Below are 68,794 nucleotides of genomic sequence, written 5' to 3' on the forward strand. Positions count from 1 at the left end.
CTCCCACTGTTGCCTTTACAGCCTGATAACTTAGGGAGGGTCCCTTCTGAGCCTCTTGACCCGTCCATTATGCAGCTGCGGACTATGCTCCCTCTTATCTGACTGTCTGTAGGCAGCATCTCTTCACCTGTCTCCTAAGGTCTTTCTCACATACCATTACAATGCACCAGGTGATGACCCAATAGGGCTGGCAGAACCTTGAGGGGCAGGGAGGGTTGTGGGGAAGAGATTGGACTAGAAATGGGGGACTGAGGTGCCACTGTTATAATCCACCTATATCTGGTGGACTTAGGTTGATCACCTGACGCAGCCATCACGATACTCTGGTTGTGTCAGCCTTAGCAGGTAGACCAGACAGGACACACGACCAGATGAGCTAATTCTACTTTATTGTGAGGCTACATTAACAGAATCTTGCAAGTCTGAAAGTACAATTCTCCCCGTCTCCTTTACAACCAGGGAGGGTCCCTCCTGAGCCTCTTGCCCCATCCACTATGCAGCTGAAGGCTCAGCTCCCTCTTATCTGACCGTTCCCTAGGCAGCATCTCTCCCCCCCGTCTCTCAAGATCTTTCCCACATACCATTACAGCCTGGCCCAGTAGTTCACATGGGTTAGGCACGCTCCCAGATCCTTCCCTGAAGCGGTGGAATCTTATGGGACTAGGAGAGTGTGCCTTCTCCGTGACTGAACCTGCCCTTTGGGATGAGCTCCAACCCCGGCCGACTGGCCTTCCGTAATGCCACGAAGACCTGGTTCTTCTTCCTTGCATTGGGCCAAGATGGGAACGGAGCCTCAGCTATGTGTGTACAGCATGTTGGGGCAGTTTATATGGCTCTTGTATGGTGCTCAAAGTCATAAATTATGAGTTGGGAGGCGTTATACATTCCTGAAACGAATAAAAATAAAAAATATGGCTTGCTGAATACACCCAGTGGGTGCCCAACCCATTCCACCACAAAAACGTGATTTATAAACCATAGCAGCTGAGTGGGGGCAACCCACAAAACAGAGGTATATTATATGGGAATTGGATGAGTTTTGATTCGTGGAGTGCTTGGGGTTCCCGGAGGTGGGTTGTCTTCTTGCAAACGTTTTGTTACTGAACTAGGTAACATCCTCAGTGCTAGAAGGGAGGGGGGTTTGCTCTCTGTTTGCAAGAAAACAACCCAGCTCAGAGAAGCCCAAGGGCTCCACGGTTTGACCCTGAGCTACACATATTCTCTTCTATGAGTTTTGATTCACTGATTGGTTCCATCTGTATAAGATGAAAAGGAATAACCCAGCAGAGTGGTGGGACCTGGCTGACGTGGCCTTAGCAGGGTCTGCAGGATGGAAGGCTTGGGTCAAAATGGGCAAAGCAGTGTCAAGCCATAAGCCTCACCCCTTTTGTATTGAGTGTCACCCCACAGTGCAAATACAAAATATACTGGATGCTGGAAAGCGGAAGATAATTAACATTTGGATGGGAGACCACTAGTCAATTCCAGAGGGGTAACCAGGTCAGGTAAAGACCTAGCAGGGACATGCTAATGCTGTATGTGTGAGCATGTTTTAGCATGTTGTACAATCCAGCCGGTTAGATTAGTTTGTGGTTTAATGTATTCAGTGAACCCACAAAGTGGGTGCATTTAGTAACTGGGTTAAGCATACTCAGTCATAAACAAAGAAAACATTTGAGTCTGTACACTGTATTGCATTACCTGAAAGGGCTCTTTTCCACCAGCTCGCCTCCTGTTCTTGCCTTTAAAACTATGTAATTTTAGACAGGGTCTAAAATAGTCTGTAACTAAAGGCACTAGAGTATAAGACTTGGAAAAGGTAGCCAGCGTGACTGCTTACAGAAATAACCGTGGAACTATTTAAAAACCATGCAAATTCCATGTGTGGGCAGGAAAATGATATTGCAAGGGCTGTTAGCAGGGCAAATGTGGATCCTGGCAATTAATTAACAACCCGGCAAAGCTCTTATTCTAAACTTCGCCCATAAATACAAGGCTAGGGTGCTAATTTGCATCTCTTGTCTTAGGAGATACTCAGCCTCCAAGGAGGGGTGGGGGGGAAGAGAAGACACCTTGATGAAAATCACTGCAGGCAGTTTGCATGAAAAAATAAATAAATACCCCAACACTGGGGGTCAATAAGGGGGACAGGAACTTTTTAGTAGGTTAAAAGGTTCAGTTAATGTCCATCTGAGAAACGCGGTGCCACCAAAGTGGGCTTCTTTGGCCATGCTGGGTGGATGGAGCAGGGCGCAGAATTTCTCAGGGCAAGAGTTTAGAGCAACCCCCTTTTGAGCAAAGAAGGGGGAACAGCTGATGCAAAGAAGCTGCTCTCCAAAATTACATTTATGGAGTTAAAATATTTCTGCCCAAAGAGGTGGGTGCAAACCTTAATTGGGCTAACCCAGTGTTTCTCAGCCTTGGCAACTTTAAGACGCATGGACTTCAACTCCCAGAATTCCCCAGCCAGCATGGCTGGCTGGGGAGTTCTGGGAATTGAAGTCCATGCGTCTTAAAGTTGCCAAGGCTGAGAAACTCTGCTCTAACCAATTAGAGTGGGGAGGGGGGTTAACTTTGCTCCAGAAATTAAAACTGAGTAAATCAGTAACAATTCAGAGAGGCCTCACCTCTCCTTTTTTAGTGGGACACGTGACTTTACCCCTCCAAGTGGATGGGGTGGGGGGAACTAAGCTAGACAGAAGTCTGGAACCTCTGGGTTGGATGGAGAATTGTAGCTTAGGTGTGCAAGTCATGGGGTCCGATTTTTTTTCCACTTCCTTGAATTTTGTAGCGCCATATCCCTAATATACATCCCCCCCCATAATTATATCTGGTCATCAAGAGTTCAGAAATCAGCTTGGAAAGGGCTACAAAGGCCCAACGGTTGCAACGTTTGTCCCACATTTTCCTGTCTTGGTACCCTTCTCCCCAACCTGGACCCCAATGTCTAGCATACCCACAGCCAATACTGTAGTGAGGGTGGACAGGGTGGGTCTTGGGTGACAGAAAGAGTCCCCCATTGGGGGGAGATGGGCGGGGACAAGTTTAATAAATAAAAGAAATAAAAGAAGAAAGCAAGGTTGGGGGGGCTGGTTGCACTGATTCTTGGGAAAGGGCCACAAGGATGGGACAAGATAATAAATAATAATTCATTAAATGTTTATGCTACTTCACTCCCAGCGACAAAGATGATGTGGGGGGGGGAGCTGTCTATTCAAAGGGTGGCTGCTTTATTTTATTGTGGATTTTCCTTGGTGGGGCTAGAAGTTTCTTTTTTTCTTCGAGGGCAGTTTCTTAGCTCAAAAATGACCGGAGTTTGCTGGAGCCGTTGAAGGGAACGGGGGAGACGACTACCGGCTGCGATGCCCGGGGCTGGGAACCCTAATCCTGAAAATATAACCGATATTCCTAATGGCTACATTGTGGCGCATGGCCCGAAACCTCCGATTCCGCTCCCGACGACTTTCTGCCTTAAAGCAAACGTTCCGTGCCGCGAGCGCGTCGAGGGTCGCTCCGAGCGCGGAACTGGAAGCGCTCGGTCGGTTTTGAACTTCCGCGCCAAGAGCCCATCTCCCGCGGCCTGGGTCGAGCATCGCCGGCGGGATGGAACGCTCGGAGCTCCAGCGTTCGGCCGGATGGAACACCGGACGCCTCCAATGTTCCAACCGGATAGAACTCTGGCCGCTCGCCCGCCGCCCGCGTTCTGGGCGGGCCACGCCCCCCCTCTACGCCAGGACCCGGCTGCTGCCGGCAGCGGATCTTGCGCAGGGGGGCTCGGTCGGAGGGAGGGGCGGGGTGGGGTGGGGTGGGGGAGAGTCGGGGAGCTTCTCCTTTTAAGCGGCCGCCGGGCCTACAAGGGAGCCACTCGGCTGCCTGGTCCGCGCCCGTCGCTGCGCTCTCCCGCCCGACGGTCGAAACAGCGGCGGCGACCGCAGCGGCTCCGCCCCTCGCCTTCTCCGCCTTCCCCGCTGCCCGGCCTGCTGTTGACAAACACGGCTGGGGAGGGCGTTTCTCCGGGGAGCGGCTCCGGAGCCTCTGCCTCTGCCCCTCGAGGAGCGCCCTTCGGTGCCCACTCTCGGCGACGGCGGCCAGGCGGAGCAGAGGAGCCGGCGGCCGGGCGCGGCGGGGCTGGTATGTGGCAGACGCTGGCCCTCGGCTTCGTTTTCTTCCCGGCGCTGTTCGCCTTCTGCATCCGCAGCCTGCGCTGGCTTGCGCCGGCATGGAGCCTAAAGGACCGGGTCATTCTCAGCGGCAGGTACCGGCTGGCACCAGGCGAGGGAGGGAGGGAGGGAGGGTGGGGGGCGGCGCGCGGGAGGCCGGGAGGCCGGGCAGCATCCCGAGAGCGAGCGAGGGCGGGCGGGCGTCCCCCGGATCTTCTTATGAAACCGGATGGAGCGGCGCAAAAGTGGCGAGCGGGGCGGCGGGAGCCCGCGCGCCCTTCCCCGCGATCCAAGAGGCCGAGGGATCGGGCAGGCTGGCGGGAGAAGCGCCGGCTGGCCGGCAGCAACTCCTGCGAACTTGAGCGCTTTCGTTCCGGTCGGAGCGCTGGACTTGTTGCTTCCAGCCCTTTCTCGGTTGCCGCGGGGTCTTGGGGGAGGGCGCGGGGCTGGGGAGGAGCGGCGCCGCCTTGGCTCCTTCCCCCGCGGGGGATCCGGGGCGTCAGTCCCCCCAGCCCCGCGCGTGGGGGGCGCCGGGGGGGCCGCTGCGGCTGATGCCAAGACCCGACGTACCGGTCTGCCGCCAGGCCAGCGGCCGCGAGATTCCGTGCTTGTGCAGACGCAGAAACGGGGTTGAGTCAATCAAGGGTGAAACCTTCGGTAATTCCCCAGGAATTGCAGACTCCCTGAGATCCTGAGTGCGTTTCACCATCGGAAGAGTAGTTTCATCAGTGCCCTGGTGTATTTTCCTTTCTGGTCAAGAAACTAAGCCAGGATAAGAAGGGTGATCTGGATTCTAATCCAGATTAAAGGAGGAAGCATTACAGTAATCCAAACGGGAAACTCTGCCCGAAGTTTCAGCGGGTAAACTTCCTCTGTAGCAAATAGCAAGGCTCCCCTCTTGAAGAGGCTGGGAAGAAGCTAGTGGCTGCACCCTACTGAGGGCATAATTACATTTTAGGGAGAAAACATTAAATATTACTGGAGTTAAAGAAGAGAAACCAGAAAATAGTGAGACCTTGATGCAGAGTTCCAAAAGGGGAGCAGGGCAGTGGAGATGAGCAAAGAAATTAAGAGGATGCTGCTGACAAGCAAAAGGAAGAAAATGCTGCCAAGGAGGAGAAAAACTTTTTGGAGCAGACCAAGGTGGTCCTTAGAGGGTGCCCCCCTCAGTACATTGCCCTCTTCTCTGCATTTAGTTTTTCAGATATTTCTGCCTCCCGACCACATGGCAAAGCCGTCCCATTTGAACAGCAGAAAGGAATGTCCTCTCTTTATTTACTTTGGTGCGACGACACAGTTTGATTGATGGTTGAAAAACTGCCATTGTTATTACAGTAACAAGTGTGAAAAAGATCTTAGCAAGTGGCAGCACCTGAATGGACTTGTTTGAGCTCCAAAGTGAGGCAACAGCAGGTTTGATGAATCCTTGCATGGGAGACCACTAGGACATCTCAGGCCTGAAGTCCAGGCTGGGACATCAGAACACATCGCGGAGAGAAATAAGGGCAAGTCGCTTCTACGTGATTGTCAAGGAAATTGTGTAAAGCTGCCTGTGAAGTCACCAATACTGGAATTTATTTTAAAGGAGAGAACTAGCCGCTTGGAACAGATTTACAGTCTAGAAAATAGGTATGAAGGGAGGTAATAGGAATGGAGGTTGGCAAGATGGGAGGAAATATGTGAACACTCTTTCTGCACTTCATCTGAAAAGGCTCTGGGAATGATGAAAAAGATCAGCTGAAAAACATACACTTGCAAGATCACCTCTTTTTTGCCGCATTTCAGTCCAAAAGAGATAGCATGAAAGGAAAACAGGGACGGGGAGGGAAGAGGAAAACATAGATTATGATGTTTCCAGTCCAAACCTTGCAAGGAGGTTTGGTTTGATTATCCATCAACCTGCATTATTTCCTTTCCCTGTATAGGTGGCAGAATAAATGCTTGCCAATCACAAGTATGCAGTGTTGTGGTTAAGGTGTTGGGCTAGGAATGGAAGACTCGGGTTCAAATCCACCTCAGATGTTGAAGATTACTGACTTTGGGCCAGTTGCTGTCTTTCAGCCCAACCTCACAGAAGTGATGTAAGAAATATTGGAGGAAGAGTGTGCTATGCGCACTGCTTTGAGCTCCTGGAAGAAAAGCGGGGTGTAAATCTAACCCTTGGGTTTTTTGAACCTGGAACAGCTGGATTATGAATGGTGAATTTCAGGGCCAAGAAATTTGAACCCAGGGCACCAATTGAGCTGGGGTGTGCACTGGAATAATCCAAGGAAATAGGGTGTGTCCTCATGCCCCCACAGTGAGGGAGGGGTCCCTTGGCAATTAAAGTGTCCACAAGAGTATTAAACACCCATTACCCGCGCTGGTTACCTCCGATGACTTTCCCAAGGGAGAATGTGGCAACATTAGCCTGTGGTTAAATAAAGAGATCTAAAACCCATCGTTGACTAACTCCTTTATTAGAACAGACCAACGGCTGAGCAGAGCATGCAAGCTGGAAAAGGCAAGGGAATCTTATTGAATCTTGAAATCTAGCAACTTGAGGGTGTCCCTCCTCATTGAGATCTAGCTGCTTGACACTTGGGACTGTTTGGGACTTCCCTCGCCACAGAGAAACTGGCCTGTTTTTAGCAGGAACTCCGCTTGGATTGGGTAACCCCCTAGAGTTTCTCCCAAGGTTTTCTCATTGATAGGAGGATGTTGTGCTTCTGGGAATGCAACAGAGTGGCGGTTGTAGTTTCCCAGTCAGTCTTGAGATCTGGCACCTTAATTCCTCTGAGAAAGGCTTAACCCTTGAAGCCCCTGCAGCACGCAATTCTTGCCTCTGACTGTTTTATTCCTATAGAAAAGATTTCCAGTGTTTTACGCACCACTGATTTGCATCCAAGGAAAGATCCAGCCTGTGGATTCAGCACACCGTGCTCCGTTGGGGGCACCCACTGGAAGACCCACTGCTCTCTGAGGAACTATACAGGTCATCCTTGTTCAGCAACCACATTTGGGACTGGCAACTTGGTTGTTAAGCGAAGCAGTTGCTAAGTGAAACCACACCTGGGCTTATAATCTTACAGGTGGTCCTCGCTTAACAACCACTCATTTAACAACCATTTCAACTTGTGATGTTGCTGAACAAGGGGGACTTATGACTGGTGCTCGGAGTTCTGGCCATTGCAGCGCCCCCGCAGTCATGTGATCGCAATCTGGGTGCTTGGCAACTGGCTTGCACTTACGACAGTTGCAGCATCCTGCAGCCACATAATCACCATTTCTGACCTTCCCTGCCGGCTTCCCACAAGCAAAGTCAATGGGGAAGCTGGCAATGGTTGCAAAGTTACTTTTTAATCACTGTCGTAACTGCGAATGGCCTCTAAATGAGGCAATCACTAAGCGAGGACGACCTGTAGGCCAGGTAGAAAAATATCGGTGTAGCTGGCTCAATTAGCCATGCTCACTATCCTTAAATATGCCCCACCAACTGCAGCGTTAAATGGTACTGCGTGTCTCAGATGCATGATCAATGATTCCATGTGCTGGAGGAGTTTATGAGTGATGCTGTTTAAACAAACAACGCTACAAATCGCTTGTTAAAAGAAGTAGTATCCTGCCTTATGGCCAGAAGGTTTTGAGACCAGTTTACAAAAATCAGTGGTGTATAAGAGAATCCTGGCTGTCTGGCTTTGCAGATAGAAAAATATGACACACGAGGAAAAATAGATGGGGAGGGAGAAGGAAAAGAACAGGCTTAACCCCGGTTTTTAGAGTGAAGCTCTGAGAGAAACAAGTGGGATTCCCGATGGAATTGTTGCAGTCAGGTTAAAGCAGAGGGAAATTCAGTAACAGTCAGACCTCAGAAGAGTTTAGAGAATTGCTCCACTTCCTTCTCCCCTGCTGACTTTCGGGTGGCTTCTGCTAAACAATCAGTCAGGGAGAAAACTAAATACTGATACTTATGGGGTATGGAGACAATGGCCTTCAATGCTCATTGCTCCCCTGCGGCTGACATTTGGAAGTAGACTGCCCTCAAGCCTGGGGGCTCTATCGCCGACGCATTTTCTCTGCAAGAGGACCCGAACGAGCCACCTTGTGTGTGGCTGGCTTCTTGAAACAGAACTGTGGCTGCTTTTTTAAAACCTTGCCCGCCTCTGCTTCCATTTAGGGAGGCTGGGAAGGCTCTGTCTTCCCCTTGTTTGATCCGCCCCACGTCGCCGCTCCCGGGGGCGGGGGGGAGCACGAACAAATGAAGGAAGGGACATCTTAAATGCTGGATGCCCTGTGCAAATTTTGACCCAGCGTGGATTATGAGTAGCAAGAAAGACAAGCTAAGGCTGTGTTGATCTAAGGATATTTACCCTGTTGATCTGGACAGGTTGACCTTGTCCTTTTGCATTTATAACAATTTCTGGCACGGCTGGAAGTGTTTCTGCTTTTTCCTCCTGTACCTGCCCTCCCCTTTCCAATTTCAAACAGGTAGGAACTACACCTGGCCAGTGTTTTTCAACCTTGGCCCCTTGAAGATGTGTGGACTTTAACTCCTAGAATTCCCCAGCCAGCCTGGGGAATTCTGGGAGTTGAAGTCCACATATCTTCAAGGGGCCAAGGTTGCAAAACACTGCCTGAGGCCGCCCTGGTTCCTGGCTTCATCATCTCCAGTGCAGGAGGGGAAAAAATAAAGCTTTTGGCCTACCTGTCAGAGTTGTTGTTCAAGGAGACAGTCGAAGAGCACTTCAGCCGTGATTTGCAAATTTTAAGTTGGTTTTTCTCACCCCCTTTTTATGTTTGGGGCACGTGAAGTGGAAGGAAGGGGGCCTCCCTGGGAGTGGGGGATTCTGGCATTTGAAACTCCACGGTGTAAGTGGGTGAGCAAATACGGGCGGCCTCCCAAGGACAGGCGAGCTGGCTTAGCAAACTGCAGATTCCATGTCAAATGGAGGGGACGTTCCAACTCCGAAAAGGTCGAGTTGAATGGGGTTTGCCTGAGATCATCTAGCCCATCCCTGCTCAGTGTGGGGACCTTCCTTGTTTCTAGCTGGGTTTGTTTTCTCTATCTTCTTTGTTCCTCTGTGTTGTGTTTCTTGCATTGTTACGTGGTTTTGAATGTTTTTAGCAATTTGTAAAGAGTCGCTGGGAGTTGAGCAGTATATCAATTTAATAAAATCATCATCATCTAAAGCAGGGTTCCTCAACCTCAGCAACTTTAAGGAACCCTGCTCTAAAAAAAGAGAAAAAAGCCTGGATAGTGGACATTGCAATACCTGCAGACAGCAGAAGAGAAGAGAAAGAACTGGAGAAAATCACCAGATACAAAGACCTGCAAATAGAAGCAGAACGACTGTGGCAAAAGAAAGCAACGATAGTACCAACAGTAATAGGCGCCTTGGGGGCAATCCCCTAACATCTGGAGCACCCCTGGAAGACCTTCGGCATTGACAAAATCACCACCAGCCCATTGCCAAAGGCAGCTTTGCTTGGAACAGCTGTGACGACACCTCGAACACCATCAGACCACCACATCTGCCTATCCCAGGTCCTTGGGAAGGGCTCGATGGGGGATAAAAATGCCAAATCCAGTCTGAACATCTGGCTGACTGTGCAACCAGCCGTCATAATAATCTAAGGTGTCCAGACAGATGAGTGTCTAACTCATTCTTGAACATGACCAGTGAAGGGAAGCCCCTCTCCTGCTGGGGTCACTGGTTCCCCTGTCAGATGGCCCCAAAATGTCCTTGATCTTATGATTTTTCCCCTTAATATTCAGTCAGAATCTGCCTTAAATATTTCCCCATCTTGGGACATAGAATGAGCTGTTCTGGAGCAGAGCAAACCATCTGTCTCTCCTCCTGTTTCCCTGCAGCGGCCAACCCTATGTAAAATGCAAAAGGAAGTTATTTCCCTCTGGTTATTTTAATTTTGTTTTGTATTTTGTGATGAGAGGTTTTATTATTTATTCATTCATTCATTCTTTGGGTGGGTTGTTTTGTGGTTACCCATCCGGGGTTACGTATGTAGGATGGGCAGCCCTGTACATTCTCTCAATCCATAAATAAGATGCAAAAGGTTGGTAATTGATAGGGAGAGGTAGAGTGATCGTGCCTATGGAGGCTCGCTGTGGGGGTTTTGACCTCTGGCAGACCTCGTCAGCTCTACGACGAGCTGAAGTCATGCATTCTTTCCATAGCTCAGTTATGCAGGTATGAAAAGAAGGCAGACACCTGTTTAATCACTTTTCTGATTAACCCAAGCACCAGCTCAGAGCAAGAAGACTTCTCCAGTGTCTACAATCTGTGCAAGTGACAAATCATAGAATTGTATCACTGAAGGAGTCTAGAGTCACCTAGCCCAACTCTCAGTGCAGGGTCCCCTGCAGCTTCTCTAGCAGATGACCATCCAGGCCCTTTTGAAGACTTCCAGCGAAGAAGAGCTGATCAGTTCATGTAGCAGCCTGTTCCCCTGACTGAGAACTCATACAATCAAGAGGTTCCTCCTCACGTCTAGCTTGAAATTCCTGCCTTGTTTTTCATGTACTAATTCCGGTCCTTCCCTTTGGGGCCTCAGTGAGTGTCCCCTCCCTCTTCTGTGGGACAACCCTACAGATATTTGAAGCCTGCTATCATAATCTCCCCTTGGTCATCTTTTCTGTAAGCATACCCAGATCGTTTAGCCCGCAGAACATTCTTGATCCTCATGCGTCTATTACAGGCTTTTTTGTCCCCTCCAAATATATTTCACATTTTTGCAGATCTAGTTTGCCCGCTTCTTCTCCCCCCTGGGCCATGCCCCTTATTCTGATTTTTTTTTCCTCTCCTCCAGGCTGGTGTCCTCCATCCAAGCCATCATGGCGACCCTCTCGGGAATTGTAGTGATCTTCAGCTGCAGAGATGTGGTGCATGACAGGTAATTAAACACGTGGCGTTTCCAAAGAGGAAACCAAGCCTCTGAAATCCTGGATGAACTTTGGAAAGGGTTTTCACCTGCGAAGATAGGAAATGCCAGAATCGGACGGGAGGTAAAGCTCATTGCAGGGTGACACCAGGTGTGTCAAGGCCAAGGGTGGGGAATTAGCAGCACTGGAGCCAGAGTTGTTGGTCGGGAGACCCCATGCAGAGTGCTTTGCCTTGCGAGCAAAGGCAGACATCCCCCTCTTTATATCAAGCCAACAACGCACACATTTCGTATTGTGCTTCGGTCAGAAAGAGCAATGTTCTGTGCGCAGTCCCTGAGAGATTTCTGGCTGTGCTGTTTGAGGGCAGCAGTCTGATACGATCAAGGAACACGATGACCACAGGCTACGAATGTTACGGGGTGGAGAGGGAAATTAAGCTGGGTCTACACTCAAAAGCAAACGATTCTCTCTTTCAGAGGCCATTCAAATAACTTGCCTGGGCAATGAATTAGGAACTGACTCCCCATTTGATCATTTAACTACCTAGCCCAGGCCCAGGAATTGAACCCCGGCCAGCTGGTCTATCTATGTGGACACTAAGAGTCGACAGCAACATGTCACGTAACTAAGGCACCAATGACCAAACTCAAATCATCATATTTTGGACATGTTATGGGAAGACCCAGCTCTCTTGGGAAGTCCATAATGTAGGGAAGGGTAGGAGGAAAGAGGAGAAGAGGACAATCAACAGCAAGGTGGAGGGACTCAGTTATGGGGCAATGGGGGCACCATTGAAAGATCTGAAGGACCAGGTTGGGGACAGATTGTCACAGAGAAAATCTATCTGTCTCCAACTGATGTACATCATCTATCTGTCTGCCTGCCTGCCTGCCTGTCTGTCTTGGACACATGATGTGAAGACCCAGCTCTCTTGAGACTGAGGGACTCAGTTACAGCGGCGATGGGGGCCCTGTTGGAAGACCTGAAGGGCCAATCTGGGGAGAGATCACCCTGGAGAAGGTCTATCTAGGTCTCTAAGAGTGAGTCCCAGCAATGGAAATGGCTTGAGGCACAAATAACCAGACTCAAATTATCATATTTTGGACACGTTATGGGGAGACTCAGCTCTCTTGTTGGGAAGGGTAGAAGGAAAGAGAAGAAGAGGACGACCAACAGCAAGGTGGGGGCATCAGTTGCAGTGGCGATGGGGGCACCGTTGAAAGACCTGAAGGACCAGGTTGGGCGCAGATCCTCCTGTGAAGGTCAATATATGCAGTCACGAAGTGTCAACACCGACTTGATGGCATATAATCAATCAACATGAAGACCCAGCTGTTTGGAGAAGGCTCCTTTGCATAATGCGTCTGACGCAGGATTATTCAAAACATCCAAATGCTGCAAGTGATAATAAATCCAGCTGCCTGCCTTTGAACCCTTAGGCTGGTCTTCCTGGGCCTCCTGGATGTGTTGGGACTACAATTCCCAGATTGCCTCAGCCTTCTGGGAATCATAGTCCCAGTCCCTCTAGACAGGACCAGGTTGGGGACGAATTTCCTAGCATGAAAGTTTGGCTCTCGGTCCTAGTTGAAACGAATGTGAGTTTTGCTCTTTGCTGATTATCATAGTTGTTCTTTCAATCAGCTAGTCACTCTTGCAAGTTCCCATTGTAAACTCCTTGGGGCAGAAACTTGCCTTTGATCACCTCAGTTCGGTGCTAAGTTGTGGACAGCAGTGAGCCATAGACTCCTAGGACAGGAAGGGGCATCAGAGGTCCTCTAGCCCAGCCCCCTGACCAGGGCAGGAATCCTCAAACCACCCCAGACTAATGGCCGTCCAACTTTTAAAGTACTGTTTAAATTACGAGTGGGCAACTCTTTGATAGCTGGGGGGGGGCTGCACTTAATATTTGATGGGGGTCATGCTGAGTTGAGGCGTGATTTTTAAGGTTTAGGCTGAAATGGGTGTGGAGAAATCATGTACGGCAGTGTTTTTCAAACTTGGCAACTTTAAGATGTGTGGACTTCAACTCCCAGAATCCTCCAGCCAGGATGGTGGCTGGAGAATTCTGGGAGTGGAAGTCCATGCATCTTAAAGTTGCCAAGTTTGAAAAACACTGACATATGGTAATTCTTGTTGGAGGCAGTGCAGTTCTCTGATTTCAGTAGAAGTATTTTAAATGCCACAAAACGCAGGTCTATGCCAAAGTCTTTCCCAGGGTGACAAGAGCTGGATAGAATTTTCTTTTTTAAAAGGGCTTCCTTGGCTGTGGAACTTTTTCCTGGTTTTGCAAGCATTCCACCCACTGCTGACCCCAAGAAAAACGCTTCTCACCCACCCCCTGGACAGGGACCAGATTCCATGAAGAAATCAAGGGGTCTTGCACATCTGCATTTCTCGACCATTGGGAGGCCATTGTTGCAGGAAAGGATGATGTATTGGAAGATTTTCTTTTTAGATTTTTTTATCCTGCCTTTCTTACTTTTATAAATAACTCAAGGCGGTGAACATACCTCATACTCCTTCCTCCTCCTATTTTCCCCATAACAACAGCCCTGGGAGGTGGGTTGGGCTGAGAGAGAGAGATTGGCCCAAAGTCACCCAGCTGGCTTTCATGCTAAGGCAGGACTAGAACTCACAGCCTCCTGCTTTCCAGCCTGGAGCCTTAACCACTAGACCCAACTGCCTCTCATCTCTCTTGTTGATGGGTACTCAAAGGAACTGGATTTGATGGGACATTTTTGGAGGGGAAGAAGTAAAAAATCGAACATTCGTAGGGCATATACATTTATGTCCTGATACAACCGTGCAGCGTGGTATCCTGAGCATGCCAGGGAGATAATTGGTGGCAGCTTAATTTTTGCCAAATGTAAAAAGAAATACTTAGGTCTCCCTGCAGCCGATGAATGTGATGAGAGCCATTAGCCTGCCCCCTGAAATTCATGGCCAAGAACAATCTTTCTAGGAGCATTGCCCAGAACAATTATGTAGAAACTCCATGTTCAGAAAGAGCGTATCTGTGTGTGCTTGGTTAAACATTATGGTTCCATTTAGGTACACCCACTTTTCTGTTTCTATTAATAGGAAAGATAGCTTAGGACTATGCTGAAGGTGAAACTTGTGAAGTTTCTGTATTATGTATCGGGCTCGGTCTAATTCAGGAAAGGAATATCAAGATTTGCTTTGCTCTGAGACGTGATTTAAGGATTGGGTAGCTGTTATGCCAAACATGTTGATATTTGTCATTAGGGGAGGCGTAGGAGCTTTTAATATTTTGGAAACTTGACATTTTACGAATGTGGAATTTGGCACCTTCATCCTAAACTACATGCTTCCGGACCTTATTTCAGGCTTGTCCTATTTGGCTTGTGACAAATGGCCAGGGTCAATGAATCAAAATCCCTCAATCAATCACGCTTGCTTGCTTTCTGTATATATAGTCATTTGAGGAAGGCAAACCTTTCAGGCTGGAAATTTAGCGCTTTCTGATCGGCCCGTCTCGGAAACCAAAGCTTGAATTCCAGGCGTGAAATGCTCCCTGTACTGCCAATATTTTACATGTGTTTAAGCAGCTTTGATACCCACCCAAGAGCTTCGGTTAATGGGTGGGGTAGAAGTTGGATAAATGCATTGAAGGAGCGAGACTTGAGGTTCCCAAATCTGGTCGTCCTTAATGTTCTTCTCTCCCCCAACAGGCACTGGATCGCCCGCGAATATGTCTGGATTGTTGTGTCCTACATGACGTACGACATCTACGTCATGTATCTTTGCCACTGGCACAAGAGCGAAGAGAAAGGACAGACAGACGGAAAGTACTCTTCAAGCAGCATCAGAAGCTTTCTGCAGAAGGAACGGCTGATGGTCACCCACCACATCTTCATCCTCCTTGTCTTAACGCCGGTGGCTGTGGTGAGGCCACCTCTTGAGGGCAGGGGGTTGGTCAAGCTGTAGGCCTGATCTTGGCTTAGGCTTAGGGTTAGGCTTAGGCTTAGGGTTAGGAAATGACACATTTATACCAAATGACACATTTTTTTATTTGTTAAAATTCCCTTCTACATAGTCTACCGGCACGCCCCTAAAAGTGGGGTTAGGGTTAGGGTTAAGGTTAGCAAAGCTAATGAAGTCAACTGACACAGCTTGGTTCCCAGATTTTTTATTTTATTTTTTAAAAAATCCAAGTAGAGGGCATCAGAAAAGTATAGGATCTTTTTATATCGTCTGACTTTTTAACTAATTACTGTGGGTATTTATATTTTTAACTGTTTTTGGGTTTTACTTTAATTGTGAGCTGTCCAGAGTCACCCTCCATGGGAGATGGGCAGCATACAAATTTAATCAATCAATCAATCAATCAATCAATCAGAAAAGTATATTTTTTAAATGGGGCTCTAATTATTCCTTGCTGGGAGAAAGCAACTCTGGCTCAAGCAAGCAACAAGATGTGCTTCTGTAGCGTCTGAGCATGTGCAGTGACATCCCTCGGCCAGTCCTGCCCCCCTTGGTGGTAGCACCTGTGAATTTTTTATGCCGACCCTGGATGAGACTACAGAGTTCCTGCTGAAGCAGGGACACGGATGATTAATTGTTTTTTTTTATTGTTTGCCCATTTTTAACCTGCTTTGCTCCCAGAGTAGTGAGCATTCAAAAACAAGAATTACAAGCCAGGCAGACAAGAAAAGGTAAAGAAAATCCTCTTTAAACAGCTCTTTGGAATCATAAAAAATTTAAAAACTACGATAGGGGATCATCTCAAGCCAGATCGAAGATCCCGTGGGTGAGCAGATGCTTCTGAAGCTCCCGCGTAATGCTTAGGAAACGTGGCGCCAGCCCCATCTCTAATGTGCAGGGCAGACGTTCTGCCTCTGGAGTCTGCGTTCCCCCAAACGGACATCAAAGACCGGCCATCGTTGCCTCTGTGGCAGCCTCGTAACCTTTTGCTGCTTCGAGATCAAAGCCAGCCTCCCTTCCGCACCCACTCCCGGGGAACGCGAACAGGAGGATATCGCCTCTTTGTGACCTGTCCGTGGGCTTTTCAAAGCATCCGAGACGTGGTTGTGGTTTGTCCTTGTCTTGCTTTGATCCAGCAGCCAAGCCTGTCCGAGGTCGAGCCCTGGAGAACTCGGAGCCACTAAACTAGGGGTGGACAACACCTTTGGGCTGGGAAAGCACGTTTTATTTTTGATTTTGGACTCTGGAAGTCTGGCTGTTAGAAAAGTGCAAACCTTTTCAAGGTCAGATAGTTTTAACTTCGACACAGCCTGGTCTGACCTTCCCAGATTCAGAACACTTGAACTTCAAAAGGTTTAACATGGTGAAATCACTACAGTGAATGTACTATGTTGGAACAATTCTCCCTCCCCTCCCCTCCCCTCCCCTCCCCTCCCCTCCCCTCCCCTTTTTCCTTCCTCCCTCCCTCCCTCCCTCCCCCTTCCCCTTCCCCTCCCTTCCCCTCTCTCCCCTCCCCTCCCCTTTTGCCTAGCCCTCTAAATCACCACACAAAAGAAAGAATGAATATTGGAGGGTGGGGATGAGAGTTTACACAAATTAGATGTTTCATTCTTTTCAGAGTTTTAATACTCCTATATTCAGGAATTTGAATTGCCTGTCAGAAAAAAAGCCTTCAGCATGCTGGAAAGTGTGCGTGTCCCTCTGTGTGTGCATGTGTGTGTGCACGTACTGGGTGATCCCAGGATGACTCATGGCCCTAGAAGCTATGAGGTGATGCTGCAAACATTTTGGATCTCACAAGTGGCTCTGTGAAGATCCTGCCCCTGGGCAGATTCCCAGACCCAACCCTGTTTGTGCCTGTTTTGGTCTGCAGCATCTGCGAGGGGAACTCGGGGACTTTTTCGTGGGCTGCATCTTCACCGCCGAGCTGAGCACCCCGTTTGTTTCGCTGGGGAAGATCCTGATGCAGGTAAGTCTTTCAGGCCCGGGAGATCAGTTTCTCTCTGGCTTTGTCCCCTGGGGTGGGGTTGAAGGATCCCGGGGTGCACAGTCAGCTCAGACTCAGCTTCGTTCAGGGGTTGCTACAGGGCTGCAACTCAAGAGGAGTTCCAACGGGCACTGCCTTCCAGGGACATCATATCATTTCCCTTCATTTTCATATCAGACCCAGCCAAGCTTCCCCCAGTGACTCTGAGCCAGTCTCTCTCTCTCTCTCTCTCTCTGCCCAACCTATCTTACAGGGTTGTTGTGTGGGGGGAAGAATGGAGAGGGGAGTGCTATGGATGCTGCCCTATGGACCTAGAGGGGGAAAACCTAACTAACGCTGAAATAATATTTCTTTATCGTTAGTTAGATTTAGACAACTCATTAAATACATATCCAGACTTAGAGACTTGCCCCGTGCAAAGAAAGAGCAAAATTTCCCTAGCCCACGACTGACGTTAGAACACAAATCATACAGAGGCGCAACAGACACCCTCCTGCCTGATGCTGGGATTGAAGGTGCTGCTGGAATTCCTCGCAGCATTGTGGCCACTCCCGGCATCGCTCTGCTTATTTGGGGGGCAGCCCTTGCCTCTTGGTGAATCTTCTCAACATTTTATTTTATTTTATTTTAATTTGGGGGGCAACAGCTGAAAATGCAAGATTCCCTTCTGCATAAGGTCAACGGGATCCTCATCCTGGTCACCTTCTTCCTCTGCCGGATTGTCCTCTTCCCGTACATGTACTGGGCCTACGGGCGACAGATGAACTTGCCCCTTTACGAGGTGCCCTTCCGCATCCCCCTGCATTGCAACGTGGCCAACGCTCTGCTGATCGCGCCCCAGATCTACTGGTTCGTCCTCATCTGCAACAAAGCGATGAGGCTCTACAGCAGCTCGCCTGTGCCCGACCGAACCCGATAGCGGCACCGGATGCCGGCTTTGGAACCAACCTGTCTCACCTTTCCGAATCGGGGGCTTTGGGGAGGCACCGTTTCGGAACCAGCCAGGGTGAAGAAGGACCTCCCGTGAGGTCCCTTCGTTGTGGCGTGACAGCCCCTGGCCTCGAGGTTGTATGCTCCCCAAAGCCTCCTCCCGCCCCACGCACAGCTTGCCGGTCAATGACTGCAGCTGCTGCAGTGTCCCAGATGCGGCCAGATGTTGCAGCTGGAACCTGGGGCGCGTGGCCGGCCAGCCGCAGGGGCCGTGAGAGTTCTGCAAGTCTCTCCTTTAGCCCTGAGGTCTCTAGTTGGCTGTTTAGGGCAACGAGAGGAAAGAACACCACACAGACTGATCCGCGTGTCCTTCTCCGATGTACCTAATCGGGGTCTGCCCTGATCTTTTCTCTTCCCCACCTTGAAATCCTGCCATCTTTACACTCCTCCACCCTCCCGTCTCCAAGGCTGCTTCAAGATGTTCACCGTTGTGCCAGGCCGCTGGTAAAACGTCGATCGCCTTATTTGGACACCTTGAAGGCTGCCTTGATTTTAAGAAAAGTGCCGAGGAATTGCCTCCAGAAAATTTCAGCATCCTTTTTTTTTTCTTTGAAAAAAAAAAACCTTAACTTTCTCATGCTTCTAGTTCATAAGGATCACCTTGCCCAGCAAAACGGCAGAAGCTGGGAAAGAGCGGCGTCGCCTTTGTTCCAAATCACAGAAGGATTTTCGGTTGGAACAGACAATATTGCAGAATTCTGCATTTTTACAATTTTTGCACACCCCAGGTTTTCTTTCGATGCACAATATGGAAAATGTGGCCAACATCAAAGTCATTTTGGAACAGATGCCAACACTTGAAGTTGATAACAAACTCCTTGTTATTCAGGAGGACGCCAACATATTTCAAGAATCCAAACTTGGCTTTGGATGCTGAATTAGGGGCAGGATTTTGGACTGGGGAAGGAGAGCGAGCCTCACACTCCCTCCGAAGTCTGGGCCAGAATCAGCACTCTTGAACCCTTGTTTACTGCTGAACATTTGACCCAGAGTCATCTGCAGGTAGTGGTGGTGGTGGGGAGTCAAATAAGTCAAGATGGCAGCTACGTGAGGGCAAGACCACCCCTTTTTCAATGCTGCGTGTGTGTGATGCACCTAAAAATGGAAGGGGCTTCAGTTACGGAGTTCCCATTGCCATCTTGATTTTTCTGACCCTCCCTCTCTGCAGATGCCCCTACTGAACAGAGAAAGGAAGGAAAATCGGGAGAGTGAGCGATCTGAAATGAAGAAGTATTTCAGGTGGCCAAGGATAGACTGAACCAACTGTATTTGCTGTGCAGATCTGGAAGAGAAAAGAATCATAAGATTCGCTGGTGCCTTGCAGTTGTCACTCTGCTCCCCTGAAGTCCGTAGGATTAGCAAGCCAAGATCACGCAGTAGATGCCAATTCACTTGCACCAGCAACATGTCACGCTTCTGATCTGCAGCCACATCCCGTGCCAGCTGCCCCTCAACTGGGCCTAATTCAGCACACCCAAGAAGAGAAACGCTTGGCTGAGAAGTTTGGTCTGTCTCTGACCATCCCTTCGTATAGAGTGGGCCTCTTTCCACTCATTTCTGGAAAGAAGTTGGGCGTTGCACCCTCGAGGCTGTGTTTTGGGGCACAGGAGAAGGAAGAAATGTTTCCCAAACCTGTCCGTGGCCAAGTCAAATTGACGGACCTTGAAAGGGTGGCCAAAGCTGCTAGCGAGAGTGTGATCGCCTATGAGCTAAGCAGGTGTTTGCTTAACTCTTGAATAAACCACGGTTTACTGGCTGTGTCTGGATGGTCCACCAGACCATGGACAAGCAAACTGGATTTTGTGTAAAGCTGTAATTTCTGCAGTTGTTTTGCTCATGGTAGCAAACAGCTGCTTAGGTTTAAGAAGTGGGTTTGGGACTTCCCACCAAGTTGGCAAACAGATCCAGAAATCAGATGAGGAAGTTCCTACAGTAGCCGAGATATTAGTGAATCATCAGTTGATTTCTGAGAAGGCAGCCTGCTGGGTGGGGAATTCTGGGAGTTGGAGTCCACACGTTAAAAGTTGCTGAGGTTGAGAAACAAGGTTTTAGATTACGAAAAACGTCATGGGCATTTTCTTCCCTGTTTCCACCACTCCCTCAAAATAACTGTTGCTTTCATGCTCCCCCGTGTGCCAAGCCTGGTTAGTTTTTTCTGTGTTTTGTGAACCTGCTCCATTTTGTCAATGTATTTTGCACATCCAGAGAACGAGTTAATGCAGGAACCAGATTAAATGCGTTGTCTGACAGTCCTGGTTTATATTAATAAGTCCTTGCCCCGACAGGAGCATTTTTTCCCCAGTGTTAAAGCCCTCAGTGATGTTACATCACCTTACAATGTTGTTGTAACCCCCAAAAGTGCAATATATAAATATGCGCACACATGCACATTTGCACGATGGAGAGTTGCTGAGATGCATTTAAACACTGCCCTGCAGCCCAACAGGGTTTTCCTCCTGCCTTTGTTAAAACATTTTTAACATGAGATGTGGTGCTGGCTACCAGCTTGGCTGGCTTCCAGACGGGGTAGGAGCAACTCCTGGAAGTCCTGGGCATCGGGGCTCTTAGCCTGGCTGGCAGTGGGACTGCCTCTGAAGGCCTCCTGCTGGGAGACTGGCGGGCTTCCTTGGGCAGCCGGTGGGCCACTGGGAGAACAGAGCTGCTGGATGAGACGGGCCAGGGGTCCGATCCAACAGGGCACAGCTTCTGTTCTTGATCTTAAAATAGCTGATTTTGTGATAACCCTCCTAGCAAACGCTCCTGTGTCTGCTGTATTTCTCTCTTTCTTGCTGTGATAGGCCTGCAAGTGTATTTTGTTGTGGTGATTGTTGAAAAGCAAGCTCTGTATCAGGGTTTCTCAACCTTGTCAACTTTAAGACCGGTGGACTGCAACTCCCAGAATTCCCCAGCCAGCATTTGCTGGCTGGGGAATTCTGGGAGTTGCAGTCCACCAGTCTTAAAGTTGACAAGGTTGAGAAACCCTGCTCTATATGTTCATACTTCCAATGGACCAGAAAGACCCCACCAGGATTTAGAAGTGCTGTTTAACAGTTTTAGAAGAGTGGGAACAATCTAAGCGGGGGGGGGAGGGAAGCACTAAAAGATAGTAACTTAGAAGAGTTGACTTCTAATGCCGTTAACTTCCTGAAGAATAGTCAGAAAAATGCGGGCGGGGAGGCTGATGCATTTTGCATCCTCCGAAAGATCACAAACGGGACCAACGGATTTTGAAAAAGCATCGCTCGGGTTGACGTCTGGAGCGACCAGGGAAAACGGAGCGACTTGCCAAGGCTCCCAACCCGTTTGCGTTTACACTACATTTGCCAGATGTCGGGGCGCGCCCCTAGATGGGAGGTTTTCTTTGCTGTGATGCAGCTCTGAAAAACGGGGGACGACAAAATAACACAAGGACGGAGTGCTGGATTGCCGCTGGCCCCGCACGACTCAAGCCCTTGATTGTCGGCAACTAATAAAAATGATTTCAGTTGAGAAATGGCATTTTCTGCAGAGTTCCTACGTTCTTTGATTCTGTGCTAACGGACCGCTGTCGAGTAGCGCAGCCTGGGTTGAGGGCCAAAGGCTAACCTTTCAGGGTAGGAAAAGGGCAAAATAGAAAGCTCCGTTCCCCAAATATCTCAGGGTGAAATCTCTTCCAGAACTTCTCAACTCAGTCCTAGTTCTGGAAGAGACCTTTCAAGAAATGCATGAACCCTGGATTGCTTAGATTAGAAATCTTTCCATTTACACTTAAGTTAGGAGTACAACCAGAGTTCAAACTTGGCAACTTTAAGATGGATGGATTTCAACTCCCAGAATTCCCCAGCCAGCATGCTAGCTGGGGAATTCTGGGAGTTGAAGTCCACCCATCTTAAAGTTGCCAAATCTGAAAAAGACTGAACCAGAACCCCCAGTGTGCGCTTCATTTGATGCAAGTAAAATGCTGCCAAATGTAATTTGGGGCGTGGTTCCACCCCCAGTTTTTGGGAAGGCACCCCCTGCTTTTCTGAGGCGGAGAACAGCCTGTGGCTTAGAAAAAATGCGTGCATTTCTGCAAGAGAGCAAATTCAAATTTCTTTACAGTTCCACAGTTAAAACGTAAATAATTCTCTTGGTTCATCCCTTTCTAGCCCTTGTCAGAGGGTCTGATTTTAAATATCTACATTCCACTGAGATAATGGTATTTAGTTTATAACATCTCTCCCCATGCTGCATGTTTCATGCATCCTGTTTGTTAAATGCATTTGCATGCCATTGTATTAAAACACGATTCCCGAGGGCTTACTGGAATGGTTTTGCCAGCCACCCCATTTCAGTTGTTGGAGTAGAAATGGTATTTTGGTCCTACAATCTCACTGATCCGGATATTCTTAAAAGGAGTCCGGGAGGTGGGGGGAAGAGCTGATAACTAGTGGAAGATGGGGTCTAGAAGAGTGGTGAAGCCCACTGACCCACTGCTTGCTGGACGTATTCGAACAGGACTGGATGGCTACAGGGACGGGACAGTTTAATGCTCTAACGTCCCTTTCAACTCATGCGTTCTGTGATCCTAAAGTCTGCCTCCGAGCTTGTATGCATTGAATAAATTGATCTCAGCACATGGGGGTAAAGAGGACAGGCTCCACCCTTCCCAGAAGGAAAATTTCTTCTTGGCTGCCAGAAAAGACAATACGAATCTATTCGGAGCAAAAATAGGCCCTTGGCAAGGACGACAAAAAAGGAACAATTTGATTTCATGACCGAGACTGACGCGGGAAGTGACCACTCAACGTTCCCTTCTAATCAAGAAATGCAGATTTTCTAGGTGAGCTGAAATTGCTTCGCCTTTGTGAATCTGGTGCCCTGCAATGTGTTTGCTTCCCGTGACCACCTTCGCAGGGAATGCTGGGAGATGGGCGGCCCCCCCAACACCTGGAGGGCAGCTAGTTGGCCAAAGTGGGGCTAATCCTGCTTCCATTTGGGGGTCGGTGGCCTCTGGAACAAACCTGCCTGTGTCGGTCCCATTTTTAAACTGTTCCAGGAGGGTGATCCTTATGACATCTTGTGGCAACATGTTCCACTGGTTAATTGCTCTGCATGAAGGGGGGTCCTCTGAATCTGTCCTGAATTGCCCCCCCCACTCAATCTCTAGTATGAAAGAAAACTTGTTTCTCTATGTTATACTTCATCCAGCCTGTTTAAACAAAGGAAATTCTTGCATCTCCTGAAAAAGTTGGTTCCACTGTCAAATTCCACAGGCCCCTTTAGGAAATTCTGATGTGTAACCCTAAACTGTTTCCTTGACGTTTCTTGTCCATCCTTCTGGCATAACCAAACCCTTCTAGCCATTTTCTGCATGATGGCCCTCCTAGATACCTGGAGCCTACTCATGTCTTCTGCAAGGCTAGATATTCCCACCACTTCGTTCCCCTTGAGTTTTTCCTTCCAGATCACGAATTCCACCCTGCCCGCTGCTTGGACCAGGCTGGAGATGTAAAATGGGGTACTTCACTCCAAATTGATGGAGATCTCCAATGTCTACTGTGTATACTTGCGGATAAGCCCGTGTGCAGATAAGCTGACCCTTGAAATTTCAACCAAAACGTCATGAAAAGTACACCACCTGTGAATGAGCCGACTCTCAAATCTGTAACCAAAATAGGTTATATTGCTCTGGTTAAGCATTCAGCTGCTATATGAGTGGCTGAGTCATGATGGGCTTTAAAAGATCTTGAGCTCTGATCCACAGATAAGCCAAACCCAATTTTTGGGGGTGTATTGGAACTAACATTCTTGACTTATCCACAAGTATATACAGTATATGGTTTCATGTAGATATTGAAGGGGACAGGGCTGAGCCCAGGGACACACCATATTGGAGTGTCCAAGAGCGTCTCAACCTCTCCTCCTCTACCAACATTGACTGGTTGGAACCACCAACTCAGAAGAGGCAAAACCACTGAAGCACAAGATGTCCATGATTGGTGGCCAGAACGTTAGTAAGAGGTAAGCCGGTGTAATGGGAATAACCTTGATGAACAGGAGGAAGAGCCACAACTAAGACAACGGTCAGATAAACAAAATTTGAGTCCAAGGCAGAAATGTAATTTGAGAAAGTGTCTCAGAAGGGACCCTCCCTAGTTCTCACAAAGACAAAGGGAAGGAAGGGGAAGCACATTCAGACTTGCAGGATTCTGTTACTGTAACCTTGTAATAAAAATAGTATTAGCATTCATAATGTTGGTTTCCTAGTTTGGTCTACCTCAAAGGGTTGATATCAGGTCACTCTCCAAGTCTCCTGATGTCAGTCACAATAGCAACCCATGGGGGTTTCCATCCCATGCCTGGGTCTGAACCCTGATCATGAAGATCCAGATAATCAGCTCCATCCAGGCCTTCTGTAAATGCTACCAACCTTCTCAACAAGGACTTAAAGAGGTCTTCACTACTGCCTGAGCCCATTTCCTTGTCCCCTCGCTGGCAGCTCAAACCAGCCAAGAGGGACAAAGATCGAGACCACCAATGGTGCATGTCCTCTCGCCACAAAACCCAAGAACCTTTTCCAGCTCAGACTTCAGTGGGATTTATGACTGTTTGGTCCAACCTGGTGTAGCATCGGGTTCAATCACAGTGAAAAACAGGCAGTACAGGCCCACAGGACTGGACAGATTGGAAGCTTGGTAGCCCATTTGTAACCTAGACCGTTTCCTACATTCATTCCTTCAATGACATGGGAACCCCCAAGGTGGCATATGTACCCCAAGTGTTTAGGATCTTCTAGACCTGTATTCCTCAACCTTGGCAACTTGAAGATGTATGGCCTTCAACTCCCAGAATTCCCCAGACATGTCATCTAAATACTCCCATTAAAAAGAACCAAGCATAATCTCCTCCCCTTGTCCCTACCCCCTGCAAAAAATCCCCAAAGAAAGAGATAAAGGTTTATTATAGATCTTGCAAATTTCCCACTGAGATTTCTGGCCAAGGCCTCTCCTCTGGTGAAAGCTGTTTTGGTTTCTGTCGAAGACCGACCAAGTGTGCTGGTGTCCAGAACGCGTACCGTGCTACTAAAATCCGAAGCCAGCTCTCAGAGCTTACGGAGCTTCTGGAGAAGCATGGTCCGAAGCTCCTTGTTGGTGACGTTCTCCACGATGGATTCCAAGAAGTGAGTCTCATTTGCCTTGCGCAGGGCACTCCCGAGGGATTCATCAATGTCATAAAGCATCTCATACTGTGAAAGAATTTCTAATGAGAGGAGCAGGAGGGGTTCCCCAGTCCCATCATTGGGCAACATGGCAGCCACGTGAAGAGTGTGGCAGAACATCTGGATGTAAACAAAGGACAACTCCCGGGTCACGTTTTTCTCTTCCACAGAGTGCCATTGGCCACGGGCAATGCTCTTTACTGAGCTCAGCAGATCAGATAAGCTAAGGCAGTACAGCTTTGCCATGTGTTTCCACGCCTCTGCTGGCATCCACGTTGCACCACTGGAACTGCAGAGGAACTGGAAGGTTCGCAGCAGAAGCACAGACAACTGGAGATGATATGCAAAAGGCCGGAAGTTCAACAACGGCAAGTACTGGACATACTCTAGGGAGTAAGGAACATAGAGGATTTCTCGTTCCAAGAGGCTTTTGACCACATGAACAAGTCTTCTCCACTCACTTTGGCTACACCATGGAAAGATCTGGACAAGGGCCACCAAAAACCCCTTGCTGAAGAGGTTGACTTCTTCAGGGTTATCCACGTTAACCATGAGGAGTACAAGCATCTGTTCCCGCAAGGCTGTTGAGATGCAGCAACTTTCCATCCAGGCCAGCAACCCACTGCCTGCCCCATAATTTGGGAGTGAGCGGGATGTCCATTCCTCCTCTGGAAGCTTACAGATCTGAAAAAGAGTAGCTGGGACTTCATTCCTGAAGTGTTCTCCGAAGATGTTCTTCAAGCGGAGGCCAACGGTCCAGTCCAAGGCTTTTATTTTCTTGTGCAACCATGCCACAGATTGGGTCCACAACTGTGGAGACAGGGATTCCTTCTGCACCAGAAGAACATCACAAAGCTGCGTTAAGTTGGTGGTCACCAAATCTTTGGTCTCTAGGGAATATCTATGTTGGTCTTGTGGTTGGTGCCAATATTGTGAGAACCCATCAAGGAGTTTGCAGAGAGAAAGGATGAGTGGAAACGGGTGGCAGATATGAATCCAACTCTGTTCAGATGGTACTTTCAAAGCCTTGTCAAGAATTTGCAAGCACAACTCAATACGGGGAGAGTCGGAGTTCAGGAAAGGAAAGACCAGGCTCTGGATCACCTCTGCAGGGGAGAGGAGGGGGCTGGTTCCACTTGGTTGCATGAGATGAACTAGGAACTCTAAGAATTGCTCCTTTTCCTTGGGGGAGGAGAGACGGTCCCAAACAGTCTCTTTCAAACATTCTAGGAGTAGGTTGACAGATACGTCTGGTTGATCCTGAGACTCTTGGAAGTTCAGGGCTGGGAAAGAACATAGGATCTCAGCCAAGAACTGATGTGTTCCCAAGTTGGCTATAGCTAAACTACTTATCTTCTTGATGGTACCTTCTGGGTTAAGCAGCACCAGCCGAGACACTGAAAGTATGGCCTTCTTAAAACCTTCCCCAGAGGCACTCTGGATGATCTGGTTAAAGGCAACGTTGAGTTCCTCCTGGAATCCTTCTGAGAATGCTGCCATCAGCTTAGAAAGGCCTTGTCTGCCCCAAGTCGCCAAAACACCAGCAATTACTTTGTTCTTGTCTGGCAAGGAGAGTTCCGTGTAACATTCAAGGATGATCTTGGCCACCTTGGTTTGTCGCTCCTGGTTTCTGGCAGAATCATCAGAGGATTGTAAAGATGCTACCGTCTCCAGCAACTTCAAGATTAGCTCTGGATCCTGGAAGAGTTCCTTATTCTTAATAAGGCAAGCAATCCAATCCTGGCTCAATGCCCAGCTCTTCTCCTTAGCAAAAACAGAACACATTTCTTTGTGTCGGTCCATCTTTTTGTCAATGATCACCATGGCTACTGAAGCCACCAGATCACTGCCAGTGCTCTTGCCCCAAGACTCAGGGCTGATCTTCTTCAGGAAGTCTGCCATGGCTTTGCCCAAATCCAACATCACCTGTGCTGTTTCCTGGTCATGGTCCTCTACAATGGCATAGTCGGCCAACTTCTTCTGCAAGGCTGCCAAGCAGATGAGGAGCCGGTAGCTTTCGTAGCAGACCTGCTGAGGGTCATTCAAGAAGACCTGCAGCTCTGAAGACCACTCCTTCAACAAGGAATGGAGAAAGCTTAAATTGCAGAGCATAAATTTATTGGACAACTTGACCATGTCCAACAAACTCATGCTCCTCTCAGCCTCTTTCACTTTCATGTCCAAGTCCTTCTTGTTATATCGGTTTTCACAGTCACTGCTCCAGAGGGTCACCACTGAGGAGATCTTTTCTAAGTAAGCCTGGGGAGACAACGCCTTTACTTTGCAATCCGTTGCCACCAAGGCAGACAGCACATCCACTAAGTTGGCAAGTGCATAACACTTCATCCTGCCCGAGCCAAGGCTGTCCTTGATCAGTTTCAGCCCTTCTGTCAAGATTGGGAGGACGATGGGGACAGCGGAGGCCTCTGGCATGGAAGAGGGGTTGCTCTTGAACCTCTTTGGAGGTTGGCCCATTTCATCTGACTCCAAAAAGTGCTGGTGGGATATGCTTTGGAACAGCAAAGTCAGCCGATCTTCTTCACCTTCCTTGTGTTTCATAATCTCCCACCAAACTTCTAAGAAGAAAGATGCGTCAGCCAGAGATGTTTCCTTAGCAACGTACTCTACAAACAGCTGAAGCTCCTTTTGGCAAACGTGATCCGGCAGCACCAAAAGAAGCTGGGTAAAAAACCGGGGTGCATTCACTGCCTTGAACAGCTCAAAGAGGACAGTATGGTTGATCTCAGGGATCATGTTGCTCACCGAGAAGAAAGCATCGTTCTTCCATCTTTCATCGGACGAGACACCCGCAAGGAGGATTTTGGACCAGAGGACAACTGCTGCCTTCTTCTTCCAGGCGTTGGGCTGGGGTGGATAAGAAGAATAGGATGTACAGATCTCCTGTAGGGCTTCCAGGATTGGTTTCCCCACCACAGGCCAGTCAGACTTGGCTAGTTCTGATAACGGCTTGGGATGACAAAGCCTGGATGCCAGCAGAAATCCACCATGCAAGATGGTCACTTCACCGCAGATGGTCACCGGCCCTGTTTCAAACAATGGAAGACACACGAAAAATGGTGAAGAGCGAGCATCGTTAGCCCAAGATTTTCTCTTCAGATGGCCTTGAGCTCTCAGGAAATGGAAAACTGTGGTCTCCCACCCCGTCCTTCTATCTGGAGAGGCCAGGGACCTTCTGAATGGAAAACATAAAGAGATCGAGGTAAGTGGGAATAGGACCGCATCCAGGCCATTTGCCAAGCCTCACTGTGCTTCATCATAGTTTACTGAATAAACCGTAATTGAGTAAGTTCCTAAACCTCACAAAGCCAGTGAATTGTAAGAATACAGGAGTATGACTTTAATTTTATTTATTTGTTGAATTTATATAGTGATCCATCTAACCTATGTTACTCTGGGTGGCTCACACAATTAAAATTGTGTATTTCAATGAAAATGGTTTCCTAATAAAGCTTCATGCTCAATTCATGCTGAGCAAATATTTCAAATTCAGTGACAGTTGGGGGAAATTCAGGTAGTCCTCGACTTATGACCTTTCATTTAGCGACTATTCAAAGTTACTATGGCACTGAAAAAAGTGGCTTATGACCAGTCCTCACATTTATGACCATCACAACATCCCTGCAGTCACATGATCAAAATTCGGGCACTTGGCAACTGGCATGTATTTACGACGGTTGCAGTGTCCTGGTGTCACATGATTGCCATTTGCGACCTTCCCAACCAGCTTCCGACAAGCAAAGTCAATAGGGAACTGCATGATTCGCTTAACAACCATCATAAAAATGGATGTAAAATCGGGCGCACTCACATGATGCCTCACTTAACAACCGCATCACTTAACGACAAATTTTCTGGTCCCTATTGAGGTTGCAAGTGGAGGACTACCTGTATATAATTTTATGCACCCAATTAATCTGTCACCCTTTCATTTTTAAAAGTGTTTCACAACCAAATCCCAAATTAAAGTCACTAAAAAACAGGTCCCTGTTTTGGAGATCTCCACCCCAAGCCAAACCAGACATTGTGGAGGTCTTCAGGCATCTGGAGGTGGTGGGGGCCGAAGGAAGTCCAAATGGGTTGAAATTTCCCAACAACGTTTTTTTACACCAGAGAAAGGACCAGCAGTTCCAGAACCAACAAGCGGATGGAAACAATTCATCCCTCATGAAAAAGAGGCCCATCCGGCCCCCTACCTAGAAAGAGCAGGAGAAAGTGGCAACCATTTTGCCATCTTCATTGTGCATATATGGGCGTCTCATCTGAAAGCAGGGCACGAGATGGATGCCCTGTATTACAACCACTGCCTTTCTTCTGATAAATCCCATTGATCAGAGCTCCTTGGATTAACTGCGTCAGTCCAGCCTGCAAGGTCCAGTCTGACCAGCTGAACCCAAGAAAGGTGGAGATGCTGCTTGTCCAGGAACCATCCAGCTCTCTGCCCCAATTTCAGCTCTGAACCTGGTGCCACGTCCACTGAAGGAGAAGGTCCGTGGCTTGGGAGTCCTCCTGGCGCCACCTCTATTGCTGATTTCGCAGGTGGGCGCTGTGACCAGGGGAGCCGTGGCCCAGCTCTGGGAGTGGGGAGCCCTGGGGATGGGGACTGACGCCTTCATCAGCAGACTAGACTACTGCAAAGCCCTCTTCGTGGGGCTGCCTTTGAAGACCACTCCAGAACTGGTGCAACATGCCTGTATGGTGGCGGGTGAGAGCTGTTACAACTAGGTGGAGATGTGGTGGATTCTGATAGATGTCCAGGTACCCCTCAAATGTTGTCTTAATCTTTAGCCCCCAGATACCTTCAGGGCCACCTACAACTACCTCACCTGGATGGTAGTCCAGGTGAGGATGTTAAAGGCTCCCCACGTGTAGAAGGCGAGGGAGGGGGTCTGGAAGCATTGTTTCTATGTGGTGGCCCCCACCATGTGCAAAAGCCACCTTCTAGACTAGTGTTTCTCAACCTTGGGAACTTTAAGATGTGTGGACTTCAACTCCCAGAATGCTGGCTGGGGAATTCTGGGAGTTGAAGTCCACACATCTTAAAGTTCCCAAGGTTGAGAAACACTGCTCTAGAATCTGATCAGCACCTCCCTTGCAATTTTTATTTAAGGCAGTAATTATTTTTTTAAAGCACTTCTGGCTGGGATTAAGCTGGGGTTGGCATTAAGGTTAGATTTTGTCTATTATTTTTGTTGGACAGTTTCATTGGGCATTTGGACCAAAATACTCTGGGTTACCATGTGAGGTCAGTTTTGACCCTGGTGCTACAGGGTTTATTATGCATTTTTAAGGTCTGGGCTTTTTTTCTGGATTTTTATTTCTTGAGTTTTTAATGTTGCCAACTGAGCGGAGTTGCTTGGCAAGTCGGCAGCCATATAAATTGAATAAATGAAATAAATAAGTAAATAAGATGTTTTCAGCATAGTTTTATCATAAACCTGTTTTTAACTAGATTCTAAACCAAGAATCTATTTCATTATGGCAGTTTTAAAAGAAGCCCTGTAAATTCTGGGCAACAGAAAATGCTCTGATTTCTTTCCCTGAGAATATTCCTAAAATATTCTCTGAACAAAACAGTTAACGAATACCCATCCTTTTCCTATTACCTTTAGGAAGTATTAAATAAATACTTGGGATTTTTATGTTTTCTTTTTCTTTATGTCTGAGTGTTTTATGGTTTTGTTATTATGTTTGTACAGCGCCCAGAGTCATGTTCTGTGAAACGGGCGGCTATATAAATCTGCGAATAAATAACTCAGAAAGTCAATCCCATTTGGTTCAAAAGGAATTTCTTTCCTGCAAATGTCTTTTCCTCTGCAGGAAAAATCCCTGCTGCTTCCAAATGCATACTAAACATTTAACAAAATATTGTGAAGTTGTTAAGCTATGTATTTTGCCTAGAGTCATTAAAAAAAATGCTTTATCAAAGCAAATATGGAAATAAATGTAGCTCCTTTGGATATGGATGGGCTTCAGCCTCTGAAGACTTCAGCTTTTAATTGCAACTATGCATTTATACATCTATAGGGCATTTACATCTGTTTCTCAACCTTGGGAACTTTAAGAGGAGTGGACTTCAGCTCCCAGAATTCCCCAGCCAGCATAGCTGGCTGGGGAATTCTGGGAGCTGAAGTCCACCCCTCTTAAAGTTCCCAAGGTTGAGAAACACTGGTCTAAGGCCACCAAAAAGTTATCAACCCGGCGGGACAGAGCGGGAGTTTACCATTTGTGAGATTTATCGCAGGAAGCCCGTTTCTTTAACCAAGGTTGTTGGACAAGCCACGAAGGCCATCCTGCTGCATTAATCCACAGCCCGCAGGCTGCAAACCACCAGGACCGGCCTTGCGCAGCATGCTCGAGCAGCCCCAACCGAGCGGATGGCAGCCGGGCGAGCCCCACACGCGGCGCTGGCCGCCTTCGCGCGGCTCCAGTTGACCCAGCCTGCGCGCCCCCCCCCCCACGTGGCCCCGATCAGACGAACCCGGGAAAGTGGTCTGAAGAAAGCGGGTTAAAGAAACCCAGGGGCCAGCGCGTCGCGCCGAAGTCCCTCCAGCCTTTGTTTCAAAAGGGGCCAAAATCAGGCAAGGCGCCAGGAGGTGGGAGGAGTGGGAGGAGGAGGAGGAGGAGGGGCGGTTCTGCTCCACCTCCGGCCCTGGCCTACCTTGCAGGGCTGTTGGGAGGGTGAAAGCGGGGCGCGCGGCCGCGGGCTCCCGCGAAGGGAAGGGAAGGGAAGGGAAGGAAGGCGGCCAGGGCGCACGCCTCGGCTTACCCACCCACCTACCTATATCCATGGCTGCCGCCGGGTCGCCTCCCCACGCGGCTCCTGCCGGCGGAGGGAAGGAGGCATGGCCGAGATCCGGGCTGCGCGGCCGCCGCCTGCCGCCAGCGGGTTCCGGGAGGCGGCCGGGGGCCGGCGCGGCGGCGGCGCCGAGCTCGGCCATTGTGCGCTCAGGGCGCACGGCACAGAGCGCGCGTGGAGAGCCGGGCGCCGCCGCCCAGCCCAGCCCAGCCCAGCCCGGCCCGGCCGCCACCAGCCGCGCGCCCGGCGCTTCTGGTCCCTCCTCCGGCCCGGCTCAGCCAGCGAGACGGGGCTGCGCAAGGCCAAGGACCGTCGGAAGAGCTACCTCTGCCGGCTCCTGCGCAACACTGCACGCCGGGGCCGCGCCGCCCCCCTGCCCGCCTACACGTGCTGGTAACGCCGCAGCCGCGGCGCCCGCCTCGCCCTGTCCGCTGCGGCCGGGGGGCGCTGAGGGGCGGGTGGCGGGGCCGCTCCGGGCGCGCAGAACGCGGCTCCGGGCGGGCTGCAGCTCTGGGGCTTCCCTGCCGCGGAGCCCTCGCGGGTCTCCGAGCTGGGCCGTCTGCGCGCAGGCGTTTCGTTACCCGGCTGGGTAGCATCTCCAGCGCTAGAAGGGAGGGTTTGCTCTCTGCTTATGTACAGTGGCCTGCCCCGCCAGTGGGGGTGGGGGGGTTGTTTTATTTTTTCCCTCTGGTAGTTCCTTGATTAGGGTGTTGTTTACTGCTTGATTGTGTGTCTGGTGATGATCTTGGTGTTAATCCCTGCTTATCTGGGTGATGATTGCTGGTGAGGAGATGTTCGGGTCTTTTGTCTCTTTTGAATAGTGGGTAGATGTTGTTTACCTCCATGTGCCTGTTGATGGCTGCCTTGTCTGAATGCCAAGCTTCCAGGAATTCCCTCGCATTTCTGGATTTAGCTTGGTCTAAGACGCTGACAGTTTCCCAGTTAAAACTATGGTTGGGTCTGTCCACCTGTTGTGAGATGGAGTTTTCATCGTGTTTTCTGACTGCTAGTTGGCGTTCATGGATGCGCTCTGCTAGCCTTCTGCCTGCCTGTCCTACACAGTGGTTGTGACAGTATGCCACTGTACACAAACAGAGAGGAAACCCCCCTCCCTTCTAGCACTGAAGATGTTACCTAGCCGGGTAATGAAACGTCTGCAAGAAAACAGCCAAGCTCAGAGAACCCCAAGGTTCAACCCTTGGCTACACATATTCATTTCCATTGGGTTTCTCTGCCTTGGAGTTCGTCATGGGACTCCTGGCCACGGGCTGGTCTCTCCCTGCAGTTTTCGTGGCTGGGTTTTTTTTTCCAGAAGGGGTTTGCTGTCAGCCTTGAGAGAAGAACTGGCCCAAGGTCCCCCAGCTGGCTTTGTGCCTAAGGCAGGATTAGAATTTGGGTCTCCCGGGTTTTGGCCTGGTGCCTAAACCACTGTGACAAGCTGGCTCTCGATTTTTGGGGTGCCTTCAAGCCAGACTCCTGGCGACTGCCTGGACGAGTCCCTGCAGTTTACTTGGCAAGGTTTTTGGAAGAAGCTTGCCCTTGTCTGCTGCTTCCAAGGCTGAGAGAGAGGGACTGGCCCAAGGTCACCTGGTGGCTTTGTGCCTAAGGCAGGACTAGAATGCACCTCTCCCAGTTTCTAGCCTGATGCTTTAACCCAGTGTTTCTCAACCTTGGCAGTTGGAAGATGTGTGGACTTCAACTCCCAGAATTCCCCAGCCAGCCATGCTGGCTGAGGAATTCTGGGAGTTGAAGTCCACACATCGGAAAGTTTCCAAGGTTGAGTAACACTGCTTAACCACTACCCTAAACTGCCTCGCTGCAGATTCTTAGTATGGGCCAAATGCAGGCAAAAGAGCCACCTTGTTCCTCTAGGTTCCTCCCTTCAGAAATGGGTCCCTCTTTTCTTGCGAGGTGGGCTTGGACAGTTTATTGGAGAAGATTTGTGAGAAGACCATGGACAGCCAAGAAAACATTGAACAAATCCACCCAGAGATCTCATGCAAGGCACCAATGACCTACTTCAGACACATGATGCGAAGATCTAGCTCTCTGGAGAAGGCTCTAATGTGGGGAAGGGTGGAAGGAAAGAGGATGACCAGCACCAAAGCGGGGGGGGGGACTCAATTACAGTGGCGATGGGAGCATTGTTGGGAGACCAGGCTGGACATACATCATCGTGGAGAAAATCTATCTATGTGGTCGCTAGGAGTCGAAAGCAACTTTGGCACATAATCAACTCAATCAATTGAGCAGTTTAAGGAGCACCAGAAGAGCGGCTGGGCTTCTGTGTGGGAGGCCCCAAAGCCGTAGTAAAATAATGCCGACCAGCTACAATGGCATTGTTGTAAGATAATGTGTTTTCACTGAAGACGTTGGTACAGTAATGTATTGTTAGAAGGAAAGGCTGTCAGCATTTTCTCCGACATGGTTTTGTTGTAAGGTTAGACCAGTGTTGTCCAAACTTGGCCACTTTAAGATGAGTGGACTTCAACTCCCAGAAGTTGGCTGGCTGGGGAATTCTGGGAGTTGAAGTCCACTCATCTTAAAGTGGCCAAGTTTGGACAACACTGGGTTAGACGGTAGGTAGGTTCAGGATTTGATAATTCTATATTTTTACTGGGGCTGTAACTAGATCATGGTGGGTGTTGATTGTATTGCTTTGGTGTGGTTTCCGCTGTTTAATTTTTCATTTTGGATCAGGGTGGGACTGTGTCCTGGTGGGGGGAGGCCCGGTGGTAAATAGCGTTTTTGTTTGTCCCTAATAAAGATCTATTAATTCGAGAAGTAAATTTTCAGAACCGAAGCAGCTGATCTGAATTTTCTCAAAAGTGCTATCATAACCTCCAGACCCCAAGCTGAGGAAACAGGGGGCTGCAGCTCTTTTAGGTAGGGGAAGGAATTATTTTTCCACTCTCAGAAAATGACAGCTAAGTTTTAGAAGTGTAGCCTGCAGCAAAATGCTGCAGTACAGAGCGGTCTGGTTCAGAGCTGAAAAAAGGGCTGGGGGTTTGTGCGCTCCTGCTCTGGGCTTTGTTTTACCAGCCCCCGGCATGCCCCATTTCCAGATTCCGTAAAAACAATAACTTTCTACGGCCAGCAGGTTCTATATAACATTGTGCAGTTTTTCAGAGTTTAAGAACTCATTGACAGCCTAATCAAAGCATTGCTTCTGTAGAGCTCCTATCCCATCACCGGTACTATAACTTCCTATAAGTAAATGTATGTCATACATTCCAGATGCAGGAAAAAACTATCTAAACGTGGGACTTTGCTTCAGATTGGATCTCCAAAAGGGGCTAAACCAGGGTTTAACAGGCGTTACGCTTGTTGTAGCCACAGCTGGAGAGCCAGTTTGGTGTAATGGTTCAAGCATCAGGCTAGAAACTGGGAGACCTGAGTTCTAATCCTGCCTTAGGCACTAAACCAGCTGGGGGATCTTTGGCCAGTCCTTCTCTCTCAGCCCTAGGAAGAAGCAGGCGAGGGCAAACCTCTTCTGAAAAACTTTGGCAAGAAAACTGCAGGGACTTGGACTTTTCTAGGCAGTTGCCAGGAGTCAACACTGACTCGAAGGCCAAAAATGGATAATAGAAAAAAGTGAGGGTTTTTTTGTAATCTTAGAGTAAGAGATAATTTTGTAATCCTACTTACATTTCTGAGAAATTCTATTTTTATTCTTTCTCACTGCACTTGTTTTTTCTTTCTTTTTTTCTTTGTTCTGTTTTGTATTAGTTGTTTTTATGTTCTTTTTAAAACTTTTCATAATTAAAAAAAAACTGACTCCAAGGCCCCCCCCCCCAAAAAGTACCACTGCTTAAATTTCAAAGTCTTCAGTACGTAGCCTAAAGTGAGTCTCCTCTTCTCACCCCTCCGGCGGCGTGCGCTGGATGTAACTCCAGGGATAGCCCTTACAAACTGGACACCCGCTTGATTTGCCGCCGGTCGCTCTGCACGGGCCTGATGGAAGGGGCGCTGATGACGACCTGCCACCGGCTGAGTTTGAGAAAACCCCTGCAGTGGTCCAACAAGTGAGGGCAGGAAAGGTGCGGTTTAGCCTTTAAAATCGACTGCAGGCGGCCGTGGGTCAGTGGCTTCTGGGGAGAATGGCATGGCCGGAGGAGTGGAAGCCTGGAGGAACCGTAAGGAGGAAGCCATGAAGAACTAGCATGGCAGAACAGAGAGGCAGGAATGAAATAACGCCCCGTGTTGTGGCAGGAGTCATCTAGCGCTTAACCTGGACGCAAGCTGCTTCTTCCTCATCTGTCTTGTTCCTGCTGCGGTAACGTTAATAAACGGCAGATTAAACAGCTAACCAGTCCCTTGGTGCATCCAAATTCTTGGCTTGGTTGTAAGGCTTAGCCTGGCTGGTCTGGGACCGTACTACATCAAGACGCAGAGGGGAAGCGTCAGGCCTGAACGCCGCATGCTGGACACAGGAAAACAGATCTTGTTTGGGTGACCCCACAGGGGCTAAAGTCATAATCAGTGAGGTGGGCAGTGACAAATTTGAAATAGAAATAATAAATAAATTAGCACATTCTAAGGATGGCAAGCCACGAATCACAGTTCAATGTGTGTAAATGAAGCTGCTGTGATGGATTTGGCAAACCATGGGTAAAAGCCACAGGGCAGTGCAATGTAGGAATTCTCTATCTTGGTCTTTTTAGCTTGTCATGGTCTGTTAGAAGTTCTGTAGGGTCAAAAGTGAGGAGTGGGGAGACTTTTTCCTATTACCTCCACTTGGGCTTTTTAAAATCAGAGAGGGCAAGGTGAACCCTGTGACCTTCTGAAACATGGTGCCTTCCCCCAGCGGTGTGGGCCGATTTTTAAGGGCAGAGAACTGGACCTAAATAATCTTTACAGACCTGTCCTGCCAGTCTGGAACAGCACCAGCCATGCTGCATCTTAACCGTTAACATTCTGACCAAGGGGCAGGGCATAAGGTTTTGCTAGCAATGCCAAAACTCCCATCCTGGATTTGAAGCCAGCCTAACCCCGTAAACACTTTTCTTGGCATAAAAAACGGAGGCACAAGCTCTTCCTTTTACCGCCCAGCTTAATCAGCCTGTGATATCACCAAGGGCAAGAAATTGGAACAGGTTCAGAAAAGGGCAATGAAAAAAAATGATCAGGGGACTGGAAATTAAGTGCTGTGATTTGAAAAGAGATTGGAGCGGAGTGTGATTAGCGCTAGAAAAAGACAAGGGAGGGTACATAATAGGATTAATTATCTGAAAGGATGTCCTAGGGATGAAGGTCAAGATCAATTTTTTCTTGCTTCAGAGCGCAGATCATGGAATAATAGATTTAAGTTACAGGAAGCCAGTTTTCAGCTGAATGTTAGAAAAAACTTTCTGAGCGGAAGAACTGTTCAACAGCGAAACCAATGATGCAGAAAGTAGGTTCCCTTCACTGTCCGGCGAAGGCTGGACAGCCGTCCCTCAGGAGTATTTTAACTTGGATTCTGGCACTCAGTAGGGGTTGGGTGAGTTGACCTCAAGTGTTTCTTCCAAAACTCTAACAATCTAGTAAAGGCCTAAATGAATATATAAGTAATTACGGCACACCTGACTGGCTGGGATGACATGAACGTTTACTGCCTATACCCAGGATTCTGGTTTTTAACCGTACCCTGAAAGAAACAGACATATCAAAACACTTTTTAGGGTTTTTTTTATTCTATAGATCTCACATTCGACATTTCGCAGGCAGTGCAATTCCCAATAGCAGTTTTTCCTCCCCAATTGGCCTCTAAACCAGGTTTAGTGTATGTGTCTTCTTTGAGCTGAATATATTGCTCATAAATCTTGAGTTTGATGAAACATGTACTAATGCTTGGGGGGAGGGGGAGGGAGAGAAAAAGAGCCAAGAGGGGCATGGGGGGGGTCAAAAAAGTCATGATGGCAGTTGTGACGATGCAATCAATGCCTTGGCCCCTTTATGGCCAGGCTGGGATATACCACATTGAATCAGTGCCCCCCCCCCAAAACGTGGTGCTGTCTGCCCAAAGTTCAAGCCACATTTAGCCAGGTGGAATACAAATTTGCTGGAATTAGTATGAAGGGTTTGAAGAAAAAAAAAAACTCAGTTTTTTACATGCAGGCCTGGGCAGGTCGAGGTCTCTCCTGCAATCAGTTCAAGTAATTTCCTGGCAACAGTTCAACAATCTGGTGCTTTCCCAGCTGAACAAGAAAAGAAAGTGTGCAAAACTCCAGCAAGTGAAGACACGTAGTAGCCACAACTGCGTTAGCGGGAGCACCTACTGACCCCCCAATGCAAAATGCTGCAGGACCCAGAAGAGGCAGAACAAGTCCAAGAGGAGGCAGGAAAAGTACACTGAAAAGAAAGGAATCGGGCAATACCGTGAAGGTGGGATCTCCGGGCCCAGAGAGAACCAAGCACTAGCAGATCCCTGGGGGTTACGCTGAAGGCTTGGAGAGGTTATGTTCGGCAAACCACTCGTGGCTTTTATCGGCCGCCATCGCCTGTGTGGAAGAAAAAGAAATTAAATGAATACAACCTGGCCCAAAAAGACTGAATTTGGATGGAATTAGGTTAGAGAGCATTTTTACAATAGCATACAATTGCAAATCCTGATTTTTGCCCAGGTTTGTAGATCTCATGAATACAGGGCAAAATTTATACCTGTTTTACGGATGCTGAGATTCTGGAGGCCAAAAGAGCCACCACCCAGACTGAGGATTTAAGAATTAGCTGGTTTAACTGTCATGGCTTTATCATCTTTGCACAGAACCTGGGAGCTGTTATTAGGAAACTAAGACGTTTTGGTATACTTACGAACTTAGCGTTTTCAGGTTCCTTCTAGGAAGCCGCGACAATCCCTGCTTTCTTCTGGAGATCTGAGTGTATTAGAAATGTTGAAGAGGAGACACCAACTCACCTCATCCAAGAGCTTCTCGCCGTTTGGGTCCACCTTGGAAAGTTCCCTAAAGGCCTCGTCCCCAACAAAACATATTTCGTGGCCATCCTATGGGAAATTGAAGAGGGAGACAAAAACATCTCAAATGAGACAGCCACTGTTGGGTGGCTAAAGTTGTTACCTAACAAGAAGCGGAACTGATGGTCAATACAAATTTGTTTTGCATATCTAGGCCTTTGAGACTATCCTTGGAAGAAAACACCAAGGAATTTACATCTCAGGCTATTGGGGGGCGGGGGGAGGAAGGAAGAGTCAGGCACATCTCTGGGGCAGGTCCACAAGAATGAGGATAGATTGATTCATTCATTCAATTTTTATCCTTCTAATTTTTCAGCCAAGTGAAGGCGGTGTACATGCCGGAGGATCCAGTTCTCTTCTCCAGAACATCTTTAGGCAAAGTCTCTGAGAAGGGAGGGCTGGGGGGTTCTTTTAATATCACCACAATTCTTGCACAAAAGAGAGCAGAGATTAGCAAGAGACTCAGTTATCTGAAACTCCAGAAGAGAGCCAGTTGAAGATTAAGAACTTCACCTGAAGGGCAATTCAGCCATGGAAGCAACTCCCCAGAGGGAGCGATGGGCTTCCCCTCGGTGGGCATTTTCAGTCAGAGGCCAAGAAACTAACCATGGGCAAGGCTCAAATTATGGGACTCCAACACTGAATAGGGGATTGGAGCTAATGGTCTCCCACAACCCCACCAGTTCCATGTTTCTACCCTTACTAGGGCTAACTTTAAGACTTGTTACATCTTTAAACGCAATTTTTAAAATTCTGAATCGGCAGAGAGAGACATTTCTGGTTTTGCACTAGACTCCTGAGTTAGCAAGCAGAACATGTGGTCAGTTGGTCCAGGACACACACACACACACACACACACACACAAAAAACCTCTCCTTAGTGGAATTCACTTCCACAAAATGCGTCACAGACCCTAAACTATTTATTTAAGAAGTAACTGAACTGGTGGAGGATACCATCTGCCACCCTGGGTCTTAGCCATAATTGCTTCATGGAGCCTTCACGTTCAGGAGCAGCCTATCCCTGAAAGGCAGGGACTGGAAATAAACAGAGCTCTGCTCACAATCCAGTAAAATATTGTTTTATGCGTAAGATGGCCATCTGGTAAGGGCACTCACAGGATCAGCCAAGATAACAACTTGCACTGTTGCCTTTCCGGGCGTGTCCAGGCTCACCAGAGGCGTCAAAATCTTCTGGTTCTCCTTTATCATTAAGGCTTCAATGTCAGGTAACTTGGCAAATGTGAGAAACAGGATCCAAGCAGGAAGAGAAGAAGGAGAGGTGAGAGAGAAGGCCAAAAAGATGTGCAGTCATTTCCTGCAAACAACCACCCTCCCCTTCTGAGAAAGTATTTTAAAAACATTTCTTATAATCCTCAACCCCTTCTTCATGTCTGACGCTGCTTTGTACTATAAACAACTTAACCCAACCCAGACAAAATTGCAAAATATGTTTCCTGGTGGATTCTTAATGAAATGCAGGCAAGGAAAAGGAAGGGGGAAATTTGTTTTCCATTTCACGTGGCCTGCTTGGTGAGAAATGTGCCTCTGCATTAGATGTCACCAAAGAAACAGGGCGATAAACTCCCCAATTAGGTTTTCATGTCACTCCAAGATAAAGAACAAACGGACCCGCTCGCTCTAAATCCACCACAGCGAACTAAATTGCACAATGGGCTTGGGACACGCCTCATGCACAAGGGTCTCACCTCTTCCTTTGGGCAAGAGAAGGCAATTCGTCCAAAGGCCGTGCCGTGGTTCACAGCATGGCCAATGCCTTGCAGCTCAAGTTTACACTGGAAGAGAACAAGAAAAACAACTGGGTTTGCAAAAAGGCCACACAAAATGACACTATAGGTAGTCCTTGACTTATGACAATTGGGACCGGAACTTTCATCACTAAGTGATGCGATCATGCTCAATTTTATGATCTTTTTTGCGCAATCGTGAAGCGAATCTGGCTTCCCCCATTGACTTTGCTTGTTAGAAGCCCTCTGGGAAGGTCGCAAATGGCAATCACATGACCCCGGGATACTGCAACCGTCGTAAATACATGCCAATTGCCAAGCACCTGAATGTTGATCATGTGACCACAGGTACGCCACAACGGCCGTAAGTGTGAGGACCAGTCATAAGTTACTTTTTCAGCACCGTTGTAACTTCAAATGGTCATTAAATGAATGGTCGTAAGTTGAGGACTACCTGTAATTAGTTTCCATGCAGTTACCAATCTGGGACAGGATGCAAAAACTTCTTTATTGTAAATTTTGGTGGACTTCTACAGCCATGATCTAGTTTGTCTGTCTTCTGATCGAAAGCAGCTACCTGATGGGTGTAAAAGGGCAACGTCTTTTTCCACTCTCTATTAACTGAATATTTCAGTAGGAGATTGACCTGAGGTTTCTGCATGCAAAGACATTACATTAGCTGTGCGGATGGGCTGGTCTAAGCATGGTCCTCCCTCCCATCTGCCCAGGCACAGAGGTACCTGACAAAGAGGCACAGAGAGCGCTTTCTTCCTGACCCTGTGCGACCTGTTTGATTTTGACACAACATGCTGTTGATCCCAACTGACTGTAATATATTCAGTAAAACAACAAGGGAGAGTGCAAGGTGAAACCAGGTCTTGGCTAAGTTCACACAACAACATGCTTGGCCAGGGGTGTCCTCAGGATGCAGTCATAAAAGACAAGAGGACGGCTGCCACACTGCAATTGATGCTTTGCCTGTTTTTGGTGTGTGTTGCAGATAAAACGTGCGCAGACGCCCGACACCCATAAAAAACAGGCGGAGCTTTGATCTGACCGTCATGGCTGCCGTCTTGATTTTTTTGACCATATCCTGTGGATATCCCTGTGCTTGGCTAAAAGGCAGTTTGCTTGTTTGTGGCTTATCCATAAAGAGAGCTCCTTCCCGCCTTGGTCTAAACCAAGGTGGCAACTAAACAAAGCAAATCTGGAGAATCCTTTCTGACACGCATGAGCCAGAAGCAGCACTGAACCTTCTTAGCCTGAATTCACACAACAGGCTAACTAGGCTAGAACAGAGTTGGACAGATTGTGTTTCAGCAAGCCCAGCCATTCTCTTCACAACTTGTGTGTCCCAGTCTTCAAGCTAAGCGGTAATACAGCTTGCTAAGTGCAAACACAGCCTCTGAGAACATCAGCCTCACCTGGTTATTGGCGTAGCCAAGCAAAACTTTCTGCTTGCCTTCGTCCTTCTCATACACTTTCATGCCCAGCAACTTGGACCAGTAATCCACGGATTTCGGCAGGCTGGACACAGCCAGAGTCACCTTCAGCACCGGATCTGGAGGAGAACACCCACATAAGGATGGGCTTGAGTGCAGAGTTTGCGGGGGGGGGGGGAGCAAGGAGAGCTGGGGGCTACTTGGCCTTTGCAAAGATCTTGGACTAGACCACCCTGTCACATTCTAAGTCCCACATAGCTCAACTAAAGGCCTTCCCACAGCAACATAGCACTTCTCAACTAGCAGTCGATCCCAGCTTTTCCCATCACCTTCTGAAGGACATCAGAGTGCTCTCAAGGACCTCCTCATGATCACCCTATCATTTCCCCTGAACCTAGGCCGCAGAGCATCACCAGATATGCAAGCGAGATGCCTGCAGCCTCACTGTTCTATCTGCTCCTTACCTTCTTTGGGTCGCTCTTTGTCTTCCAGGAAGAACTTATATCCTCCTGGGGCTTCCGTTTCATAGATGCCTCCTGAGGTCTCCTTCAGTGGCCACTGCAGTTTTCTGGCATTATTCACAGCCTGACTCGATGTAACAGTCATCCCCTGGTATAGCCGAGGAAAAAAGTACAGATATAATGATTACAATAGAACAGGGAGAAACAGAAGCTCCTTTCACCTTTGGCTTACAAGTTGTTATATTTGTAACTGAGCACAAGGAGGCACTAGACAGGTAGTCCTTGTTTAGTGACCACATTGGGACCAATTATCGCTAAGTGAAAAGTCAGGTGACTGTATCTGTGCTAACAATTTTACTTCAGCTTTCCTTTTTCCCCACTCCCCTTCCTTTTCAAATGCTCAGCCTGGGGCTATAATAATTAGCAAGAAGGTAATTAATGTTTGTATTTACATCCATTGGAGAGGAAGGGATTACAAGAGAGTAAGCAGGCATACAGTGGGGAATACACATGGAAAGGAATGCTCTAGGACAGTGTTTCTCAACCTTGGGAACTTTCAGATGGGTGGACTTCAACTCCCAGAATTCCCCAGCCAGCATGGCTGGCTGGGGAATTCTGGGAGTTAAAGTCCACCCATCTGAAAGTTCCCAAGGTTGAGTAACACTGCTCTAGGAAGTAAAAAAAAAGCCTTTAGTGTGAAACTGATTAGGGTCTTGTCAATTTCAGGCAGCAACTGCCAACCCACAGGTTCTAATCAACTGATTAAGGTCACAGAGCTGAGCTTGTTAAATTGCAGTTAGCATCTTTTGGGGAAAGCAGCTGTGGAAGAGAGGCTTGTTTAAGCAACCTTTGAGGGGGTGGGGGGTGGGGGCGGAAATGGGCCAGGCACAGAACAACTGGTACTGACTGTAATGGTGAACACATGACTGAGAGACGCTGCAAAGGTCGTAAATGCGAGCCTTTGTCACAAAGTTATTTTTTCAGCACCGTCATAACTTCGAACGGTTGCTGCACGAGGCAGCCAGTAAGCGAGACCTACCTGTATAATCAGTTTCATCCTATAATGGGACTCATTAGGCACAAGTAGCCTCCTTTTATTAGACATTAACATACATGTTCAACCCTTGGAATTTGAACCACGAGGGAAAAAGAAAAGAAAGGAATATCTCCATAATATCCTTCCTCCTTTTTATGCAGATTCAAGATTATTGACTCATACCTATCACAAAGCAATATCGGGAATGATGCTTACCAGAAAATCATTGCCAAGATGGTAATTCCCGACGCCATAATTGTAAGTTAGTTCTGCAACGAAGTGATCATCCTCCGGACCATAGCCCACCATGGTTTTACTCCATTTGCCATCATACGGGCTAGAAACATATCCACCTTAATTTGTTTACAGGAACAGCATCACAGAAAAACATCTCCATTACTTCTCCTTCCCCTTGGAACAGCCCAGGGTCTATTCTGTCTTCATTCAGGTCAATGGGATGGTTGGTTTAGTGCCAATGAATAAAGAACCTCCCTTTGTATGGAAAAAAATCTCAAATTCATTCCAGAGCATCTTTTTGTTAAAAGGATTATGGTGAGAACAAACATAATTCTGAGATTTTGAAGAGCTGCTCCTAATCAAAGAAGAGAATGCTGAAATGGACCAGATTTTTTAAAAAATCCTTTTAGCTCCCCACACAACTCCCTAGCTCCCACTGATATATATGGCTCATTTCTTCATCCATTCATCACCCTAGCTAGAATAAAGCTGTTTTTCTTGTTGGGGTTTTATTGCTGGTACTTCACATAGAAAGTTTGCAAATATTCCATAGAAACTCAGAGTATGGTAGCTATATGGATTCAGAGCCAACACCTGAGATATATAATAAAAAGTATTTCTTGGACCCTTTGCCAACGTATCTCTTGGCATTAAAAAAAAAATCAGATCAAATCAAACTATAACAATGCAGTAAACATTCTCAGACTAAATTCCATTTCTGAAAATGTGCAAGAACAGGCCAATAAAAATAGAATTCAGCAGCGAAGAGAACCCAAAGCTAATACAGGAGGTAAAATCACCATAATTGCCAGAGGGCTGCAATTGTAAGGTGTCAGAATCTATGTGGGAGGAAGACGGAGAGCAAGCCAGTTCTGCCTTGCTCCCTACCTCACTCCCGGCACATTCCTTGTTCTGAGACAGCACAGCAGGGAAACCCTCCAGACAGCTTCTGTGATAAGGAAAGCCAAGATGAAATCCACATACCCGTTGCACGAGGCCTTGCAACCTTCTTCAAATTCTTCATGCCTTAGGACCTGTTGGTTCAAGCCCACGTTAAACTGGTCAGCATTCAAGTTGCTTGCAGAGAGAAAGCAACAGGCAGTTTTCCTTGAAATTGATTTATTTCTAAGACATATTTCTATTCTGCGGCAGTTCAAACAACACTCACGTAGAGAAAATACAATACGCCACATGCCCAGAACAAAAACACATTAGCACTACAACAATACAAGGAAAATAAAAAGGTGGAAGCATCAAATCGAAGGAAGGAAATGCCAGCTCTTTCAGCGAAGGTAAAAGGTGTAGCTAAAGATATCTACATCTGCAAATGCATCTTCACTTCCCCAGGAGCACTCAACATCGAAAGGTCTTATTAAAGAACTGCATCTAAGTGGGAAGGGTCTCAGGATTTCAGACGTAGCATTTTATAGTAGTTTTGCTGTAACTGTAAATATATCATGACACTGACTTTCTTACATTATGGAATTGTCACTGTGGTTAGTTAAATTCTTGTTGGTTGTTGATGGTCAGTTGTAGATGCTCATCCATTGTTACCCATCTCAACCCTTGATCCTTTTTAACATTTTGGTTCTTTGGATACAGATGTTGCCTCCTTGTTACTTTAGGTCAGTGTTTCTCAACCTTGACAACTTTATGTCCATACAACAAGATGTATGGACTTTAACTCCCAGAATTCCCCAGCCAGCATGCTGGCTGGGGAATTCTGGGAGTTGAAGTCCACACAACTTAAAGTCGCCAAGGTTGAAAAACTCTGCTCTAGGTTATTATTTTCATATATATAACAACAGGTGGACTTCTCAAGTTTCATCACCTGACAGCATCTGTAACACTGACTTTAGAGATACTCTCTTGTGCTGATCCCTAATATCACAAAACAAGGACCCGCTGGGTGCCATGATGCAGGCACTGGGCTAGAAACTGGGAGACTGTGAGTTCTAGTCCTTTCTTGGGTAGGAAAGTGCCCTGGGTGACTCTGGGTCAGCCCCCCTCTCTCAACCCAACCCCATTCACAGGGTGATTGTTGTAGAGAAAATAGGAGGAGGGAGCATCAGGTCCCCCACCCTTTGAGCTGTAGAAATTAAGGTGGGATATAAATCTAATCACCAATTAAAGATGCAACCAAATTTGTATGAGGCTTGCTATCAAGGCAAAGCTACCTCGCTTCACCAAAAGGAGTCTGGTAACCTCTTTTCTGACTAACAAACAGTATTAAAAGGCATTTTTGTATTTGAAAGGCACAAAGTTTTTATTTTAATTGTTAGCTGCCCAGAGTTATGTATATGAGATGGGCGGCCATATAAACTTATTAAATAAATAAGTTTCTGTGAACTACAGCCCACTTCATCCAATGACTTGAGCTGCAGTTCACAGAAGCTTCCAAATTTGTTATTTGGAAAAGGGGCCACCAGATTCCTTCTGATCATTGCAAAACCATTAGGAATACTTCTTCCAAAAAGACAGTAAAATGAACAAAATATTAACGAACTATAATTTAAATGCTACGTTAGTCTAGCCACTGCACTGCAATTGACAAAGCGAGCTGCAGCTCACAAAAGAGTCTGCCTTTTCATTAAATTTATTATTCAGAAAAGGGGCTACCAGATTCCTTTTGATATTTTTTTTTGCCATCATAGACTAACACTGCTCTCCCCCTATAAGGTCTACAACACTTTTTTTCAACCTTGGCAACTTGAAGAATGTGGATTTCAATTCCAAGAATTCCCCATGCATGCCTGCTGGGGAATTCTGGGAAATGAAGTCCACATGTCTTAAAGTTGCCAAGGTTGAAAAACGCTGGTCTACAAGAAGCAGTCCCTTCACCAGATGCATTGGAGATCAAGATGCTATTTTACTGCAGATCAAGTTGCCATTGTGAAGGGCATTATTTTAATATATGATTTTATATTCTGTATATATATTTAACATATATGTAACAGTGGACTCTATCTTATTTACAAAGGGCTAACTTGCTTTTGCCTTCCAAGAGAGCACACCATTCCCCCACCCCATTTCCTTTAGAAGCAATTAGCCGTTAGATGCCTGACTGTCTTTGAACCAAGCAAGCTGTAAATCAGCTTGGGGCCAGGAAAGGAAAGTTGCCAGAAGAGACACCAAATTCCAAAGAACTTACAAAGAAAGCCAGAGAAAGATAAGGAGGTAGGCATTTCTTTGGTAACAGAAGAAGAGGAACAAAGAAGAGATAAGGACCGACATGGGCTATTTCCTTGGTAACCAGAAGAAAAAAATTAAACTTAGATTCACCTCTTTAGGCCCCACCTTTACTCCTCCCTAGACCATCCCAAAAATCCCTTATATGGACATGAGGGGATGTACGATTTGATTACATTTGTGGATGCCTATAAAATCTTTGTTGGTTGCTTTGCAAGTGTGGTTCTCCTCAACACGTTGCCACTGTGTTAAATGAGCCATCCAGAATATTTATTGGCCAATAAACTTCTGTTAGCTAAAAATAAGCCTCGTCTCAAGTTAATTTGGTTCTCTAAACTTGGGTAAACGAATAAACAAAGGCTAGTGCCTAACAATTGCACACAGTGGTTTATGTCTCTGGGAGAGTTTAGTTAGGTTTTTATGATGATGTTGTCATGCTTTCCAATGTTGAAGTGTGTTTTGTTGGCAGAATTTACCCCAAAAGGCGGCTTCCACCCATTTAAAACAAATTAAGCCTATTTTTCGTCTATTTTCTACAAGCATACTGGAGTTTAACCATTCTGCTTTGAATTCATTCATTTTATTGTTAACATATTCCATGTATTTAGGAACGGTGTTAAAGATATATTAGGTCCCATATTCAATCCTTGGAAGCTTTAATTTGAATCCCAGCGATTTTTTTTTTCAACTTTCCATTTTCTTACAGTTCTACTTTGGCCTGTAGAACTGAAGGCAGCCAAATGGGGTTAAAAATAAAATCTACACTTAAATCCCCAAAGGGCGATGTATTAGTATATATGGACAAGTGGCTACAGTCTTACTTAGTGCATAGAAAATAATTTAAATTTAAATCTTTGAAGACTATGATCGGCGAAGGCAAACGACGCTCCCCAAGGAAACTTGGGTGCAAGAGGTCTCCGTAGCACATGGGCCGCTCTAGGGCACCTCCTCTCCGTGGTCTTCGGCCTCAGGGGACCCGTAGAAGTGACGCCATCTCTTACGCTCAAAGCCCCCCCCCTCGCGCTTTCTCGGGCCTCCTGCGAAAGCCGCACTGCCGCTTTCCCCGTAGCTTCACTTACGCGCATGCCCAGTAGCTCTCGGTAGAAACGGATAGTCTGAGCTCGGTCGCCGACTTTGAAGACGAAGTGTAAGGCGCGTTTTGCCTTCATTTTCTTCCCTCAAAAAACTGCGAAGGTAACGCGGGCTCTCGGCTGTTTTATTGTGTTGCGGACTGGCGCCGTGTGATGACGTCACAGGGACAACATGGAGCGCCACTTCCACGAGGGCTCGGGCCTTTCGCTGCGGAAAATCCTGCCTATTTTGGCTACTCTAAAGATTCGAAGACTAGGACAGCACCACTCTTGCAATTACAGAGCAAACCTTTTGCCCGACTTGCTGTTCGCCTAGAAGCGCCATACAGTACACATTGTTATATCTCTCTTGCCAAAGATAATCACAGCAAGAGGAGCTGCCTATTTCTAACCGGAAGTTCCGGCTGTTTTTGTGCCGCTCTATAGCATTGCCTCTATGGCTGAGCGGAGCCATTTTATTCTGGTCGAGACCACCGGCAGCCGGCTTGGCATAGGAATCCCGCGAGATTATCCGTAAGCCTCGCAGATGTGGATACTTCCGCCCGCAAGCAAGATGGCGGCCCTGTTCAGGCAAGCGTGGGCTCCTCTGCTCTTGACGCCGGGTCGGGTTAGCGTTGGGAGCCGCCGCGGGGTTCGCGGGCTAAGAAGGAAACCTCTCCGTGTGCTGCCTTCGGTCGCGCAGGCGCAGGAGCAGCAGCGGATCGTCCCCTCCAAGGTTAAAGCCAGTTCCCTCCCAAAAGCGCCCGCTAAGGAGCGCAAGCCGGAACCGGAACCCAAGGAGGCGGAGCTGCGCTATGAGCGGGCCGAACCCAACGAGAAGAGGCTGAGGTAACCTCGTTCGCGCAGAGCATCCTGGGCGCTGTAATGCGGGCTGCTGGGGGGAGTGGACGAAATGGAAGGCGCGAACCACGAATTCCGGCGTCCTTCGGGGTGAAAGTGCTGAGTCACGTGGGCTGTGATCTCCCGCAATGTTTTCTGGGAGTTGTAGTGAAGGAATCGAGGCGGAGAAAGCTATAATTTTCTTTCTTTGCTGAAAAATCCACCGATCGCGTTCATTTCCCTCCGTCTTTTCCCATCCTGGTGCCGAAGCTGACGTGTTGGACTCCAATCCCTGATTTCCAACTATACCCCTCACTCCCCAGCCGGCAACACCAGGGATGTTGGACTACACCCTTGCTGGCCTGCAACAGGGGGAATTGCAGTCCAACGTATCTCCAGCCAGCCGTCTGAGAAAAGCCCATGTTCTTTATCTGGTTACATATTACTCTCAATTCCATTTCTATGAAATATTTTGGAGTGAAAACAAGCCGTGTGTGTGCAGTTGGTTGACCGTGGTTTAAACGCACCCCCCCACCCAAAAAAATCAGGTCAAAATCAGAAAAGAAGTAACTCCCAGGATTGCCAATAAGGGGGGAAACCAATTTCATTTATATCTCCCAGTAAGATGCAAACTGTAGCTGGTGTGTGACGGTTAAGGTTTGGATCCGGATCAGGGATCTGGTCTGTGCTGGGTAACAACTTAGCAGCAGCCGCCATTCCTCCTCCTCCTCCTCCTCTTCTTTTGGGTCTGGGGGCTCACAGTCTCCTGAGGCCAAGAATGGCTTCCCAGCCTTTGCAGGTGGAAAATGCACAGAACCCTTCTAAACCCTAGAAAAGTTTGGATTTTTTTTTAATATAAAGGGGAAAAATTGTGAACCGTGTCCCCAAGGTGGAAAAAATATGGTCTCATCCCCTTTGAATGTCATTCCACTCACTCATCTCTTACGTAACCTTTTTAAAGTGCCAGAGGCTGAACCAAAATTGGGTGGTGTCCGGGGAGGTAAAAAAAATTCAAGATGGCAGTTGCAGTGTGTGTAAAAAGGGGTGAGGTCAAGAGGTCACAGCTGCCAGCTTGACTTTTTTGACCCCCCCCCTGCAACTGGACAACTAGTACCCTCTAAACATCTTAGATTTCAGCTCCCAAACAAAGAAAACCATTGGCAGGGGATTGCAAGAGTGAGTGTAAAACCTTCAGAGAGCTTCATGGTGTACGCTGGAGAATCATGCTCTGCTTTAAGCCTCTAAGAGTCACTCCCTTGAGATAAGCCCAGTCAGGAAATGGACATCACAAGGAATCCAGGAGCACTACTTTATTGTAATAGGGTGTGATAACTGAATTTTGAAAGCCTGTCAGAGTTTCTCTCCCCGCCCCCCCCCCCCACTTATACCAGAGAGAATCAAGTGGGGGTTATGTTGAGTTTTTCTCATGCCTCCCCTTTTTCCAGAGCTGAGTTGTCTTTTATTTTCCCTTAACAGCTCCTGCATAATCTCCTCTACACTCTACACCAGTGTTTCTCAACCATGGCAACTTTAAGGTGTGTGGACTTCGACTCCCAGAATTCCCCATGCATGCTTGCTGGGGAATTCTGGTAATTGAAGTCCATGTGTCTTATAGCGTACTGGCTGGGAATTTAAAGTTGCCAAGATTGAGAAACACTGCTCTACACTAAGTGAAATCCATATTAATTGAGAAAAAGTGAGACGTTTCTGAAAGTTTCCAAAGACAGTTAGTTCTTCTGATGAGAACTCATCTACAGGCTCACTTCCTTTCCCCTCTGCTAGAACCTACATTCAGCTTTTTGCATGACTCAACTCCCATCTTATCACTTGAGGAGGGCGATGGTTTGAGCTGCTGAATCTCAAGAATGACCGTGAGGAAGTGGGTTTTGCTTAAGAGCTGGCCACCATCCAAGCTCTGAGTGGGTCTTGAAGTGGTCATGGTGGAATCTGAAGGATGACTTCCATGTGCTTAGAAAAGAAGATGCAAAACAGATGATAAATGTGAGTCTCCTAGTCCAGCATCTTAACTATTCTTCCAAGGTTGGCAAGTTCATCACTGCTTCCCTGCAGCCTGATCAATGCCAATTGTCTGATTTTGGGTGGTTGACTACCTTCTCTTGTTCTTCTTTGTTGATGCCCTATCCCTCCATGGGCACTTTCACAGACCCCCTTTTTCCCAACAGCAAATTGGTGACCCTTGCCAAGTCGAGGACGTTTCGCGAGAAGCATGGGAAAATTCTCCTGGAAGGCCGGAGGCTCATTACTGATGCTCTGGAAGCTGGGGCCGTTCCCCAGATGATCTTCTTTAGCATGATGGAGAACCTGAAGCTACTGCCGGCAGCCAAGCTCAAAGGGGCCACCCTCGTCAAAGTGAAATTCAGTGACATCAAGATCTGGTCAGATGTCATCACTCCACAGGGGTTGATAGGTAAGTCCCAGTGGAAATCGGAGAGCTGCGGATGAATTTGTCCCCGGGTTAGCAGCCTGGCTGAGTAGGATCTCATGGGAACTGCCTGAGAAGACTCTCTTGGGCCTTGCTCATTTTTTTTCTTTGTTGAGCAATCAGTCTGCTGCTCTTTTCAAAGCAGTGAATATAAATCACTTTGCAGCTGGCTGCTTTCCAGTAGTTAAAGCTAGGAGCGACGTCTTGGGAAACTTTGATAAAAATTCTTGCGGGCTCGTCACACCTCATGTCCCTCCTTTGGGCTTTTGCCTTCAGGCTGGTCCACAGGGCCTCTGGCTAAGGACTGTGGAGCCACTGCGGATTGGCTAACCAGGAGATTCTTGCAGAATGAAGCTGGGCAGGTGGATCCCAGCCTGACACAGAGAAAACAGTTTGTGGCTTTTAGAGAGAAGATGTGCCCTTAGCTCTTGTTTCGGTGTTGCGAACAAATTTCTGAACGCTGGAGAGAGAGAAAGTTTGGAAGCCATTCTGCCCCATCCCTCTGCCTTGCTGGGGTCCTCTGAAGCTGAGGCTGTAGGTGGAAAAGATGCAGCAGCCTCTCTGTGGTGCTTACGTTTGAACCCTTGATCTGTTGAATCATGGAAGAGATGGGAAGGCTTCTGGGGAATGCAGAGTCAGGACAATCTCTGCTTTTTCTCCAGCCAGCCCCTTCAAGAATTTGGGGCTACAGCTGCCCTAAGCTGCAGGCAGTGTGTCCACAGCGGTTGAAAAATTGAGTGAGTCTCGGTCGCATCCCAAAAGGAAGGCTGTTTCGTGTCCCAAAAGCCCTCCCTTGTTGGAATGAAAGTTGGAGCATCAAGAATGGGAGGTGGAGTTGGGGGGCAGCATCTTAGGGTTCAGGAGCCTGGTTGGGAGATTGCAGAGAAGATTACGGAGTGGGAGGGAAATGGTGGGCAGCGGGGCCTTCAAGCAGTGCAGGAGAGTGGAGGGGTTAGGGGTTAGGGCTAGAGTGGAGGAAAAGCAATTGTGAGGCATCGGACAATCTTGGTAAGGTATTCTTAGGCCAGAAATAAGACTGAGAAAGCCATAAATGGATGCTGTGAGATTAAAACTGACCTACCCTCTTGATGTTCCCCCTCGGACAAAACACGGCTCACCTAAAGCAACCCAACCCCTTTGAAGATTACAGATTTATTAAGCATGCAAACCACAAACAGGCTCCCAGCAAAGCATTGGCAGCGTGTCGAGCAGCTTTTGAGCCAAAGCCGAGCCACATCCTATATACGCCTTTGGCCCACTACATTTTGAAGACAAGACAAAGGCAGACCCAGTGTACATCACAGCATACGACGTTGGCGTGTTTTTGATAAACCCGTCTGGGCAACCATCTTGTTATTTCTCACTTCCTACTAGGTCAGCAGGGCAGCTACACCGTCTCTGAGATAGTGAACAGAGACTATCTCTGTTGTCAATGAACAGAAACAATTTGGGTTCCTGGGCAAGTCACCAAGGTGTGGGTCCTCCCCCCCCCCAGTTTTGGGCTCTTAGTCTCTGAGATGCATAATCTCAGCATCTCCTCTCTGGGAGAACGATCCCCTTGCTCATTCCGTTCATTCAGTTTAGTACTTTTATTAAGTAGGCCCTGATATCCAAGTGAAGAGATGTTTTCTTCTCACAACAACAACCCCATGAGGTAGGTTGTGCTGAGAGGGACCGTCCCAGAGTCCCCCAGGGGGCTTCCAAGGCTGAGGGGGCCCTAGAACGTGGATCTCTCCAGTCTGTATCCAACAACAGCCTTGTGAGGTAGGCTATGTAGAGGGACTGGCAAAGTCCCTAGGGAGCTTCTGTGACTGAGGGAAGACTTGAACCTGCGTCTCTCTGCTTCTAGTCCAGTCCTTCCCCACTCCCCCACCCTGGCTCTCTTATCTCTTAAACTTATAAACCTACTTTTTCTTCAGGAACGCAAGGCAGTATATATAGAACTCCCACCTTCTATTTTCCCAGAACAACAGCCCTGTGAAGTAGGCTGGGCAGAGAGAGGGTGATTGAGCATCTGCAGCTGGGGAAGGACCAATGCCTGGTTCTCTCCCCTCCCAGCTTTCTCTTCCCCTTCTAGCTAGGATTGCTAGTCATCCCCTGCCTCTCTTGGTTTCTAACAGGGATTTTCGCCATGCCCCATCACTCCAAAATGACGTACCCAGAAGTCCCGCCGGAGCACGCCCTGCCCCTCACGCTGATCTGCGACAACATTCGGGACCCTGGAAACCTGGGCACCATCCTGCGCTCAGCGGCTGGAGCCGGCTGCTGCAGCGTGCTGCTTGTGAAAGGTGGGGAGCAGCCACTGGGCACAGCGGGGGGAGAAGCCGGCTGGATTTTGACCAGCTCTTCCTCTGTGGGGTGGGAAGGGGGAAAAGGGCAGAGGGGAGAGGGGTGGATCTCCTCTTGCAAAAGTCAGGACTCTGCTTGGCAATTTCAGGGGAAGGTTTCATTCTTCCCCGTGCAAAGGAGATGAGGATTTGTGAGCTGAGTGTGAGCAGGGGTCCTGACCTGCATGATTTCCATACCTCCCATTTTTAAAGAGGTAGAAATAATGTTTTACTTCTGTACACCTGCTTTGAAGAGGAACTGTGAGGAAGAGCTATCCCAGCATGCTTCAGGGGCTTCACTCAGTCTGGGGATACTCTAGAGCGGCGTTTCTCAACCTTAGTGACTTTAAGATATGTGGGTCTTTAACTTCAGAATTCCCCAGCCAGCATGGGAAATTCTGGGAGCTGAACATCTTAAAACATGCTGGCTAGAGAATTCTGGGAGTTGAAGTCCACTCATCTTAAAGCCTGCTGCTGGCTAGGGAATTCTGGGAGTTGAAGTCCACTCATCTTGAAGTTGCCATGGTTGAGAAATAATGCTGAGGAACTCACAGTTTAGACAGGGATCCATAGTTCTCTTTTGCTCAGTTTCGTAGCAGCGTGGATTTAGAGGCATGTTCCCTCTGAAATTCAGTTTTGGGGCACCAACTTAGTTATTTAAAAGATTTGTATGGCCACCCTTCTTAAGGCACAACTCTGGCTCAGAACAACAGCAAAACTACAGAGCCTTAAAACCATCAAAGTCATAACATGAAAACTAAAAACCTCCTCCCAGGACACCCCGACAACCGTGCAAGGCTCCCACCGCTCTCCCCCAGGGCCTGGGTAAAGAGCCTCACAAAGAAAGTAGAGGGTCTCTACCAGCTTCTTCTGGCCTACAGTCCTGTTGACGAGGCAGCAAGCTGATTGGAATTGCAGCCTTGTCTTTGAGACGGCCTTGTAAGAGTGGACTTAGGCAGGATTCACACTGAAGGCCCCGAATGCCCCCTCTGTCCAGGGCCTGCCCTGTGGAACGTCATCCTCCTGAGATCTGGACAGTCCCAACCCCTTGTTAGCCTTTCGCAAGGCATGAAAGACCTGGATGTTCCCCCAGGCATTTGGGCCGGGAGGTTGAGCGACCCCCATTTGTTCACTGTTTAATTATAGTTTTAAGCCTGAAGTGGGTTTTTTTTAACCCCATGCACTTGGTTTATTTTGATATAATGGTTTATACACAGTGTTATTGTTCCTTTGGTTTTAATCTTGGTACACTGCCTAGAATTATGTTGGTGCACTGGGCGGCTAGATCAGTCACATAAATCAATGAATACGTTTGGGCTCACGCAACTCCCTGGCTGTCTTGTGATGCCCAGCCAAATAAACCAGAACAGTGTTTCTCAGCCTTGGCAACTTTAAGCTGCATGGACTTCAACTCCAAGAATTCCCCAGCCAGCAGCAGGCTTTAAGATGAGAGGACTTCAACTCCCAACTTCTGGGAGTTGAAGTCCATGCAGCTTAAAGTTGCCAAGGCTGAGAAACATTGAACCGGAAGATGGATGGCCAGTTCCCCCAACAAGCCAGGACAGTGTGTGGTTCCAACACACAAACCAGACTCTGAGGTTTTAGCCAGGCCTAGTGCGCTGCATGAACCCAGCTCTATCTCTGGTGGGTTCTTCGTGAGGGTCCCCCTGTCACCTCACCCTTTTCCTCCTTCCCTTCTCCAGGCTGCGTTGATGCGTGGGAACCCAAAGTGCTTCGGGCGGGGATGGGAGCTCATTTCCGAATCCCCATCATCTCCAACGTGGAGTGGGAACTCGTCCCCAATTACCTGCCCACCAAAAGCTGCATCCACGTGGCTGAGAGCTCCCCCGAGCGCCCCCAAACGGAGGCTGAACGGGCTTCCCCAGGTCAGGCTGCTTGCAGGGGCTGGACCCCCAGGCCCCCCAACCGAAAGGCCCAGCCAGCCCCATCCAAAGGGAGCCAGGAGGAGGAGGAGGAGGAGGAAGAAACAGACTTGCTGCAAGTCCAACCTTATTACGAGCCGTGGATGGATGCTCCCGGAGCCATAGTGGTTGGCGGGGAGACCCACGGGGTAAGCGCTGAAGCCAGAAATCTGGCCCACAGGAGCAGAGGGAAGCAGCTCGCCATCCCGGTGATCCCAGGCGTGGAAAGCTTGAATTCTGCTATGGCTGCCAGCGTTCTTCTCTTTGAGGCCAAGAGGCAATTGCTGGTCAAGGAGGGCAGTGCTGCTGGGCTCCAGTTAAAACTTTGAGGACTGGAATCCTGGCGTGAATTGTTCTTTTTTCGCAACAAGTATGGTCTCTCTGAGCGGTCCCCATTTCAGGGTCTGCTGCTCTAGGATTCCGTGGGTCATCGGGGGGAGTCCAAAAAGTCAGGAAGGTGACTGCAATTAGGTAATCAAAGCTCTGCCCCCACTTCTTTTTACACGTGAGGCTTTGATCGCACCATCCTGGATGGTGCACTTGACTTCTCTCTCTCTCTCTCTCTCTCACACACACACACACGTACGGATTCTCCCCCACCCCCATCCGTCTCTGTCCTTTCTCTCTGGCTAAATGGGACAATTTTTGGCAGCCAAGCGAGGGGAAGAGGATGGGAGGTGTTGGAAAGGGGGTTGTGCAGTTCTGAGTCAGGCATTTACACACTTCCTTGCCAAGGTCAAGAAAAGATTGGGCAAGGTTTCCCAACAAACATTCAGAAGGAGCCAGGTAGCCCCTTGGCCCGCTAACAAACCTTCTCAAAAGGCATAAACATCCGTGATGCAGTGCATCTGATGGAGCGGGCTGCGGCTCACGGGAGCTTATGCCTTTCAATAAAATGTTTTAGTCAGATAAGGGGCTCCCAGACTATTTTCTGCTGCCATAGGCCCACACCGCTCTCCTCCTACAATGTAATAAACTTTCTGTGGCGACCCACCCAACTCGCCCAGTTGTGCGGCTTCACGGGAAGCAGGACGCGTCGACAATCCCTCCAGGGTCAAAACCCGCAAACGGCCTCTTGCATGCAGAAGATTAGCACACTGGGAGAAATGCCACCGTCGCTTAGTCCTTGATGGGTTAACTCTGCTCATTTCAAGAGCTGGCAGCTGAGGGCTTTCCCCCTACGCTTGTCAAAGTTTCCCCAAACATAGCTTATGACCTGGGTTTCTTTAGCAGTCCAGTTCGTTCTTCTCACTGTCACCTGTTTTTTAGAACGACTTTCATCCACTCCTTTTGTTTGGAAGTCCAAAGCTGACAAAAGTTGTTTAGGCCGCCGAGCTGGCGAAGACAAAAGTTCCCGGGCTGCGCCTGCCAACGTGTACAAAAGAATCTGGATCCTTCTGGGTCTTTTCTAGCAGAAAAAGTTTATATTGCAGCACACAGAATTCGCTGGCCCCGGCAAAGCACGTGGTGACATCACTCCTTCTCTCTGATCCTTTGCCAAAAACCTGGCCAGCCTCGCTTGCTGCTTCACTCCCAAATTTGGCCTTGTTTGTTCAGGAGTGCAAGGTCACTTTCCACTTTTCACCATTTTCCCTTGTATTGAACAGCCCTTCCTTTGCTGAGCTTCGAAGGTCTTTCCATTGTAAGCTTTGGAAAAAAGGCTTTTGTCGTGCCCCCCACCCTCTTTTTGCCCTGAATCTCTATCCCCCGTGCATTTTAGCACGCTAAACGTCTCCCCAGACCCGAACGCCTCTTCCCACTGAAAAGCAATTTTAGGGAGTTGTTCTCTTTTGTTGAACTAGATACATAAATAAGCTCTGGTTTTGTCCATGTTCTCTGCAAGCCAGTTTATATACAGGGAAGAGGTGCCTCTGTAGCTTGTCGGGTCACCTGCCCCCTCGGCTGAACATCTGTCTTAACCTTTTGGGACTGCAGTTTTAGCAGAGGAAGCATTTCTTCCTCCTTTGCGTCCCCTACAATCCGGTGATCGCTCATTTTGGTGGGCTTTTTTTGTTTTTGTTTTGGAATATCCAAGCCTCGCACGCAGAGGTTAGCTCTGAAAATTTAAGAAAAAATAACGAGGCCAGTGCAGCTGGGCAAGATCAAAGAACTGAGACCAGCCTAGATTTCAGTGAGGGATTTTCATCTTGGGCTAAATACAGACGCTCGGAAACCGCAAGAGGCATTTCCCAGCCCCGTTTCCTGCGAGTTAATTAAGGTGGAGTCGCTCTGAATCATCTGAAACGCTTCTTCCCGGGTTTCTCCCCACCTGGGCTGAGTCGCCGTAACCTTTCCCAAATATTTCGTCGTTCGACTTTCCTTTGGGGGCTTTGCAGACCAGAGCTATTCCTTGCCAGGAGGTGGCGACGTGTTCGCTGTAGTGCTAGGCGAAACAAGCCACCCACAGCCCTCTGGGTTATTACTGGTTTAGGTTATTAGATTGAGGTGCGGCCCGACTCCGAAATTACTCTGGGCGGCTCGCAATATCAAACCGGCAAGAATTAAAAACAGATGCACAATGCAATGTAAATGATGATCTGCCATCAAGTTGTTGACTCTTAGAGACCACCTAGGTCAGTGTTTCTCAACCTTGGCAGCTTTCAGACGGGTGGACTTCAACTCCCAGAATTCCCCAGCCAGCCTTGCTGGCTGGGGAATTCTGGGAGTTGAAGTCCACCCATCTGAAAGCTGCCAAGGTTGAGAAACACTGACCTAGATAGACCTTCTCCAGGAGGATCTGTCTCCAACCTGGTCCTTCAGCTCTTCCAACGGTGCCCTCGTCGCCCCTCAAACTGAGTCCCTCCCCCTTGCTGCTGGTCGTCCTCTTCTTTTTCCTTCCACCTTTCCCAGCATCAGAGCTGGGTCTTCCCATAATGATCCCAAAGTAGGATCACTGGTCATCCGTGCCTCGAGGGAGACGTCTGGGTTGATTTGTTCCATGACCCATCAGTTTGTTTTCTTGGCTGTCCATGGCCTTCTCAGGATTCTTCTCCAACACCCGAGATCAAAGGATCCATACTCTTCCTCTCCTGCTTCTTCAAAGTTCAACTTCCGCTTCCATAAAGGGTCACGGGGAAAATGTAAATGACAAGGAGGTCAGTAGGCTACATATACAGAAACTCATCTAACCAAGGTGGGTCCCCATTCACCATACCCACCCAAGGCCTGGGAGGACAGCTGGTTTTCAAGGCCTTCCAGAATGCCATCAGGGTGGGAACCAGCGGGATCTCACAACAGAGAAGGCAGCAGGCGGAAGTCCAACAGAACAGGAATGGGGTGATCCCGCGTTTGGTCTGACCTCTGTGTCTTGGCAGAGTGAGGGAAAATGCCATTTCTCATCACCCCTTGCCATTCATCACCAGCTGGGAGTCTCACAGAGCGTGGGAGTTTCATTAAATTTGTTTAATAATAATTCCATGTTGCCTTTAATGTGCAAAAGGGCAACTAAAAAGAAAGGGGAAAAGTGCCACAGCTTAGGCGTTGTTAGAAATGTTCGCATTCTTCCTGTCGCACTCCCACAAACACACCCAGCCAAGAAGTGAAATTGGGGTTCCTGGTGCCTTTTTTAGCATGTTCAGCGGCTCGAGGCAGCTTTGCCTGGCCTAGAGAACACTTTAGAAACAACAGAAATTAATACAAGCCAACGGAGCACGTGCCCATCTCCAGGGCTTATTTAAACTTTGACGGTCTTAAATGCTGGGTGAGCTCAAATAATTCTGTTTTGGAAAGGAACCTTTCACTTTAAAATGGGAGACCCACGAAGAAGGCAGCAATGGTGAATCTCTTAACCAAATACAGTATACTCCTGGCTCGATGGTTTATTAGAACAGTTTTTATTACAAAGTTCCAATCACCATGTACAGTTTTTACAACTTCCACTTAGCCAGAGGAGGAGGAGGAGACGATGTGTTAATTCCAATCCCCCCGACTAAAAATCAGCAGAGTCCATGGTAGAGTCCTATCTATAGAGAATTGTTCTACCGAGAGGTGGGGAACAGAGGCAAAAAGAGGCATTTCATGTGGTTTAAAAGAAAGGAGGGAGAAATATCTAAAAACATAAATCATCCTGGATGTTATTTTTGGGAGGTATTCCCCAGCTTGGCACCCTCTGTATGCGTTGGGACTACAGTTCCCAGAATCCTCAGTCAGCAGTTGGAATGTTTGTGAATATTCCATAGCACCTCCTGGCTTAAAAAAAGGGGCCAATTTCAACTAATTGCTATAGTTATCACAATTAATGGCTTAGAGTGGTTAAGACTGCAACCTTCAAAAAGATCGGGGGGTTCCCCCATGAGTTGGGGGGCAGGGAGGACCAAGTTCAGGAAAGTCCCTGGAACAATGACATCTTTCGCTGTGCAGCTAGAAATCTTTCGGCGCAGCTCTCAAATGGCACCATCGAAATAACTCCTGCAAAGTCACCTGGGGATTTCTCACCTTCCAGAAATCCACAGCAGCTCATCTTAAATCTCCCATGGGGGCATCCGGTGCAAGCCACAATGACGCCCTGTGCCTCATTGTGCAAACGATACCCATTACACCATCTGCATCATGTCTCATGACCTCCTGGCATGGGTGACCCTGTGCCCAGGCCCAAATGAGCTTTGGCATCACCTATCTGAGCTACGAGTGCCCAGCAACACCAAGCCGCCCCCTACCCCCAGGAAAAGGCCCCAGCAATTCAGAGGTGCCCACTTTTTGCTAGAGGACTCTGCTCTCCCCTCTGTCTCCAAGATGCGTCCACAAGACACACAGACCCAGCAAGTGACCACCTTTACCACATGTGAATCCAGACTCGGTGGTCAGTTTTGGATTCTGTGTCTCAAGCAAAGCTAGGAGACCGGGTTGAGTGAACCAGGGTTCAACAGGGGGACCCAACCCATCAATTCCCTGGGAGGGAGTCAGGACCCTTAAAACACTTTTCCTGCCCCCCACCAAACAGAGAAGAGTGAAGCTTTTGCAACAAGGGACCTGCGTACTGTCTCCTCCATCTGCTTAGCTTGCTGTAAATCCTCTGCTTTACCCATCTTTAAACAATAATTTCGATGGGTTGACTCACTTCCCCCGCTGCTCCAAGCTCTCTACTCTGGATGGAAGAAAGAAAGGTTTTCATTTCCTCCCTAAAAGCGGGCGGGGGGGCAAGGAGGAGGCAGGAACATAGAACTGGCTCGCCGCTTCAAGCGTCACTTCTGAATCCGTCCCGGGGCAGCTGCTGAAACCGCTTGCAGCGAGCAGTGAAGATGCTCCTTCCTGCCCTGTCTGGATGGCACGGGGGCACGGTTCTCCTGGCACCTCTGCCCCCTTTCCCCGAAGCAAAATCTTTCCCATGGAGTCCTCCCACCCCCCCACCCCCCTTGCTTGCAGACAGCACCTGGAAAAAGTTTGGGAGCATTGAACGGAGACATCATTCTGGGTTAAAACAAGGCACCACAAGGAGATCATGGTTGGCCTGCCCCAAACGCGGGACCAACCCGGCCGCTTTTCAGTAGCGTCCAAGAGGTGGGGAAGGGAGGGAGGCGCGAGGAAAGACCGCCCTTCCCTGCCTCGGCTCTGCTTTAGATGGGCTCAGGTTTCAGCTTGTCTGCGAGAAAGTCGTTCACAAAGGCTTCCACGATCTCAGGGGTGATTTCTTCCACGTCCATAACGTACTTGGCTCGAGCGGACATGTCCAAGATGGTGAGGAGGGGGGCGGCTTCCGGCAGGTTGGTATAATCTCGAAGAGAATCAGTCATGTCGTCCTGGGTAGGTGGGCCAGAAGGGGGAAAAAAATCCCATTAGAGGTGGTTTGGGGCATGACGTCCTCATCGACAGGAATAATTAGAAGCAAACAAGTGAAACCATTAAGCCCGTGTTTCTCCACGTTGGCCACTTTAAGATGGGTGGACTTCAACTCCCAGAATTCCCCAGCCAGCATTAAGCAGTTGAAATATTCTTGCAAGAAAATGCTAAAAACACCTAGTTTTCAAAATCAGGGTACCCCAAACCAGAGTCTGCTTGTGTTCCTTTTGGCACCCCCAGAAGGGTGAGACCCATTTTTTTTCTGCCTTTGGGCAGGGGTGTGGGTGTCCAAATGAGTGCAGGGAGCCTCGTGGGTGCTTAAGACCCCTATGGCACACCTTAAAATCCTGGATCCCCCCTCCCAAAGCAGGCAGGCTTCCTCTGCCCACTTTTGGGGTTCAAGCTTTGCTATGTGGCCCCTTGACTTGATGGACGTTGGACCACCTTTTAAAAGGGAGCCAGACATCGGCCTGCAATTCTAGTTTTCTGCAGGGAGAGACCATAGGAGGGGGCTTTCAGCTTCTGCCGTTTAAGAAATCGAATAAAAAATAAAATTTATTCAGACGTTAATAAAAAGCTCCTCCTGATTTTTTGCAGGGGGAGACAGGTAGGTTCTTCCCTGTACAGAAACAGCTTGAAATGCATTTCTCTACTGAAAAGCCTCCCCCACCCATTTTTCTACAAGTCTGCAGAAACGTCCAGGAGCCAGATGGGAGATAAAACTCATCAACGTAGGACCAGATTCATTTTTTGGACATCCCTGCGACACCCCCCCCCAAGCTTAATTCGGCCACCGTTCTCTTGCCTTTTGGCAGACGGCTTCAGGCACCCTCCCCACATTGCACGCCACGCCCGAGTTTACGATGCTGATTCGAAAAGCTGAGATCTCCACGCAGGCGGAGGACGTTGGGGTGAAGAAGTCCACCTTAAAAATAGCCGCTCAAGCTGTGCCCGTCCCCAGGGAGACAAAGAGCTTTCGCCAGGATAAGGCTGAGATCATCCTGCGGTCTACAAGTGCCGGGTTTAAATTGCATCATCCCCCGTTTGGGGACAGCCACGAGGCAGAATCTCTGACCGCATCTAGGTCTCCTCAATTCTGGATTTTCCTCCTGGCAGAGATTTCTCAACATCAGATTTATTCGAAGCTTAAATTATTTGCTTTTATTATCTTTCTCGGGTGGGGCTTCAAGCCTCTTCCGCCTGTTTTGTGCAAAGTCTCCTGTTTATACTTTGCTTCTCAAAGCCTCAATAAAGCAGTATTTTATACATTTCTGGAGTAGTTGTTTTTTTTTAACTTCTAAATCCTGCCTGTCTTTAACAGCACATTCCACTCCCATCATTTTTATCCTGAGAACTACAAACCTGAGAGGTAGACTCAGCTGTAAGGTGAACGAGTGGCCCAAAATCAGACAATTATCTCTAGCCCAGTGTTTCTCAACCTCAGCAACTTTTAGATGGGTGGATTGCAACTCTCAGAATTGCTCAGCCAGCAATGCTAGCTGGGGAATTCTGGGAGTTGAGGTCCACTCATCTTAAAGCTGCTGAGGTTGAGAAACACTGCTCTAGAGCATGGATTTGAACTCACCTCTTCCCAGTTCCAGCCTCAACTTAGAAATGCTCAACTCAGAGCTACAAGGTTTCTTAGAAAACCTCAGAGGCAACCTCCTGAGATTTTTCAAAACCCATTATCTTATATTTTTATGTTTATGTGCGAAGAGGTGGGAGTTTTAAAACACATGGCTGGAGAACACAGCCACCCTATTGACCTCATTTAACTTCCCTGAAACAGAACCAAAATCAAGTTTAGCGTTTATCCTGGTGAGATTCACTACTGTTTGGAGCAGGCTCCACTCCAGGAGCCCCCGGCTTGCAAAACGTGGGCATCCTTATGTTAACCACAATGGCGACAAGGACATTTTTTTCAGAAAAACGCCTTCCCCGCCTTTGCAAGGCTGTTTGCGAGACAGACCCGAAGTCAGCACCCGTTCCCAAAATACGCCACGTATTATTGAATATCAGGAACTCGCTTACATTAGGTCAGAGAATGAGAGAACAGAGCCCCCATGGACAGTGAACGTCTACCACTGAACACCCAACAGCAGGACCAAACAGATCTCCCTCCTTCTGAGGTTCCAAAAGGCATCACGTTGGCTGCGCTGGGGAGCACCACCCCGCAGGCAAGTTTTCCATTTCTACTATTTTGTGGGTCCGGCTGGGTACCCCGCGCTCAGCTCTGCCATCAATGCAAAGCACTGATCTGCGGCAGAGAGGCCCTTCCAGAAACAAGTCCTCCCTTCTTCTCGGCCCACTTCACAGTTAAGCCAGGGTTCCTCAACCAGATGGGTGGACTTCAACTCCCAGAATTCCCCAGCCAGCCACACACACAGGCTGCGGTTGCACACTGCAATGATTCGTTCTGCAGGAACCTGAGAACCTCAACTTACATTTCAAGATGCCCATGTTTCTAGTCCATATGGCCGAGACGCACAATGGCCTGGAAACATACAAGGCCTGGGCTTGGGTGACCCACGAGCCCCCTGTAGCCGCCATCCTTCCATTTTTAGGCCCTTCAGGGCACCTCCCGGACGGTGCCACCCAAGGGCCGATTTCCAGCAGCACAAACATTGGGCTGAGCGACTGTCCTCCCCGGGCACAGGAAAGACTTGATGGCAAAGGAGGAGCAAAAGGCCATTCCCCCTTCCCAAGGTATCTGTTGCAAAGGAATCTTTTGCACCCCTAGAAAGAGCCCAAGGCCCCCTCCTAAAACAATGCAAAGTAAGATGTGCACAGAACTATTTGCGTGCTAAACTTACATTCCTCATACAGTAGAGAACTTTTATTTTGGTCTTGACTCAGTGCTGCCGGCAACAATCCTGCTTATTAAGTTTATTATTATCCTCATTCCCTGCTTTTCGGAAGAACAAGCAAAAACTGCTCCCTAAACTAAAATAGCAAGTAATTTGGAAATATTAAACGAAACCTCCATTTTGCTCTCCAGTTGGCGGAGCCAAATGTTTTTCCCCCTCCCCAAGCCTCAGTCTTATGATCTGCAGTAGGGGGATAATAATATCGTGGGGTGGCGTTGCAGGCTATTTAAGCAAGTGACATGGAAAGCTCTGAAACTGTGAGTCTTGACCTGCTGGGAGTCAGAAGCAACCTTGAGGGAGGGGGGCACTTCAGGAATTTGGGGGAGTTTGCAGGTAGGAGACTTGACCCTGCTCTGCCCGGACAGGGGCTTGTCCAGGCCGCGCGGGAACACAGTCTAGAGGGATCCAGTTCCAGGTGCCCCTGATGAGCGTGCCTGGGGTGGGTAGCCGTCCAGGGGATGGGGCGAGAGCGCGGCCCTGTGCAGGCCCAACCAGGCGTCCAGCCTTGGTGCCAATGAAATCGTTGGTTTTGTGCATCGGAAGCGGGGAGGGGGAACACGTGGGTTTGTCAATCATGGAAATGGGGGGGGGGGCAACAGCACTGCAAAATTTGAGAAGTCTTAACCAAAAGAATTCTATTTATTTGGGAGACAGAGTAGATAGATAGATAGATAGATAGATAGATAGATAGATAGATAGATAGATAGATAGATAGATAGATAGATAGATAGATAGATAGATAGATAGATACAGATAGATGATAGATGATTGATAGACAGAGATAGGAGAGAGAGAGAGAGAGAGATGGTAGACAGATGCTACAGGGTCTTCTATGTGTGCTCTGCAATCCCAACATTAGACTCTCACGACACCCTTGCGAGGTGCGTCTCCCTTCATCCTTTCCCGCTCGTCTGAAGGTTGGCCACAATGTTCGCTCCCCCGGCAAGTTGGCACCCACCAAGGAGGGAGCCTTTTGTCTAGGCCCCCCGGAACACCCTCCACTAACCCCTAGTTTGCCACGCCCCGTTAGTGCCAATATTTGGGAGGAGCCTTGAGATGCAGGTCTTCGTCTGGACCTTTTCTCACATTCCAGTTTTGGGCCCTGACAAAATTTTGGGGAACTTGGGGTTGTGGCCTCCGTTTCAGGCCGTCCTCGCTGGCCTTCCTTAATTTGCTTTTCGGTGGAATTGTTCTTCTCTGCAGTCAGCTCTTCTGAAGCCAGGAAAGGCAGCCTAGATTTATTTTAAGTCAGTAAAAATAAATCTCACCCCGGCGCTTCGCCCTCGCTTCCTTCTGCGGCTTTTCACCGAGACTCCCAACTGCAAGAGGCTTGCTAGAATTTATGGCCGAATTTATTATCTTCCCCCGGCTTTGTCTGGTTCGCCTGGGTCCTGCCTGCCGTCTACCCACCTCCGTCCATCTTGCTCTGCTCCTCTCCCACTTACAAAATGGCGGGTGCGAATCCTGGCGCTCCAAACCGTGAGAGGGCAGGGCACCTGTCAAGGGGGGCTCCAAAATTGGCTTGCCATCATTTCCCCCCAGCTTGGAACAGATGCTCCGATGCACCCGAGACTCCAGCATGGAGACCCGAGATGTGCACCGGGGGCCGAACGGGTGACAAAATCCAGAAATCCAGGGCCTTGATTCCCCTCCCTCTATTCCCAACCCAACCTGGAAGAGCCTAGGATAAAAAACCTGGTAAATTTCCCCCAAGGGATTTCCTTGCTCCGCACCCTTGTATGGTCCTTGTGTTGATTCCCCAGAGATGGGGGGTGTTGCTGGTTTCTGGGGAGGATGACCCCACGCCCCCCATCCTTCCTAGCTAACAGGTTTGCACCTCTGCTCCAGACCCTCCTCTTAATTTTTTCGGCTCCCTCGTTCCTTCACTTCAAGGCCACGCGCTGCAAAGGCCACCCCACCCGCTACAGAAGAGCCGGCCCCGCCAGTCCACGCAGTGGCCTCTTCCTTGTGGCCGGCCACCTGGCCGGATCCCCCTTCCCCTCGCAGGGCTGGCGCGAAGGAGGGCTGGGTGGAGCGTCGAGGAGCCGGCGCAGCGGGGTTGATGAATGGGTCATTCAGCTCTCCGTCAGCGAGCCGGCAAGCAGATGGTGGGGCGAATGAATGGAGGGCTGTGTTTTTTAAGGCATCCAGGCCACGGGGTTGGTTGGAAGGGGAGAGGAGAAGGATGGCGTGGGGGGGAGAAGGGGCGCAGAGGGTCTTTTGTTTTAGAATTCATTTTGCCAACAACAGACACATTCAGGCATCTCGGGAGCAGGCGGGCAGGCGGGGAGGCAAGCCAGCTGGGGGGGTCTCCAAGCATTTGGCGGGAGGAGGAGGAGGACAGAGGAGTGGGAAACGGGGTTGGTGGTCCCGGGCAGGCAGGGAAGGGCTGATGGGCTAGGGGGCATTTGCTTAAACGGAGATGGAGGCTGCGCGATTCCCAACTGGGCGACATCTTAGGCTGAATGCTCAGCGGCCCCCCAACGCCAGGGGCGGGCAGCAGGGAGGACCTTCCTGGCTGACGTGTGCCCCCCCCGGCTGAAAAGGAGAGGCACGGCCCTCAGAACGGAAAGGGCGAGCCCTGAAGGAGGCTGAAGGGCACTCGAAAAAGGGAACACCAGCTCAGACGCGGTTCCCGACCCCGGGAAGATCGTGGATCCTCTCGCGGCAGAATCTCTCCAAAATGCTGCCTCGCACCCGGCCGGCAAAAGGTTCTCTGTTTCTACCCAAACATCATGGCTTTGCTGGATCGTGACCCAGAGCTACATCCCAGTCTATTTCCACAATGGATGGTTCCACTCTGTTAGCAAGTCTGTGGCTGGGCCATGTCATTTGGTGGGCAATATTTGGAAGTGGCTTCCCATGGCTGTCTTCCCTTGTGGCAGGGTTTCTCAACCTCATGCTGGCTGGAGGAATTCTGGGAGTTGAAGTCCACCCATCTTAAAGCGGCCGAGGTTGAGAAACCCTGCTTTATGGTTTTCTTCCCAGTCTACCCTAAGGCCCTGCAATCTCTGGGCGGTCTCCCATCCAAGTTCTAACCAGGCCCAACCCTCCTTTCTGATTTTTCAACATCAGCCACTGGTTGCCCCATGCTATCCAAAACGATTATGATCTTTCTTCTTCTACACTACAATGGGAGACCAGTTTTCCCTCCATGGAATTCTGGGTATTGTAGTTCAGTGGTAGACCTCTAGAACTCCCTTGGCTGATCCTGCCATAGTGAGAGAGTTTTCCCTGAACTGGGTGTTCGCCCAAAACATAGACGTCAGCTCCCAACATTCCCTAGATGGTGTGGCTGTTGCTGAGGCTTCTGGGAGAAAACTCCACACCTGGAGGATGTGAAAACTGGGGTAAGGCAGGCCAACAAATCTACAGGTAGTCCTCATTTAATGACCACAATAGGAACTGGAAAATTGGTTGTTTTGTTAAGTGGGGTGGTCATTAAGTGAGTTACCACGTGACCGGACCCAATTTTACAACCATTTTTAAAATGGTCATTAAGCAAGTCATGTGGTTGTTAAGTGAATCCAGCTTCCCCAATGGATGTTTTTTGCTGGAATTAGCTTAACAACCACATCATTCGCTTAATGACCGTTGTAAAAAAGGTCGCAAATCGCAATCATGTGACTGTGGGGGGGGGGCGACAGTTTGTGACTGTTGTAAGGGCGAGTTCAGTTCTAAAGCACTTTTTCAGAGGCCGTTGTAACTTCAAACCGTAGTTAAATGAATGGTCGTTAAGTGAGGACCACCTGTAGTTGCCAGTTCGAGGCAAAGCAGCCCCTGGAAACAGCTGCCCGTAAGCCATGAATGTCAGCCAGTCTGATACCGCCCTCTCCCTCTCTTCTCTTCCCCATACCTCTCCGGCCACAAAAAACAGCAATGGAGTCTCCTCGTCTTTGGCTTTGTATTTGGCAATGATCTTCTCGGCAATGGGCTGGATCAACTGCTTGGCCGCCTCGGATTCCCCGTCGTCGTCAGAATCTGCAAAACGGGGACATAGAAGAAGTGGTGATCATGTTCCTGAAGGAGGCTTTAGACAGAAGCAGCAGAAAGGGACAGAGAGCAGAGCACAGGGTGTGGAGCAGCGTTTCTCAGCCTTGGCGGCTTTCAGATGGGTGGACTTCAACTCCCAGAATTCCCCAGCCAGCTTTGCTGGCTGGGGAATTCTGGAAGTTGAAGTCCACCCATCTGAAAGCTCCCAAGGTTGAGAAACACTGGAGTGGAAGGTTGCTCTGAACCCAATAGCAGAGTTTCCTCTCAAGTTTAGGGTGATCATGCATCCCAAGGTTCTAGTCCTCATTCTTCAAAATCTGTTTCTTTTCCTCTTCGGCTCGTATTCCTAGGTTTTTTGTGGGCCTTTGCTTCTCTTCATTTATTTTAATCATTTTTTTTTGATGATGATTACAATGACGCTTTCCACACACACGCGCGCGTGCAGCCGAAAATATAACTTTAAAACCATCGATGAAGAAGGGCAGTTATAAAAAGGGGCAATCCCCACTGCAGAGGGGAACGGGAGAAAAA

General features: G+C 48.6%; 5 protein-coding genes across 6 annotated transcripts in view; 2 read left to right on the top strand and 3 right to left on the bottom strand.

Moving 5' to 3' along the window:
• The first annotated feature begins 3,979 nt into the window (after positions 1-3,979).
• TLCD3A (TLC domain containing 3A) lies at positions 3,980-21,777 on the top strand. 2 transcript variants are annotated; one of them, XR_015794204.1, is made up of 6 exons: positions 3,980-4,255; positions 10,968-11,051; positions 14,733-14,946; positions 16,859-16,954; positions 17,619-20,789; positions 20,933-21,777. XR_015794204.1 is itself a non-coding variant. In XM_088131282.1 (5 exons), exons 1-5 carry the CDS (start codon positions 4,134-4,136, stop codon positions 17,889-17,891), a joined length of 789 nt encoding a protein of 262 aa, XP_087987408.1. In that variant the 5' UTR covers positions 3,980-4,133; the 3' UTR covers positions 17,892-20,838. The 2 variants fall into 2 exon arrangements, 1 of the variants encoding a protein (XP_087987408.1); XM_088131282.1 differs by lacking the exon at positions 20,933-21,777 and having other exon boundaries at positions 17,619-20,838.
• A 3,089-nt stretch (positions 21,778-24,866) lies between these two features.
• On the bottom strand, positions 24,867-32,236 carry GEMIN4 (gem nuclear organelle associated protein 4). Its single transcript, XM_088131281.1, has 2 exons — positions 31,942-32,236; positions 24,867-28,186 (listed from the first exon to the last, which is right to left on the bottom strand). Exons 1-2 carry the CDS (start codon positions 32,099-32,101, stop codon positions 25,026-25,028), a joined length of 3,321 nt encoding a protein of 1,106 aa, XP_087987407.1. The 5' UTR covers positions 32,102-32,236; the 3' UTR covers positions 24,867-25,025.
• Positions 32,237-37,617: 5,381 nt separating this feature from the next.
• On the bottom strand, positions 37,618-48,378 carry GLOD4 (glyoxalase domain containing 4). Its single transcript, XM_007440097.4, has 9 exons — positions 48,106-48,378; positions 44,822-44,871; positions 43,817-43,937; positions 42,568-42,712; positions 42,086-42,222; positions 40,623-40,709; positions 40,033-40,146; positions 38,858-38,944; positions 37,618-38,441 (listed from the first exon to the last, which is right to left on the bottom strand). Exons 1-9 carry the CDS (start codon positions 48,193-48,195, stop codon positions 38,376-38,378), a joined length of 897 nt encoding a protein of 298 aa, XP_007440159.1. The 5' UTR covers positions 48,196-48,378; the 3' UTR covers positions 37,618-38,375.
• Positions 48,379-48,497: 119 nt separating this feature from the next.
• On the top strand, positions 48,498-57,863 carry MRM3 (mitochondrial rRNA methyltransferase 3). Its single transcript, XM_007440096.4, has 4 exons — positions 48,498-48,945; positions 51,120-51,364; positions 53,500-53,667; positions 55,410-57,863. The coding sequence occupies exons 1-4, from the start codon at positions 48,644-48,646 to the stop codon at positions 55,955-55,957; spliced, it is 1,263 nt and encodes a 420-aa protein (XP_007440158.2). The 5' UTR covers positions 48,498-48,643; the 3' UTR covers positions 55,958-57,863.
• A 478-nt stretch (positions 57,864-58,341) lies between these two features.
• The window catches only part of NXN (nucleoredoxin), a 68,763-nt gene continuing 58,310 nt past the window's right edge, over positions 58,342-68,794 (bottom strand). The window contains exons 7-8 of the mRNA XM_088131310.1: positions 68,127-68,251; positions 58,342-61,363 (exon numbers count right to left, since the gene is read on the bottom strand). Coding sequence (XP_087987436.1) covers positions 61,181-61,363; positions 68,127-68,251 — 308 coding nt within the window. The 3' untranslated portion in view covers positions 58,342-61,180. The remainder of the gene's footprint in view (positions 61,364-68,126; positions 68,252-68,794) is intronic.

This window comes from Python bivittatus, unplaced genomic scaffold (assembly GCF_059951505.1).
Source record: "Python bivittatus isolate LINGU-HERP-01145 unplaced genomic scaffold, Pbiv_v1 ctg000940_np1212, whole genome shotgun sequence".
In the NCBI taxonomy this organism is placed as follows: Eukaryota; Metazoa; Chordata; class Lepidosauria; order Squamata; family Pythonidae; genus Python; species Python bivittatus.

Coding starts and splice junctions, on each gene's coding strand:
- GLOD4 (XM_007440097.4), bottom strand. CDS start 48,195: ATGAAGGCAAAACGCGCCTTACACTTCGTCTTCAAAGTCGGCGACCGA. Junction 40,710..42,085: donor TTGGCTACGCCAATAACCAG/GTGAGGCTGATG, acceptor GTTCTCTTCCAG/TGTAAACTTGAGCTGCAAGG. Junction 40,147..40,622: donor TCTCTTGCCCAAAGGAAGAG/GTGAGACCCTTG, acceptor ACATTTGCCAAG/TTACCTGACATTGAAGCCTT.
- TLCD3A (XM_088131282.1), top strand. CDS start 4,134: ATGTGGCAGACGCTGGCCCTCGGCTTCGTTTTCTTCCCGGCGCTGTTC. Junction 4,256..10,967: donor CGGGTCATTCTCAGCGGCAG/GTACCGGCTGGC, acceptor CCTCTCCTCCAG/GCTGGTGTCCTCCATCCAAG. Junction 16,955..17,618: donor TGGGGAAGATCCTGATGCAG/GTAAGTCTTTCA, acceptor GGGGGGCAACAG/CTGAAAATGCAAGATTCCCT.
- MRM3 (XM_007440096.4), top strand. CDS start 48,644: ATGTGGATACTTCCGCCCGCAAGCAAGATGGCGGCCCTGTTCAGGCAA. Junction 51,365..53,499: donor CACTCCACAGGGGTTGATAG/GTAAGTCCCAGT, acceptor GGTTTCTAACAG/GGATTTTCGCCATGCCCCAT. Junction 53,668..55,409: donor CAGCGTGCTGCTTGTGAAAG/GTGGGGAGCAGC, acceptor TCCCTTCTCCAG/GCTGCGTTGATGCGTGGGAA.
- GEMIN4 (XM_088131281.1), bottom strand. CDS start 32,101: ATGGCCGAGCTCGGCGCCGCCGCCGCGCCGGCCCCCGGCCGCCTCCCG. Junction 28,187..31,941: donor GGCGGCAGCCATGGATATAG/GTAGGTGGGTGG, acceptor TGTTTGAAACAG/GGCCGGTGACCATCTGCGGT.